The sequence below is a fragment of the Suncus etruscus genome, chromosome 6 (assembly GCF_024139225.1).
Source record: "Suncus etruscus isolate mSunEtr1 chromosome 6, mSunEtr1.pri.cur, whole genome shotgun sequence".
NCBI classification, from domain to species: Eukaryota; Metazoa; Chordata; class Mammalia; order Eulipotyphla; family Soricidae; genus Suncus; species Suncus etruscus.
This window is the reverse complement of record NC_064853.1, coordinates 10,021,197-10,093,285: the sequence shown is the minus strand read 5'-3', so window position 1 is coordinate 10,093,285 and position 72,089 is coordinate 10,021,197. Positions and strand designations below refer to the sequence as shown.

The following is a 72,089-nucleotide window of genomic DNA, read 5'->3' as shown; positions in this document are numbered from 1 at the left end:
TAAGGAGAGATACAGTTTGGTTAAAAGAGGTAACCTTATAAGAACTTCTAGTCTTGGAACGTGGGATATTATTGGGGGTGAGAAGAAAATATAAAGATATGTTTTAGAAAATTACATTTACTTTTATCGTTTTTTTTTTATTGTTTTGTTTTTTAGCTGCACCTGACAGTGTTCAGTTTTTAGGTCTCTGCACTCAAGAAATTACTCTTGGTAGGTTCAAGGGACAATATGGTATGCCAGGGATCTAATTTGGGATTAGAAAATAAGACTTCTTAATTTAATGGGGACATTAATTAGAAGAACGTAAATCACTGCAAACCAGTGAGGATTAGTTATTTCAAAAAAATAAAAAATAGCCTCTGTTAGTGGAGATTGGTGAAAATAAAGCCTAAGTAACTGCTGGTGAGAATGTCTGGTATAGTGTCTATAGAAATTACCCTTCAACGTAGAAAAATAATCCCCAAATGACCCAGTGATTCAACTTTTTAACATTTACCCTCAAACATATTTGCACACCTATATTCATTTCAGGGCTAAGTACAAGATTTGTGGAGAGACAGAGAGAGAGAGAGAGAGAGAGAGAGAGAGAGAGAGAGAGAGAGAGAGAGCTAGATATCTAATGACAAAAGAATGGTTCACGTTTTGTGAGTAGCCAGAGAAATATTACGGTGACCAGGGTGCTTGCTATGCATGCAGTTACCCAAGTTTAGTTTGGTACTTCCTATAGCCTCCTGAGCACTCCAAGAGTTGATCCCTAAGCACGGAGCCAGGAATAATCCCTGAACACCTCCAGGTGTGGCCCCAAAACAAACAAGTCATGAGATACACACATACTCAAACATAACATTATGACAGTGTAAGAAAAGATGAAATCTTTCAGTGCGTTGTGGATAGAACTAGAGAGTTTTATATTGAATGAAGTAAGTCAGAGGAGAACAAATATCACATCATCTTACTCATTTGTGGAACAGAGTGGGATTAAACAAGAGAATAGACAGTCTTGATCAATGCCCCAACACTTATTAGCAAATAGCAGCAGCTGGCTTGAGTTATTGTTTAGTTCAATATTCTTATGCTTAAGGCAAAGGGATTTTTCTCCATTATCTCTCTTTGTAGTTCCAGATCCAGAAATACTACAAATACTATATGCTACATATTTCATAAGCAAAAAATTGTTTGTGTTGGGATAACTAGTGGGTATCTTCAAATGCATGAATCTTATCCTTATTCTGCAATCTAGCACCACCAACTCAGTTTTTTTTTTATCTTCCATTCCCCTGCTCAAGACATACATCTGAGAACCTCTTGCTTGCTTTTCAAATTCATTCTTTTTTGTAGAAGGTTCTAAATCTAGTTAATCTTATCAACATTTAAGATTTGAATAAAATGTCTTACATTACATGCAGTTTTCTCAACCACTTTACATGCATATCATAGTCATACATAGTAAAAAAAAGATGCATTTTTTGATTTTACCAATTTTCAATTGCACTAAGATTCTTGTTGCTATTCTAATATTCTAAAACCATAGTCGCTGAATACAGGAATAAAAATTTAGAAATAAAAATCTTAAGATTCTGATGACTTTATCTGTTACTGAAGCCTTTAAAGGTTCGTAGAAAATCATAATAATGACCTACTTTTCTTATGATGACCTTTTTTTTTGTTTTTGTTTTTGGATCCCACCGGCGGCGCTCAGGGGTCACTCCTGGCTCTATGTTCAGAAATTACTCTTTACAGGCACAGGGACCTTATCGGATGCTGGGATTCAAACCACCTTCCCTCCTGCATGCAAGGCAAATACCCTACCTCCATGCTATCTCTCCGGCCCCATAATGACCATTTTTGATGCTCTGTTTCTCTAAAATTTAAAATTATAAATTAGTTGTTGCATATTATTGACAAAGAACCTAAGGATATCAGAAATCTGTACTATTTATTGAGAAAATATGGAAATTCTGTTAGATTTGGTTTAGTTTATATTGGAAGAGGCAATTGGTGCAGGGCTTACTAATAGCTTTTCCCTCAGAGATAAATTCCAGCAATTTTTATGGATCAGAGAATAGGATTGAACCCAGGTTGATCTTAACCACCTTACCATTTCTCTTGTCACTGTGAAGAATTTAATAAATGTAAAAACACTTTTACAATCCATTGGCTCTATCATACTTGGCTCTTGTTAAGTCATGTTACTTTTATTTTAAACTTTTTCTTGTTTGTAAAATAAAATGAGCCAAATTCACTTATTTCAGAAATTTAACAACAATTGAAATCAAGAGATCCAAACTTTAACCATCTAAACTTAAAATGGGCCTGTTATACTGACAGGCTGGGGACCAAGAGTACTCTGGAAACATTGGTGGTGAGAGATGGACACTTGTAGTAGAATTGGCCCTGATTGTATTTGAAACCCAGCAGTGAAGGATTTTATAAATAACAATGGTTTCAACAAAATAAAATTAAATTAAAAAAATTACTTCCATATCTGAAATTGTAGGTTATTGTCTTTAAACATAAAGCAGGAAAACAAATCCTGACAAAGACCAAGCATTATGGTGCATAAACCAACAGTGCCTACACAAAATTATTAGCTTTCTGTAAGAAAATGCAGTGATAAGATTGGGATTCAGGTAGGAGAAGTAGTTTGTTAAACTTGAGTGACCCTGAACTTCGAAGTCTAAATAGAGGATAGTTACCTTGTCAATATTCAAAGGCAGGACATATCTCCTTACTTCTGGCTGTGGAGCCTTTCTGGCATTTTTCTTCACCTCTTCCCAGTTCTCACGTAAATTGACTAAATATAAGTAATTATAAACAAATTCAAATCTGCAAAAACAAAAAGTCACACCTAAGCACAGGGAAATTAAAATTATTGTAGAAATGATTAATTTCTTTTAGAAAGCACCAGGGCCTGCCTAAACTTTACTCCCCAACCAGAAATGGCTAAAGACTCAGGCATATGACAGTCGTTTCCTCCTACTCACACTATAGGAAACAAAGAAAATAAAATCTGTGTAATGATTATGTTCAGGATCTGTGTTCAGGAATAACCCTGACAGTGCTCGATGGGCCACACATGAATGGGAATTCAAAACGCTCAGTGGGCAAAGCTGGAAGTCCTGTACTGTCTCTCCAGCCACAAATCACAGAATCTTTTATTGCCAAGTTTGTTTCATTGATGCCAGGAGTTTCAATTTGATGTTACTTTTGCTTCTGATGATCTAAATTCCCTATCCTTTTTCAATTATATTTTATGACTTAATATACTTCTAGCTTTGTTATTTTAATTAAGCACTATAAGCATCTGGGAAAGAAAGCCCTCATTTTCAGAAACAACCAGAGATGTGACATTTATACAATGTCTTTCTTGCCCTTTCCAGCAGCAGAGATCCACAATCAGAAATTCATGGTCTTCATAGGTATTGATGTGATGGAAGAGGTTAAAAGAAGAGGTTCTATATTTATTATTGAGATACTTCTTTCTTTTCTTGTCAGCAATATGAAGCCAAACCTTGAAAAGTGAGAGAAATGTTGGATGCATTTTGCAAAGGTAAACAGTATTCTATAAAGAAATGCTCCATTTTCAGAATTACAAATCTGACAGATATAAGACTTACCCCCATGGTTTCATTGGACTCAAAGCAATCCATGTAGTTGGCTCCCCAAAGACTCCAGGAAGAAAGGAACTTGAACAGGTTAATTTTGACGGGTGTCTCCACAAAAACAATATAGTTCGGAGTCAAACCAAAACTGTGCAGAGACACAAATGGACTTGTGAATGGGAAGGGCTATCAGAGCAAAGAAATATAGATGCACAAGATATACTCAGTTTTATGAATCACGAGTGCCTATATGAAATTACTTTTAGATTTTGCTTCCTGTTTATAAAAGGTAATGATCAGAATTGCAATCAAGGTAGACAAAATAGATCATCAATTTTGAGTTTTTCTGAAAAATCATAGCACATCTTCAAGTTACCTATGTACATATGAAGGCTTGAATCGGTCACTGCAGGGGAATTGCACAACAACCTCTGACTTGCTTATTGGATCTTCCATGTCTGAAAAAAAGTGATTTTAAAAAGGCTTTGTAGCAGCCTCTATTTTAAATGTTAACTGTAAAGCATTTATAACAGGTCATGATGGCAAAGAAATGCATGGTTAGATCTTGATATTATTTAGAGCTTATTTTTATTTTCTCAATCTTAACCTATTTTTCATGAAAATTTGTGAGGCTGCAATCACCTTGGCAAATCCAAATAGCAACAGATTTGGAAAATTGCACCAAAATAGCCTCTTGACAGGTAGAGTATGGTAGAGACAGCTTATAACAACAAATGGAAATGACTCCTTAGGGGAAAAAAAAAGGCAAAACTTGAGTATTTTCCAAGTGCCTTTGACAATTCTCTTAAAATACCTATTATTCCTTGTGGGTTGGTGTCAATAACCTTACCCACTCATTCTTTGGCACATTAAAGTTTGTTAGTTTGCTCAGACAAAGAATCTTTCAAAACATCATGTGCATCAGAATAACATGAAGAGATTCTTAAAATACTGATTATGGACTTACTCCCACAAATTTCTATTCAATCTTCCTTAAGTGGGGCTCAAGATTCTTATTTTGAACGAATTCCCAGATAATGCTTTTGGTTCAAAGATGCTGTTCAGAACCATGCTAAATAATGCTAGACAAAAAAATCTTTACAAATACAACTAATATATCCTGCTTGAAGATGGCCATAAAACTTCTGATAATGAATAGACAATTCCAATAAGTATCAAGTTTCTGTTTTAATATACTTTCTCTAAAATAGAATCAATGTGTTTGTTGTTTGAGAATGCTTTCTGTATGAGAATATGTGTTTGTTGCAAAGTTTAATTTGCCTGGCACTGGAGTAAGTACTCTGTAAATGTTTGCTCAATTTGAATATAAATTTACATTTTCAAATTTGCATAGATGTTACATAAACACACAGACATCTATAAAACAATGTGGAACTGAACTAAGTCAATGACTTCATGTATTTTTTAAGTTTTAATTGTCTTTTATGGTGCTTTAGGCATTGGTCCTGTACTAGGATAGAGGTGAGAATAATTGTGCTAATATCTGAAATTATTTTAACAGTATATATTGTGCTATCCTGATCATCTGATCCAAAAAACTTCATTTCTGGTATTTTTTAAAAATAATATAGATGCTTATTTTAAGATGAGTCAATTGGGTAAACTGACCTGCTTGGAGTGGAGGAATCTTTACAATATTGTAGGCAATTGAAAAATTTTTTCCAAAGCAATTACCAATGTTGTAAACGGTTCCATCATTTTCAATGTGGGGATGAGCAGTGGCTCCATTTACAGAGACATAGTTGCAAAGATCAACCTAAGGAAGGGGAGATATGTCATTTGTGTTAGAGAAAGATGAATATAGTGGATCAAGTATGCTTTTATTCTTGGTACCTTGAGTATATTTTGTCTTTTCATTTCTCTGGATCCTACTTTATTTCAAATCAGCTTGAACTCCTATTGTTTGTGTGGAGTTCTCCTATAAGACTCCTGGTAACCACTCTTTTTTTTTTTTTTTTTTTTTTTGGTTTTTGGGCCACACCCGGCAGTGCTCAGGGGTTACTCCTGGCTGTCTGCTCAGAAATAGCTCCTGGAAGGCACGGGGGACCATATGGGACACCAGGATTCGAACCAACCACCTTTGGTCCTGGATCGGCTGCTTGCAAAGCAAACGCCGCTGTGCTATCTCTCTGGGCCCCTGGTAACCACTCTTGCCTCTGAAATCTTTTCTCTGACTAATCTTCAATTGATGCTTCCCATAAAATGCTCAAGTTTTTTTGTTCCTTTTAGAATATTCAGCTTTTTCTTAAGTAATGATAACTTCAAATCTGGAGATTCCTTTATATTATTAGATCGAGTTCCTTATTGTTATTTTATTCTTTATTTTATTAGATTGACTTCCTAAATTTATTTTATTGAACTGTATGAAATTGCTTATTTGCAATAAAAATGTGTATAACTCTTATAAGAATGACAATGATATATGTTATAACTAAACCCAGTGTCTTGCAAATAGTCTGAATCCAGAACTGTAAGGAGCATTATGATTCATTCATTAGAGGCAATAGACCAACCAGGGGAGCCACAAGTCTCCTGAGATTTAATACAAATGTTTTTTGGAGAGAGAATTTAGTTCTATAATCAAATTTGAAGTCTCAGATGAAATTCAGAATCACTAGGCAAACCTTTCAATGTTTAGAAGGAGAAATTGAGGTCTTAAAAAGGTTAAGTGACTTGTTTAAGGAATCAAAGTCACACACTAGCAAATTCAGACCTGGCTTCCTTCCTGGGTCTTGCCCAATAAATATTTATTGAAATAATAATTGATGGAGCAGATATTTGCTGAGCCAAAATCTTTGTATTTGATTAGGATAATATGTTGTAAGGCATACAGACTTTTTAGCACCCTTATTTAAATTTAAATAATAGGCAAGGCTTCATTTATTCATTATTCATTATTTATTCGTCAAGTACTCATTGAGCTTCTATTATAGATTCTAAGAAAAAAAAGATGGATCTTGCTTTCAAAAATTTCACACATGAGATGGAGTAGTAGCACAGCGGTAGAGCATTGCCTTGCACACGGCTGACCCAGGATGGACCTGGGTTCGATCCCTAGTATCCCACATGGTCCCTGAGCCAGGAGCAATTTCTGAGTGCAGAGCCAGGAGTAACTCTTGAGCACCAACATGTGTGCCCCCAAACCAACAACAAACAAATGAACAAATAAACAAAAATTTTAGTCTAGACTTGTCTAATATGGGAGACATAGATAATAGCTTAAATGTCAATTAATCCTAATTAAACTTCAAATTTAATTTCTTGACCACAATACCCATATTTCAAAGGCTCAGTAGATTTTGAACACTAAGGCTTCAAAACATTTTCATCATTATAGAAAGTTTTATTTGAGAGCACTTTGTTAGACCAATAAGTTGGCAGTTAGTACATACAGCACATGGAAACCTCTGTAGAATTAAGACCATTCAACCCAGACTGGGAGATTAGGCAGATCTTCCCAAGGGCATGCCTCCAACTAATGCTTGAATGGTGAGTAAAAGTTAACCAGCTGCAGACAGAAGACTGAGTGCAACAGGGAATGGAACCCTTCTACTATACAGGCACAGAGCTGCAAAATATCTCATGCTATTTGAGGATTACTCGTCATTTAACATAACTGCCTGGAAGGTCATGCATAAATGGGAGGAAATGAGAATGGGTTTGTCTTAAAGTCCCTACTTTGAAGTTCATCTTAAAATTAAGGGGAACCCTAGATAAATTAAAATATTTTCATTTTAATTTTAGAAAAAATAATCACTTTTATGGAATTCAAAACGTATTTAAGGCAATCAGGAAAGGCACTAATTTGACTATCATTAAATAAAACACAGAAAAAAGTTCTTCCAAAGTACATTTGAAATGATGTCAGTTAATGTGGTGCTCAAAATGGAAACTAATATAAACAAAAGATCATTCTGAAGCCATAGCATGGTCTTTCTCTTAAAGAATTGTGACAATATGAATACCTATTAATTACCAGAATCAAATGAATCTTATGAATGCTTTAGAGAAGTTTAGAAACTTAACTTGACATTCTTCTATGTTATTTACATACACACAAACATACACAGTCAGATGTCTTTTCATATATACATCAGAAGAGAAATTATAAATTTAATAAACTAGTAAACCATTTTTAAGAATGTTTTTACTTCTTTGTGATATTGAAACCCAATGTTAAAATGGCATTATACTGAATTCCTCATTCTAGTTTTGAATGCCATTTAATTGGTCTTGCTACCCTTGTCTTTTTTGTATTTTCAGACAACCTGTCGATGAATTTTTAATTAACTATTCCAAAATGTATATATGTTTCTATCACTTCTCTAAGCAAAAACTTTTAGTAGCTTCCCTTTAACCAAATAACTTATTACAACCTTTTAGGCATTACCCAAAATTCTTACTTTTCTCCTGTTCCTTGTCCCAGTATTACTGTTGGTATAGTTACAAATTCTCAACTAAGTAATTCTGTCACACCTGGCAGGAGAGTCAAAAATAATGATGAACATTTTGGGTTTATATAATGAGTGACTATATGACTGGTATTTAGTGGATTGAACCAGAGATTACAAAGCTCTGCAGTGTCCGACACAGACTTTACCATGACAAATTACTGTCCAATGCCAATAGCTCCTTCATTGAGAATACAGCCAAAGACATAATTATTTCATTTTTTATGAGAATATACTCTTTTTACATCATGACTCTGATCATGTTACAACTCCACTTATCTGAAATATGCTTTCTCTAAATTCACGAAAGTTTGGTTCCGCCTTTAACCTCTAGCTAAAAATTGAGCCTTTAAAAATTTCTTGAAAAATTTTCTTTTGGGGGCCAGAGTGGTGGCGCAAGCAGTAGGGCATTTGCCTTGCAGTTCGATCCCTCAAGCCAGGAGCAATTTCTGAGCACATAGCCAGGAGTAATCCCTGAGTGTCACCGGGTGTGTTCAAAAATAAATAAATAAATAAATAAATGTATTTTGTTCTGTATTTTTACAGAAGATTTTCTCTCTTCTAAAGGACTCATCATATTCTGAGTCATCTTAAAATTCAGTTGTGTGTTTGTTGATTTTTCCAACTAGATTTTGGATGCCTCCTAAACATGGGAGTGGTGACTTGCAAATAATTACTTCTTGATAAACATAGATTAAAACTATGAATCTATTTGCTGACTGTTGCATGGGAATTGATTAAGTTCTCGGCACAATTTTTTCTTATATTTTCTTATCTTGCTAATATTCTTTTCAATGCTATCTTATTTAATTCATAGTTAGATTATCTCTAGGAGTCTACAAAAATTTGTGTGATAGACTATGACTAACAAGTTCTACTATATGTCAGCATTTCTGATATTAATGGCTCTGACTTTTTTGTATGTCTAATACATGTCAGGTACTTGTCAACATAACAAGAATTATTAGATACAAAGATCCTATTATCTTACTTACAGATGCTCCCTTTGCATCTCGTTTAAACTCTGGCACGTAGAAAGGAAGCCAAGAAATATTTGTGTCACCAATTAACATTTTAGACATTTAGTATGTCTTTCCCTCAATCCACACAAAATGCTTAGATTTTCTTAGATGAAGAAATTTTCTCTAAGTCATATAGAGATCAGTTGGGAGCAAATCAAGACCTGGAAATATAATTTTTCTGGCTCTCATGTTCTTTCCACTAAATTGCATTAGCAGGTTTAATTCTAAGCTGCAAATTCTAAATTCCTGAGAGATGTCCATGATCTCTCTGACCTACCTGTTTAATTGTCTCCAAGGTCTCAGGATTAATCTTTGTAATGAAGTTGGTCTCAGTGCAGGCATAATAATCTTCCCCGACTGGGTAGATATTAACCAGGGCATTATCAGTAACCTCCACTCCTCGAAAGTAAGAAAAAAACCTGCAGAAGCAAATTGGATTTTTTTTTTCATTCCTCTATCTTTCCAGCCGCAAAAGAGAAGGGACTAATAGAGTGTGTCTAACAATATGCACTTTGGGTTTAGTGACCTGGAAAATATGTTCTTGCAGGGATCTGGGAAAGCGCAGGTGCCAAATTCTGTGATGACGATTCTATTCTCAGTCATGGCTCGAACATACGCATCCGTGCGGATGAACCTGTAGGACATTGAGACGCGCAGGAAAAGGTCGTGGTCAGGTAATTGTGTAACTCACATCGAGCTTCGGATGAACATTTGTGGCTCCTTTTGAGGTAGAATCATAAATCAGGCCATGACAAATGAAGAATATTGGCAGGTCACTTTCTTGAGGTCACCCAAGAGGAATGAGTCAATGAACCATAAACTTAAATTTATGTCTGATCAACTTCTCAATGACAGATGAGAAGTTTAAGGCTCAGGAAAGTAATATAGTTCACATGGGAGGCTCAGCTAGGTTAGGACTCAAGATGTTCAGAGTTAAAAAACTTGCTTTTTTTTTTTTTAAGGTTCAAGTGTGGTTCACTCTGACTTCTTGAGCCTGCCACCTAGGGACCACTGTACCTGGATTCTGGTTTGTTGTAGCTCCCTTGCCCTTTTGAGTTCTAGTAATTAAAAAAACTTTCCAATATAAAAGTAGGTATTTTAAGTGAGTTTTCACAACAGGTAGGGTGCTTGCCTTGCACACAGCCGACTGGGTTCTATCCCTGGCATCCCATATTGGTCCACCTAGCCCACCAGGAGTGTCCTGAGTGCAGGAGCAGGAGTAAATTTCTGAACACACTCTCTAAAACCAAATAAATAAATACATAAATAAATAAATAAATAAATAAATAAAAATAGGTACTTTTGCCCCATTGGCCATCCTAGAAAGTATTAATTTCTTATATAGAAAGTTAGCTTAGGTCTGATTTTCTGATTTTTGAATTCTTTTTTGTTGTTGTTGTTGTTTTTTTCGGGCCACACCCGTTTGATACTCAGGGGTTACTCCTGGCTAAGTGCTCAGAAATTGCCGGACCACATGGGACACCAGGGGACCGAACCGCGGTCCTTCGTTGGCTAGCGCTTGCAAGGCAGACACCTTACCTCTAGCATCACCTCGCCGGCTCCTGATTTTTTAATTCTTATAAAGAAAAAAATGGAGCAGGGTCTATAAAGTTTATATAGAAGATCTGTCTGGCTTTTAACTTATAATTTCACGTCCCAAATTTTGCTAGACCTGTTTTGCTTCTGTTCTATGATGGTCTAAATTATCTTGATACTTCAAGCCTCCATTTATTCTTCCCCATGATGTCCCTTCAGAATATGCCAAATATGGGCATAATCAACAAATCTTGAATATTAAATTATAAGACCTATTAATATTAAATAAAAGTATGCCATTATATAAATATATATTATGTATATATAAATGATAAATTTATATATAATATTAAATAAAAGACCTGAATATTAAATCATAAGAAATTACTTATTAGAACATTAAAGGCAGCTTCCCAAGTGTTGTCTCAAACTTCAGGCTTTTAGTATTAACCTTCTATTTTTAGGAAAATTATCTTTCTTTTATCACAATATATTAGTTATTAAATTCTTCCATCCTTCTGTGGGCCTTACACTCTTTCCAGGACCTTTTTATTATAAAAAGAGACAAGAGGCAAGAACCAGAAGTGTAATAATAGCCAGAACAATGACCATTACTGAATGTTTTGCTTTTCATTTATTCCTTGCAACGAATGATAAGGTAGGATTTCATTCCACTTTATGAGTGAGAAAATGATGAATCAAAGAGAAGAATTTTGTTGAAGTTTGCTTTTCCTCCCCTTCCCTTTTTTCCTTCCCCTCTCCTCTCCTCACCTCTTCTCCCTTTTCTTCCCCTTCCTCTTTTCTCCCCTTCTTTCAGATAGATGATCTTGAATTTGAGATCAGGCATAACATATAACAAAGTTTAAGTTTTCATATGCTTCTTTATTTCCCAGCACAGTTCCCAGAGGGCCATGACACACCCTTGCCAGATGCCTTTAGAGATCAAACCAGTGATTCACTCATTCCTTGGATTCAAGAGATTGAACATGAAAAGAGGTTCAACTAAACTAGGCCCCTCAGTTGAAAGGGAAAGATGATCTAGTATTCCATACTTTTTTTTTTTGAAACTTGGGGGTCATGCCTGGTGGTGCTCAGGGTTTTCTCCTGGCTCTGTGCTCAGAAATTACATCTAGTGGATTTGGGGTGGTAGTATCATAATGGGTCATGCAAGGCAAGTGCCCTACCTGCTGTACTATCACTCCAACACCTCCATACCTTCTGTGGTACGTGACATGTCCTTCTTTGAAGTCAAACTTGTGCAGGAGGGCTTGTCCATCAAACAGGTGGTAAAAAGGTTCAGATCCGACTTCAAAGAGTCCTGGCCCACATCGAAGCAGACTGCCAGTCAGCCAGAGGGGGATCCTGCCTAGGACCAAGTTGAGACACAGAGCCTTGCTCTTACCTGCTCCCTTGGATTGCTGCTTGGTGGTTTCTTTTTTTATAAAGCTGCTGCTGATTTTAGTGTCCAGTTCTCAATCTGGGCTGCATTTTGGAAAGATTCTCTTTCTGGGATTCCCCCTTCTCTAATGAGGAGACCAATGATTGGAAATCAGGCAGTGATTCAGAGTTTAGATAAAGCATTGGAAAAGATGAGAAATATAATTTTCCACCTCAAAGACTTTCTAAGATACCAATGTATTTACTTAGTGTTTTGTTGTTGTTGTTGTTTTCCAGGAGTGTTTGAACTACACGTGGAGATGTTTAATTTACTCCTGGCTCTGTAATCAGGGATCACTCCTGGCAGGCTCAGAAGATCACATGGGGTGCCAGAAATCAAATCTGGGTTGACCAGGTGAAAGACAAGTGCCCTACCTGCTTTCCTATTGCTCAGAACCTGTATTTCTCTTTTCATCACCGCCTTGATTTGAAGAGTTAGAGAACTGGGGAGAGAGCTCAAAGGATGAAGTGTATGCTTGGGCCTAGGGTTTCCTGAGCACCATAGGAAATACTCATGATCATTGTGACATAAATGCCCCTACACCCCCTGTGGGTATATAAAACTCAAAGATGTGACTCAATGGTAAAGTGAATAACTCTTGTGTGTTCAATCCCTGGGATCAATCCCTGGAACTGCAGAAAAAGAAATTTAAAATTCTTTGCGATATTTTTATGGAGTGTTGAAAATAGGGATAAATTAGGAACAAGAATCAAGACACAGTAACAGATGGCTATGAAGAAGAGGTCATTTACAAGAAACAAGATCATTGACTTTTGATTCTAGAACTAAGTCACCGAGGGTGGGAACTATTATTCAGATGGAAGTAAATCTGGTGTTAAGAGCCCTGAGATCTATTTCAGGATTTGCCATGAGCCTCCTCTGGGCCTTAGTGTCTTCATCTGCAAAATGAAGATTCAGAATGTCTTATCCATTTAAGCAATTATGTTTGGTTCCATCATTTTGTCCTTTGAAAAGTATAGTGTTTATTTAATTCTTATCAATTAATTTTAAAAATCAAATCCCTATACTCAATTCTAGAAGCCTATTCAATAATGCTCTTGTTTTGTTTTATTTTGGGGAGACCACACCCAGTAAACAGGATTAATCCTGGCTCTGCACTCAGAAATCACTCCTTGAAGACTCAGGGAACCATATGGAATACTAGGGATCAAATCCAGTTCGACCACATGCAAGGCAAACACCCTACTTACTGTACTATCTCTCTGGCCCCAGGATTTATAGTTCTTTTTTTAAATAATCTTTAAAAATAAAGTCCAGAGGGGTAGTACAGTGGGTAGGGCACCTGCCTTTCATTCAATGACCCAATTCCTGGCACTCCATATTGCTACCTGAACACTGCCAGAAGTAATTCCTGAGTATAGAGTTGGGAGTAACCCCCCCGTACATCACTGAGCCTAATTCCTAAACCAAAACAAACCTTATAAAAAAATCAAGCACAGTTAAATTAAAATTTATAATACTTTTTTGCATTACTCAAACCTAGATTGTTAGCACTGGGAGCTAAGAAAGAGTGTTGCGGGCCCGGAGAGATAGCACAGCGGTGTTTGCCTTGCAAGCAGCTGACCCAGGACCAAAGGTTGTTGGTTCGAATCCCGGTGTCCCATATGGTTCCCCGTGCCTGTCAGGAGCTATTTCTGAGCAGACAGCCAGGAGTAATCCCTGAGCACCGCCGGGTGTGACCAAAAAAAAAAAAAAAAAGAAAGAGTGTTTGCCTATTGTACAGAAGAGGAAAGTAGGAGAAAATAGAGAAAAGAGACTTGTCTCAGCTTTCTCTTTTTCATAACAGCAGATGCTAGCAAGGATGTTGTATGGGGCATATAGCACCTGCCATAGTCTCATGGATATGATAACCATAGTAACAATAATTACAGAATCTCTGAATCACTTTGGTATGAGACACTGGGCAAATCTTTCTATATTTATTATCGATAATTTAATCTACACATCTCCAAAAGATAAAATGTAGTTTGTTTGGGGGCAGTTGAAGGCATTGAGAGTGGAAAGGAAAGTTTTAGGAACTCGTGGGATTCATGGTTTGTAAACACACAAAGCTACAATTAGCAACTACATTTGCTTAACTCCAGAGCCCTTTTTCCAATGTAATTGGCATGAAATCTGCTGCCCTCTAGTGTGTTTTTCCTAGATACTGTCTCTGGGACTTCATTTATCTGGCCTCTGATGGAAATAACATTGATAGACTGTTTACTAAATGTCAAACACTGTCAGTTTACAGATCACAAAGGTACAGTCCTAGTCCTCAAGGAATTACAAACGGGTGATATTTTTCTTCCTGCTATACAAATAAAGCACAAGTTAAGAGAGAACATGTGTTCTAGGAGTAAAATGCCCAAACCTTCTGTTTCTCTACTCTGCAGCCCACAGAGGCAACCAGCATAGAGAAATGATATCAAATAGGGCTAGAGGAGAGAGTTGAACAAAAGCAGGAGGTAGCCAGCTAAGTAACTGAGACTTACCTGTAACATGAGCTGTCAGTGGCGAGGACAGTTCTTCCACAGTTTCGAACAGCTTCTTGTAACCACTTGCAGGATGCTCCACTCTGAAAAGGCAGAATAAAGATGAAAAAAAAAAAAAAAAGCTCAGGGAAAGGCACAGAGTTATCCAAGTGACAGAAGCAGAGCTCCAGGATAAAAGGTTCCAAGTACACACACCTCTGGGTGGTTTGTACTGATGTATGTGGTGGATACAGGGATAGAACTCTCAGCCTTATAAGACAAGTCTGGGTTAGTGATTCTTGGGCGTCAGGGGGAAATGACCTCCCACTGAATGCCACATTGGTTCATATCCTTCCCTCTGTAGTCTTCCCACATTTCTGAACATCAGTGATATCACTCTGGTCACTTTTCAGTTTTTCCTGAAAAATTATTCAGCCCTGCATCTACCCTCAGCATAGGGGATTTACTTGCCCATTCTCTCCTACAATGAGTTAAGAGATGATGGCTTATGGGTCAGTATATCAACTTTTGATATTCACCATAGTTTATCACCATGTTTTCCTTCCTTTTCCCCCTTCCTTCTTCTCTTCCTTTCTTTTCTTTCTTTCTTTTTTCCTTCATTCCTTTTTCCTTACTTTCTTTCTTCCTCTTTCCTCATTTTCTTCCTTTCCTCCTTCATTCTTCTCTTCTTTCCTTTATTTCTTCCCTCCTTCCTTCTTTCATTTCTTCCATTTTTCTTTCTTTCCTTCCTTTCTTCCTTCCTTCTTTCATTCTTTCCTTCCCTCTCCTTCCTTTTCTTTCTTTTCTTTCTTTTCTTCATTTTTCCTTTATTTCTTCTTTCTTCCTCTCTCTTCTTCCTTCCTTTTCTTTCTTATTCCTTCCCTCCTTCCTTCTTCCCTTTCTTTATTCCTCACTTTCTTTCATTTATTCCCGTCCTTCCCACTTCCTTATTTCCTTTCTCCCTTCTTCTCTTCCTTCCTCCCTCCCACCCTTCCTCCCTTCTTTTGCTTTCCTTTTTTCCCTTTTCCCTTTATTTATTCTTCCTTCCATCCTCCATTCCTTCCATCCTTTCTTTCTCCCTCTTCATCCCTCCCTCTCTTTCTCTCCTCCTTCCTTCTTTCCTCTTTCCTTATTTTCTTTCTTTATTCCTTCCTTCTTTCCTTTCTTTATTCCTTCCCTCCTTTGTTCTTTCATTTCCTCCCTCCCTCCTTCCCTCCCTCCCTCCCTCCTTCCCTCCCTCCCTCCCTCCCTTCCTTCCTTCTTCCTTCCTTCCTTCCTTCTTTCCTCCCTCCCTCCCTTCCTCCCTCCCTCCCTTCCTTCCTTCCTTCCTTCCTTCCTTCCTTCCTTCCTTCCTTCCTTCCTTCCTTCCTTCCTTCCTTCCTTCCTTCCTTCCTTCCTTCCTTCCTTCCTTCCTTCCTACCTTTTCTTGGATCACAGCTAGTAGTACTCAGGAGTGCTCCCACCAGTGCTCAATGGAACTTGGAGTGCTGGGGGTCTAACTTGGGTCAGCTGCTGCAAGACAATTACTATCTCTCCAGTCTTTTTATATCATTTCTTCACCAGTCTCAAAAGGCTCTAGTACTTTTAAAATAATAGCCTCTAATATTTTGATTTCAAGTCTTCACTTTCTGTTCTCTCGTTCTGGCTAAATTTTTTTAACTTATTAGAGTGGGAGCTTTGACCAGTCCTCCTAATTGGGCTTTACCTTTTATGAAGCCATTTCTATATGCCATACTGCATGAAGATAACTTTGCCTATATTTGCTTTCATATAATCCTCTACCATTACTATGGTATACATATTTCTCTTGTACTCATTCTATCTGACAAAACTCCTAGACTTCAAAGAGTTAAGTAATTTATTCCAATTCCACAGCTAGAAAATGGTTAGGTAATAAGCAGAGAACCCAGATCTGCCTCATTAAAATCTTCATGCTTTCAGACTTTTCCAAAACCTCATAAACAGTACACAAATCTCACTATAATTTAGACCTAAAACAGCCTGCTCATTACTTCAGTTTATAAATAGGAAGATATCCCGCAACAACAGCCAGGGCCTTCCTAAACAGGTCATCAGTAATTTTCAGCAGTGCCTGAAATAGTTTATCTACAAACCCACTGAAGCAGGGAAGCAAAATCTCCCAGAATTACTTACTGGATGGACATTTTGTCAGTGGAAGATTGAAAGTCCTGGCACCAACAGCAAAGTGAGAAGGCAAGTCATCAACCAGGTCCTTTATGCCTTCTAAATCCCCCCCCCCCCCAACCCACACACACCCTTGGAATTATGGCTTTGGGAATCCTTTTTCAGCTCTCAGCTAAGCAGGAGAAAACAGAAGTTGCTTTGAGCATTATTAGGGCCTCCAGTTCCCATGACAATTGTTTGGCTCTTTCTGAGTGACTCCAGTCCTTCCCAAAGAAAAGGTGAAGTGAATTGGAAAGCAAGGAACTGTGTGCAAGTGGCAAGTATGGGGCCTGAGTTGACTCAGGTCACTGGCATTCAATTCCTGTCTCTGGTTGCACTTTTCTCTCCTATCTCTGAACCATTATTGTTAACCCTATTTATTTATTTACCTACCTATTTAAAAATACTTGGCATCATTTATGGATGTAACAGGGATGACATTGTCCCTTTGCAGGTATTACAGAAAACTACCAAACTACTCAGTACAATTTTTCGAATGCTACAGTAAAAATGCAGAGTGTTTTGGGAGCACAGAACAGCCAATTTGGTCCTGCATGGAGCCTTTCAGTGCCAACAGGGTGAGGACTTCATTTTTATGTTATTGATATTCTGATGATGCTACTAAAACTTCCTACTCTCACTTTTCTATATATTAATATATATTCTGTAGATAAAACATATTCTGTAGAATCAACTGTATTTTTAGTAACTTTTTAGACACCTTTTAATTAAACATCAGTATTTTGCAAATGTGTTCATAATTTTTAAATTAATAAACACTGGGCCTGGGGAAAAAGCTCAATTGGTAGAATATATGTCTTACATGTTTGTGGTCCCTTTTGTTTCTTTGCTCAGCACACTGGTTAAGATCCTGTTAGCCTCTGATAGCATTGCTGGATATCGTTTATGTGAAGAAAAATGTGTTTGGGGAGATGATTCAAATGGGTGGAGGTTTGATTTGCATCTAAGAGGCCTGAGTTCAATTTATTGCACTACTTGGTCTCCTGAGCAGTGTTGGGAGTGGTACCCAAAGAACTCTTAAACAAAACTATGTAACTCTCCATTTGAAAAGTCTCCAAGATGGGAAAGAAGAGCTTCCCTTTCCAATATGCCTTGCAGTGAAGGCATAAATGAAGGTTCTACCAATCACATGTAGGGGCAGAGGTCAGGTCACTGGGGCCCAGTGTCAATGTTGTTTACCTATCCAAGGCACTTGTAGTTCTTCTGCTAGACCCATTCTACAGAAAAACCAATGGCCTGATTGACTCAAATCCCATCATTTAATCATCTACTGACCATCAGTATATCTTCTTTGAAGAAGTGTCTGCTAATCTCCTATCCCCATTCCTTGTATAGGATGATTTATTTTGTTGTTATTGGGTTTTGTGATAGCTTACTTTTGATATATTAATTACAGAAAGGAATCATTTAAGATGTCTATGAGTTTGAAGGTTCCATCGGAAGTTGCCATCTGAAGTATAGGTAGTTTGTGTGGGCAGAAAAGATAGAGTGGGAATTCTTCTTTTTTTTTTTTTTTTATAAAATTTTATTTAAGCACCATGATTACAAGTATGTTTATAGTTGGGTTTCGGTTAAAAACAGAACACCCCCAGAGAGGGAATTCAGGGAAAGTTAGAAGTGTAAGAGAAGGCTGTGTTGGGAAGTTTGGGGGACAGGCATTAAAAGAATGTTCTGTCTCCTACACTTTTTAGTTGGATTTTGTGTTTTAGAAAAAGTTTAGGAAAAACGCAGGGCTATCTGTACACTATCATTCCACTTCTAAAATATGCCAGGAATTCTAGGACCGAGGTGCTTTCTTTCTCTATCAGCTCTCTTTACAAAGAATAAGAGAGTATCTATATGTCAGATGATCTACATTCACAGAGTGATAGGACACTGTCACTTTAATATTAAGGTTACTTACTTATTGAGAAATAAAAGTCAGTTTTTCTTGTGCCCACAACTGCGATAACTATTTTTATTTGTTATTCTGCCTTTATTATTCTGGATTTTGTAGAACAGAACCTGTTTATGGTGATTTTTGCTTTTTATTTGCATCTTTAGTAACTCTAATTTCTAATTTAGATAGGATTTAGAAGTTAAAACTTTGAAATCTAGTTATAAAATACCATGGCAATGCATTCCCAGAAGACATATCCTATACAAACCTATCCAGGTTTGTATGAGACATCAAATTAACATTCTAGATTAAAGTCAGAATAAAAATGAATTATTGTGCATAATATGTCACAACAGCCTCTTTCTCACTCCCATAATTTGGATATGCAACAAGGAAAACATGCAAAAGCACATAGTTCAAAATTTAACCAACTTCATATAAATTATAAATAATACTTTGCACGGTTCATTGCAAGATGTTTAATGTCATGTCTAATGTTCCAGCTAATATCTCTTACCTACCTCAGGATTAGCTCTTTGTCCCATTTTTTGGAGAGTGCCACACCTGGTGATGCTAAGGGGTTAATCCTGGCTATGAGCTCAGAAATTGCTCCTGGCTTGGGGGATCGTATGGATGCCAGGGATTGAATCCAAGTCTGTCCTGAGTCAGCCATATGCAAGGCAAACACCCTACCACTGTGTTATTGCTCTGGCCCCATTCTATATTTTATTTTGATATGAAGTGAAAGAGGCTATATTCTTTGCATAGCTGTTCTTAAAAAAATCTCTTTGTTCCAAATTTCCAATGTAAAACTCTTTTTTTTTTGTCAAGCTCTATTCTTCTGTAATTTTAGCATGATACACTGAATGAATCTCTATTGATGAAAATGAAGTGATCATTGCCACTTTTCTTTCTTCTTCTTTTCCTATTATACACTTAAAATTTTTTGCTCTTCTGATAAAATAAGAACTTCAGGCTTGATTTCTACATCTGCTAAAGGTATGGTTTCATCTAAATGACTTACTACCAGAACTGGCTGTTGATTCTTAGCCAAAATAAATCATAAGGTCATCTTGCAGTTTAGAGGTGAAAATAGCCTTTAATTGTTTTTAATTTTCATTTAAAAAAACAGTATTACATAGAAAACATCATGGATCCAGGAAAGGATGAAAGATTTAGGTTATTTTTGCATCATGGTTCACTGAAAAGTCTAATAGTATTTCTAGGTGTTTAATTATGCAAATACATGTGAGGGTCATACAATTGCAAGACTAGAGTGAACTGGTTGAATGGGAGTAGGTATAGCAAGAGTTTTAAATAAAGTTTGAAAGTAAGACATGACATTTACCAGCCTGTCCTCCATTCATTCCTTTACCTTCTGCAGTACTTCTGATCTGTCTTACTTGGAAGGAACTTAAGGGAGATGGTATTCAAACCAAAACACTGATTCTAGACTTTGCACTCTCTTTTATATTACTTCTATTCACATATTAAGTTCTGATAAATTTGCATTTTTCCTTTTATTATACTACAAGTGAGATTTTAGTGCTCTTGTGGACAGATGTCCCTAGAAGTTTCCCAGCTGGCTCACTCCTAATTTTTTGTTCTTAACCATTTACAACCATATGGTCAGTAAAGGAAAATCAGACCATGGTCCTCAACACTTAGAACTTTTAAGAGGTTTAAAAAAATATGTATGGCATGCTGGCTAAAGTCTAAGAACTATCACAACTACAAGACTCTCCACCCCTGACTCCTGCTTACTTCTCAGCAACAGTACCTGACCCCTTCCCACTTTTATTTGTGCTGTATAGAACCAAACTCTTCAGTGCTCCTATCAATTGCACACACTTTCAACTTTCTCTTTCTTATAGTTGCTTTGCTATACACTTTCTTCCTTCCCTTGTCTAGCTGATGAACTCCCAGTTTTCACCAAATCCTGATAGGGTAAAGATTCTTTTGAAGATTCCTCAGACTGAGGTAATGGCCTCTTTGCAATTTTTTCCTGAAATTTATATATAAGTGCATTTTTGTGTCTATCACATATTGTTTCATTTGTATGCATATCTATCTTCTACTTAGATGCTGTCTTGTTTATTTTAGAAAGTACAATTAAATAACTCCCAGAATAATGACATTTGGTAACACCATTCAGTACCTATCAGAATGGAAACTAGCAGGTACCCCAGCTGCCCCCTCAAGGTAGAAATCAATAAACAAACAAGTCTGTGCTTACTATGACAAATTTTACGCAAAGCTTTTGTTTTTTATTCTCTACAACAGGGGTGTCGAACACGAGGCTCTTGAGCCACATGCGGCTCTGGACCAAAATGAATACAACTCTTTGCCTCTTATCATCATATTGTATACTTTGCCAAGTTTGGATTTTGTTCTGCTGCTTCTGAGGAGGGACCTCTGAGGAGAGATCTCCGAGCGCGGAGTCCCGCCCCAGGCTGTGTCATCCCGTCTCCCATCCCTCGGAAGCAACTGCACCGGCCAACAATGGGGTGGGGGGTGTGTGTAACCTATGTGGCACATGTTGTGGCACATCTTGCCATTAGTTCTTAGTGTGAAGGACGCAGCACATCCTCACCATCACTGCAGGTTCTTTACCCTCACTCAAAATGGCAAAATGCAATATGTGTTTAATATATTATTGTTAAAATTTTATGCTTTTGTGTGAGTGTTTGTCTGTTTTGGCAGGTCACTGCGTGGTGTGGCTCTCTGACGCTCACAGTTTAAAATTTTGGCTCTTTGTGTCAAACTTGTTCGCCACCCCTGCCCTATAACCAGCAAAAAGTAGCCTATCTACATCATTAAAAATGTGAAGGGATATATATATATATATATAGACCCTAGCAATGCATGCCTGCTTTTAATTAAACTTAAAAAATATATAGTTTGCTTTTTCTTGATCTGGAGGCTAGCTCTAGCCGGCATGGAGTTTGGGGAGACCCCAGGTTGAAGGCCTTCTCCCTAGCTTGGGGTGCTGGAAGCCTTGATAGTCACCTCTTCTGCCCCTGGCCCCCAGGCCTTCCCTGGGTGCAGCCAAGGCGGCCAGAAAAGGTGGGTGACGGGTGGTCCCTCCTGGAGGGGCTCCCAAGCTCTCTGCCTTTCCTCCCAGCACTAGGGTGGGAAGGGCACAGGGAGGAGGGTGGGCAGATCCTGGCTTCCGGTTTTCTACCGGATCCTTTCTTGATCTGGAGGCTAGCTCTAGCCGGCATGGGATTTGGGGAGACCCCAGGTTGAAGGCCTTCTCCCTAGCTTGGGGGTGCTAGGAGCCTTGATAGGCCCCAGCCGTCCCGTCTTCTGCCCCCAGCCTCCAGGCCTTCCCTGGGTGCCAGCCCAGGCAGCAAGAAAAGGTGGGTCCTAACTTGGGGTGTGCTGAGATTTGCTCGGTTACACTAAGGTAGTCACTGGCAATTTCTTAACAGTCTACATGTTCAAAACCCCGTGGGGTCTACCCCTCCCCCAGCATGCACAGTACATATTAATAGTATTCACTATCCTTAAGTTATGTTTTGTGTATGCAGAGTGTCCATTTTGTATTCTGCCCTTTCGCACATCCCTACAAAGCTCATTTTTACTCCTTAACTCTCTCATCCCCAACCATCAGTACCCCACATTTACCCTTTTTAACTTCAGTACTGCACAGTCCTAATCACGTACCAAAAAGTGGTGTACTGAATTTAACAAATCCCAACTATTTCAAAAGACATAAAATGGAAACGTATGTCTTTTGAATATTTTATGTGTATTTTCTTTGACAGCTATACTCATAAATATTCTCTTATACAGTGACGATTTTCCCCACTTTTTATCTTTTCTTCTCATTGTGAGCTGTTCAATAAGGAATTTTGGTGTAAGAGTCCCTCAGTTTAATGCTTATGTTTGAAGCATGTCATGGGGATTGTTGGACTTATTCTTGTGGCCCCCATATGCGCCGATAAACATCATGTGGCATCGTTCCTTGTTTGTATAGGGACATTAAAATAGGAAAATACAATACTTATCTAATAGAGATAGAACACACAAATCTTGTAGTGCAATGGGACCTTACACCCTGAACATTGACATAATGACCTGGCACATGCCTCAGAAGAATGGGCATTCTCCATTCATCCCTGAACCAGGGAAGCTATCTATGAAATATCCAAGTTTGTTTATAACATCACCTGGAAGCAATCCTCTTCCAGGGAAGACACTACTGCTGCTCTGACATCGACCTGCTCAAAAGAGACTTCCCTTAACACTAAGAAGACTTGACAACAACAACGACCTGCTTACAGGACAGGGCTCTCTGCATTGCCCTTTAATTGTGAGGTGAAATTGGAGGATGCTCCATACCATCCTGACTTCAATGTAGGATATGCAGATTCCAGGATCTTTAATACAGAAACATGATACCAACAACAGAGACTGTGTGAAAAATAAAAGTGTATTGGTACTACAGACAATGACTTGGATTGGACAAACTAATTTGCCTGGAGCCTAGAGTTGGTCTTATGCCAGGAAACTTCAGGGGTAGGATCTCCTTGTATTTAGGCCAAGGCTTTTCCTTTCCATGTCCCTCATATTTTGGTAGGCCTGTGCAAACAATAATTGCCACTCTAACACTGTTTTTTACTGTGCTCCTTTGACTCTAATACTAAAAAAAAACCACTTAAACTTTTGAGGTTAACAAACTAATATGCATGTGCATGGAAATGTAAAAAAATACTATGCCTTCAAATGTTTAAGGAGTTACATAAGTTTTATGGCTTTTTGTGCTGCTAAGAAATATAATATACTACAATATGGGGACTTGAAGGACAAAGAAATTGTACCTGGGTCCTGTTTTATTTTTCTTAATGTTCTTTGGCTGACCGTTTAAAATTAAGGTATCAGCAAGGGAATTCTGTTTATGGGTGATTGTCCTTCCACTGTAACTTTACCTTGTCCTCTTTCTTTGCATCTTTGTTCTCATAGTTAAAAATAAAAAATTAAAAAATACATATATAGTTTAATCTTTAAAACTATACTTTAGGTAACTTGATTTCAATAATGTGAACATTAATGGTACTGATGGAAACTTTACTGAAAATACCTTCCTACCCATCAAAGTGCCCAAGATCCTCCACCATTTTCCCCTAAGATACTAGTAGTTCACCTCTTCATTTTTTCCACTCTTTTCTCCACCATTAGTTCTTCTGTGTTTATCATTCAAATAGACAGGTATCTTATTATCATTTATAGGAACACATATGCATCTTTGGTGGGGTCACACCAAAAGTGTGCTTAGAAGACAAGGGCTTTTCCTGGCAATTTATGACCAACCAAATTGGTGATGCAAAGTGAAGTTTAGGCCTTGTGATGCTGGATTAATCAGGATACTCCAGCATTCTTGAAGACCACATAGATCTGAAGATCAAGTGGAGTTGGCTTTCTGCAAAACATGTGCTTTAATCCCTGTATATTCTTTCTCTCTTTCCTCCCTCTCTCTCTCTCTCTCTCTCTCTCTCTCTCTCTCTCTCTCTCTCTCACCACCCTTATTTATAAGCAAGCATCAACAATAGAAAGACCTTTGTGTATATGTACCACAGTTTCTTTAGCCATTCGTCTGTTGAAGGGTATCTTGGTTGTTTCCAGAGTCTTGCTATGGTAAATAGTGCTGCAATGAATATAGGTGTAAGGAAGGGATTTTTGTATTGTATTTTTGTGTTCCTAGGGTATATTCCTAGAAGTGGTATAGCTGGATTGTATGGGAGCTCAATTTCCAGCTTTTGGAGAAATCTCCATATCACTTTCCATAAAGGTTGAACTAGACGACATTTCCACCAGCAGTGGATAAGAGTTTCTTTCTCTCCACATCCTTGCCAACTCTGCTTGTTCTCATTCTTTGTGATGTGTGCCAATCTCTGTGGTGTAAGGTGGTACCTCATAGTTGTTTTGATTTGCATCTCCCTGATGATTAGTGATGTGGAACATTTTTTCATGTGTCTTTTGGCCATTTGTATTTCTTTTTTGTCAAAGTGTCTGTCCATTTGGTGAAGTCATGAAATACATGGATGTACACGGAATCTATTATGCTGAGTGAAATAAGTCAGAGAGAGAGAGAGAGAGAGAGAGAGAGAGAGAGAGAGAGAGAAATGCAGAATGGTCTTACTCATCTATGGGTTTTAAGAAAAATGAAAGACATTCTTGCAATAATAATTTTCAGACACAAAAGAGAGAAGGGCTGGAAGTTACAGCTTACCTCATAAAGCTCACCACAAACAGGGATGAGTTTAGTTAGAGAAATAACTACGTTTAGAACTATCCTAATAATAAGAATGTATGAAGGAAATAGAAAGCCTGTCTAGAGTACAGGCGGGGGTTGGGTGGGGAGCAGGGAGACTTGGGACATTGGCGATGGGGACGTTGCACTGGTGATGGGTGGTGTTCTTTACATGACTGAAATCCAAACAACACAATCATGTATGTAATCAGGTGTTTAAATAAAAATATATTTAAAAAAAGAATAGTCTCACTCATCTATGGGTTCTAAGAAAAATAAAAGACAATTTTGTAATAACTCTCAGAGACAATAGAGATGAGGGCTGGAAGGTCCAGCTCACAATAGGAAGCTCACCACAAACTACACTTACACTGACAAGTAACATAACAATATGAATGAATGAGGGAAGTGAAAGCCTGTCTCAAATACGGGGCGGGGGGGGGGTTGGGAAGTGAGAGATTTGGGGCATTGGTAATGGATATGTCGCACTGGTGAAGGGGGGTGTTCTTTATATGACTGAAACCCGACTACAATCATGTTTGTAATCAAATTGTATAAATAAAGACATTAATAAAAAGAAAAAAACAGTAGAAAGACCTGTTGTTTGTTGAACCAAGGTAGTAGAAACCACCAGAAATAAACATCTAAACAAACAAAAAAACCTTCCCTAATGAATCAAGTGCAAGAATAATCTTTAAAGGGATTATAAATGGGTGCTTAGGGATTTGGATTTGTTTTTCCTAAAGAATGTGAACTATTTAACTTAAAATCTTAATTATGCTCTTACCTTAATTAATCAGTTCTTAATTCACATGCACAGACAAAAGAGAATTCTGGGTAAGCCCTATTGGATTAAGTATCACTCATCTATTGAATATCCCAGTACTTTGGTAGATTCTTAGGTTCCTAATTGGGGAAAATGTGAAGAATGGGCAGCTAAACTCACTTAGCAGAAACTTTTCCACCCTCTGTGGGTCAAAGAACTGCTTTAGTAGACAAAAGAACAGCCAATGTGGCTTTGAAATAATTTATCCTCTTAACCACAGACACATGAACATCAGACAAAGAATAATTTTAATGGCATTAGCAACCGCGACTGTTCCAGTTCGTGGAATTATTCAAATGTTTTGGGGTCATTCTCAGATGATAGGATCGTTGCTAGTTAATAATAAGAGAATAGTCAACACATTTCTATTCCTTGCATTAGAAATCAATACTTTTTTTTAAATGTATTCTCCACTAAACGTTATTTTATTTTCTTATTTTTGTTATTTAGTAACTTTTATGCTATCATTGATAAAACTCAATTATTGCATAAAGTAGAACTTAACTCCCATAGTCCTATGGATTTTGTTTATAACTTTGCTTATATGATGAATTACATTGATCTGTATATTTCTTCTTTTTTGTTTGAGTTTTATTTACTTTATTTAATGAGCATGTACCACATAGTTGATCATAATGCATTTATTTACAGGAAAGTAAAATTATGAAAAAAGAAAAAAGAATGGAGAAAAGAAAAAATACATAGTAAACAAATTTGTGAAAATTTGCAATGAGATAATTAAGTCATTATCAGAAGGACTAGTAAGATCTTGTTACTATTACTTCATTTACTGTCACTTCACTCTATTATGTCTTTTGTTTCTGAACATTAGGTGGCTTCAGTTACACATTGGCATCAAAATTGGTATGTTCCTGGCTTCAAATACATACTGGCATCAAAATTGGTGTGCTCTTGTTCTATTATGTTAAACAACATTTCTGGGATATACCGGAAATACACATTATCCTTTGAACATTTTTGCATGCTATTTACCAAATGCTTAATTATTTCCCCTTGAATTTCTTGGAAAAGGGCTAGAAAGGCTCAGTGGCAAAGGGCACTTTACCTTGTGAGTATGAAGCCAAGAATGTCATCCTCAGTGAAGCACTCAGGCTCCAAGCCTGTTCTCTGGGGCTCTACTTTTGTGTCTTCTGCTTTCAACAAAGTATGTGATTTCCAGCACATAGTCACATGTGCTAAGATGGTCAAATTCTCACAACTGAGATATGTGGGAGCAACGCCCAGGATTGTGATCCTACAACTCCGAAAGATGTGAGTATTTTTCTATTTATTTGAATGATTGGTAACTTTATTTATTTATTTATTTATTTATTTGGTTTTTGGGTCACACCTGGCAGTGCTCAGGGGTTACTCCTGGCTCTATGCTCAGAAGTCGCCCCAAGCAGGCACAGGGGACCATATGGGATGCTGGGATTCGAACCACCATTCTTCTGCATGAAAGACAAAAACACCTTACCTCCATGCTATCTCTCCAGCCCTATTGGATTGGATGCCAAACATTTGCATTTTGAACTCATTGAAAGTACAGGGGTTATGATGCTTTAGTTACATATGACTAACCTCTCTTCCATCTTTGCCAGGAGTGAGCCCTGAGCACTGCTGGGTGTGGTCCCAAATCAAACCAAATAAATTTTTAACTAACTAAATATTGATTTTTTTTCCTGTTTATTCAAATATTCTTTAGCTTTATTTTGGGACTCTGTGTTATCAGAAATGCTTTAATACTTTCTGGGTTTTAAAATTATGTAGGATTAAAATCATGTTCAGTATAAGGTTTATTTTCTAGTACTATATTTATCATTTAACTGATAATGAGCAAGTATCACAATATTGTAACTAATAGATTATAATAATATAATAATTAGCCATGCAAATTTCATTTGTTTAAAGCTGTAGATAAATGACACAAAATTATGCTAATGCTCTGAAATATTCAATTAAACCTTATTTTTTATAATGGTAGGACATTGGTAGAACAATGGTAGGAAATGATTTCCTTTATGAGAGTCTCTGGTAGTCTTGAGAACTGTTAAATTTCGGCTTAATTTCCAACAATGTCACTTGGCTCATATTCTCAGCAATTTTTTAAATTTTATTTTTCATGGTGGAAATTATTTTACTTCTTTGTGCCTTTGTTTCACAGTTGTAATCTACCAATAAATTATACTTACCTCAAAAAGATATTTTGTGGGGGGTTTGGACCATATCCAACTGTACTAAGTGGTGTTCCTGGCTCTGTGCTCAGAAATCACTGCAGTAGGGGGTCAGAGAGATAGCGTGGAGTTAGGGCATTTGCCTTGCATGCAGGAGGACGGTGGTTCGAAACCTGACATCCCATATGGTACCCCGCACCTGCCAGGAGCGATTTCTGAGTGTAGAGCCAGAAGTAACCCCTAAGCGCTACTGGGTGTGACCCAAAACCAAAAAAGCAACAACAACAAGAAATTACTTCGGCAGTTTCAGGGGACTATTTGGGATGCCAGGGATTGAACCTGGGTCGGCCACATACAAGGCAATCGCCCTCTCTTCTGTGCTATCATTCCTGCCTCAAAGAAATTTTTTTCTAAGTATCCAATTTAATGACTCAGGACAAAATCTGGCAACATGTGTTCACTCATTGTTTACTATAATTAATTATGTCACTTCTAAATAATGGTCATTATAATGTTGGCAATAAAAAAATCAAATCAGTGGACTGTAGAAAATAGATTACACATGGAAACATCATGTCCCTTCTTAACACTGCAATGTGGTTTTACGACTCTCTTCTATCAAGACAAGAAATTGATTTTCCCACTTTTGAATCTAAACTTTCCATGACTGCCTTAGATCAATAGAACTCAGTGGAAAGGCTGATGTGTCATTTCCTAAACCTCTAGAGCCCTGGAGCTATTTCATTCTGTCTCTTTAGACTTTGCCTTGGCCAGAAGAATAAGTCAAAGTCAACTGCCAAAATGTAAAAGATCACATAAAACAGAACTAAGCCATCTCAAATGTAGGCATTGTGGATCAGCCAAGACTAGAATAATCATTGTTCTTACCCAGTTGAAATGTTGATTTGCAGAACTATGGAATAATACTCATTATTTTCATTCTTTTGGTTGGGGTGTGGATGGTGGTAGTTGTGGTTGTTTAACCCAAACATAACTTCTTGAAACAGTGAAAAACAAAAATAATAGTTGTCAAGTAATAAAAACTGGATTATTGGTTTCTTTGTACTATCTTCTGAATACCACGGTATATAAACTATAGAATTTAAAACTACATCATGAAACCAGCAGCAGGTCCTTCTGTCTTCTGCCTCTGTCCTCAAATCTTTCTCTAACTCAAGATTCTGTCTTTTATAAAGAGCCTTTTGATTATATTGAGTCCACCCAAAGAACCTAGGATAATCTTTTCTCAAGATCCTCACTTTCATGGGACCAGAGTGATAATAGAGTGGATAGGTATACATGTCTGGCCTGGGTTCAATTCCTGGCACCCCTGACTTTATCCTTAGATAGGCAGTTCACTCTTCATATAAAAAACATTCTGTGTATACTATAGAACTACACTTTTGGTGGGAGAAATTAAGACATGAATGAATACAGGGATCTGCAATCCCACTAGCTTTGTGCAAATGACATTTCAATGAAGTTCATATTTAGAAGGCTAAGTTCAAGTTCTTACATAAAACTTGTAACCTTGATTTTTTTTTTCCTCTTTTCTTATAGATTTCAGACTTCTTTAATCAAAATGTCCTGAGTGTAGGAAATGTGCCATTCATCTTTCTAGTCTTGGCATATGGCATAGTGCCTGGCTCACTGGAAGGAGTTAAGAAAAGCCAAATGACACTGTTTATTAACTAGTTCTGAGAGAAGAAAGGGAAGAGCAGAAGCTCAAGTTTTCTTCTTGAATGTTAAGAGTCTGGTTAGAGAGCAGATTTCTCTGTGCAGGGCACAGGGAAGGAAATGCAGACAGGAAAGCTGAGATCTGCATGACACAGAAGTAGAGATGCTAACAAGAGCCCCAGGCACGGAAACTTCAGGGGGTCTCCTCTCAACTGGGGTCCTTTTGATGTGTGTCTACTTTGATCCCTGCTGTGGAGTTATGCTCAGGTTGTTCTGGACTGAAGCAAAACTACTGACAGTTTCTGGTTCCCCAGTTCCAGTGTGGGGAAGAAGCTTGGAAAGGGCCCATTTTTTTCTAGTGGTCAAATAAAAATCATTTCCCCAAAATTGCCTCTCCAACCCGGCTGACAGCTGAAGGAGAAAAATCATGCAGAGAAGACTTTGTGGTGTGTCCTCTCAGTGTGTTTCCGAGAGAAACACAGAATGCAGCAGAAAAGCAGAGAAAAAAGAAAACATAAAAATGCAGGACAATGAGACATGAGGGCAGTGATGGTAGCTGACTCATAGAGTCGTCTGACTCTTCAGCGGCACATGGAGGGACTAGCCACAAAGAAATGAAGGGCTTAATTCAAAATTAAACACCAACAGCTTTTCTGCACAGGCATGGCTGATCTTTTCTTTCCCTCAAAGTCTAAGATAAGGACAGGTCAAAGCCTGACTCAGAAACTTGTTTAGATTTGCAGTTATCAGAAGAGTGTGCTTCAGGGGACAAGCCCAAGAAGGAGCGGTTGGTCATGTTGGTGTCCACCAGCCTGCAATCTGCCCTTTGAAAAATGCATTTCCTTGTTCACTTTATTATTTTTTAAATAAAAATGACTTCATGTGGCAGTGCAGCCAGGATGTTTACTTTGAGGCCATGCCTCCCCTGTCTTCCAAACTGCTGGCTTTTCGATGATACAATTCTCTCTTGAGCCATCACAACACATTGGCTTCTGGTGCAGCATGAAACCAAAGCTTCCCACTTTCAATGGATGATAGTTGGGTCATTTCAAGTGTTTCATTCTAAGAAGGACCAAAGTTAATAGATCATAAATGGGGACAAGGGACACATAACAATAGATGAAACAGTCTTCTGCTGTGAGATCAAGTAGAACTACCAGTTGCATGTAACTTTATTTTGGATTCCTCTTGGCAGTGCTGAGAGCTTATTCCTGATTCTGTGTTCAGGGGGATCACCCCTAAAACTGCTTGAGAGAACAATATGTATTGCGGGGAACAGTCGGGGTTGTCTGGGAGCCAGACAAACCTCTGTACTATTTCTCAGACCTTTTGTGTCATTATCTTTAGAAGCATAAATTTTCTTACGAATTACATCCCAGGGAAATTACCTGTGACTCTGAGATGAATGAATCTGAGATATAGAATCTCTTTTTGGCAGAATCCTTTTTCAAAAATGGAGTTTTCCATTTTATAATTTGGTTAAATTTGCACAAGTCAGATCCTATTGACAATCCTAGACTTAATCTAGTATAGTTGCACAGCTATTTTAATCTTTGCAGATTGGCAGGGAAAAAATTATGAATGCTCGACAGAAGGATGTGGAGCCTGCTTTGCAGTGTTTGAAAGATTATTAAGCATTATTATTGAAAGATGAAGCCTCAGATTCCCTTGACAGGAGTTACATCTGTGTCTATTGACCTAAAACACACCCAATTCACTGGGCTGGGCTCATACTTGAAACATTTTAACTGGATTATAGATTCTGCCCCACCAAGGAGGATAAGATAATATGGCCAATGCCTAAGGAAAATGGCCAAACCCAAAGAACCAAGCCAGCCAGAACATTGTTTAGGATCCCTGCATTCTTTGTAACATTTGAATCAATTGATAAGGAATGTAAAGAGCCTTTTAAAGTCAGCACAAAGTCAATTTTCCTATAAAACTCCCCCCAAAATAGCCATATTTAACTTAGTCCTATTCTAAGGTCTGCCCCACGTGGAGAGTTTCATTTCCTTCTCCTTTACTTTTCAATACATTTTTCTACATTCTAACTCTGACTCTGAGCATCATTACTTCTCAATATTTTCATATTTTCATTCTTGAAAATATTGAAGACAACCTGGGAACTGTGGCCGACCACAGAGATCAGTCTGTCACCACTCCTGCATTACTGAGGCCACATGAAAACCAGATATTTTTTTTGGGGGGGGCACACCCGTTAGATGCTCAGGGGTTACACCTGGCTAAGCGCTCAGAAATCGCCTCTGGCTTGGGGGGACCATATGGGATGCCAGGGGATAAAACTGCGGTCCTTCCTTGGCTAGCGCTTGCAAGGCAGACACCTTACCTCTAGCACCACCCACTGGCCCCAAAAACCAGATTTCAAAAGGAAAATAAAGGGCTCAAAAATTCAAAATGCGGTCAACCTATTTGAACAGGGCCTACTGAGAATTAAAAGGATCTTTCCCATATTTTCCTGTCTCCATAAAATCCATCACAATAATAGAATGTATAGACTGAATGCATAGATAGAATGTATAGATTGAGAAAAAGAAATCTTCATTTTGAATTACAGATACAAGAGGGTACTGCAAAGGACCTAAGACCCCAAGAAAATTTATTGACCACTTTACTGCCTGTCACGCTTCAAAGCTATCTTCCAGCCTTCCAGTTTGTTGCTAATTGTCATCGTACTTCTCAATTCACAATCAAGAATTTAAGAGAAAAATGCCTGGAGCTGGATCTAAGCAAAGGTTGATTCTAAAGAAAGGTTCCATATTCTCTGGTATTTGATGAGAGGTGTCAAACTCTAAATTGCATGATATGATATGAAGTTCCAGAAGATACAGATTTTGACTGTTTTATTTATTACTAGAATATTTTCTGTACATTGAGGACTTTTCAAAAATAATTGTTAGGACATAGGTAGAGAGAAGTTAAAGTGCTGAGGTTAAAATTTGGACTAGGAAAGAAACAGCTGGAATAAAAATAACTTTTAAAGACCTATGAGCCTTTGAGCTTGGGTTTCTAATATTTAATCAGAAGAATAATGTTCATAGTAACAGGCATTGAGCTGGTTGATTAAGACATTTAGAGTCATTCTCACACTGACTCTAGAAAACATCTGTTAGGGCAAAGGAAGAAATTCCCCCCATCTCTCTGGATTATCCTTAAATTAGGCTAAACAAATTAACATCAGAGTAGTACTATGAAAACAAAACATTCAACAACAATTTGTGGCCTTTATGTGTATTTGTTTAAAGAGACCTTATTTAACACTAGATTTATAGCCAGCAGAACTATAGGTATAACTCATGTCTGAACAAAATTTACCTAGCACATTCTTTTGCTCCTTATGGTACCTACAGCTGTCTGTGCTAAGGAACTCTAGCCAGAAATCCAACACTAAGCTTTGGGTTCATTTTAGACAATGAAATCGCTGACAAAAATCACATTAATGTATGCCCAAACACAAAAAATATGCCACATATGGCTGGGAAAATAAAACATTTGTTTTCAGTCTGAGCATTGGAACAGGAAAGCAAAATAGAGGGTCATTTTCTCTATTCCTTTAACCTCAGCTAGAAACATATTTGTTGGTGATTCAGCATTCCATTTTGCAAATAACCATAAAAGTGCTGCAAGTATTGATTTTAGGGTTATGAATCTATTTTAGCAGGTAAATGAGTTGGCCAATATAAAATTGTGGAGAGTGGGAATTAACTCTATTTCTGAGGTTCAAAATAGAGACTGATTTCTGAAAATCATAGATACTGTGGAAGAATTTTCAGAAATATTTGCAAGTTTTCTCACGTAGTGCCCAGACCTAGGATAGCTTCATCCTATAGTCATTTATTTAACTTTTTATGACTTGATTACTTCCTAGGCATAAGCTAGGCACTGTAGCAAGTATTTGAAATAATAATAATAATAATAATAACAACAACAGCTTGTTTTTAACTTGGAGAAGTGCACAATCTGATAGAATGAGAGAAACATAGAAACTACTGTATTTTCCGGCGTATAAGACGACCCCCTAATTTTACAGTTAAAACATAGGTTTAGGCCTATGTTCGCTGTATCAGACAGAAGTTCCTGTGCTGCAACTGTATGTACCACAGTGAGTCAATCACAACAAGCAGAGGTTCAAAGGTTATACTGTAATAGACTTCCTCTCTGACTCTGGCCAATCTGAGCAGGCTTGTGACAGTGTAGATTCGGGTACAGAACACTGTATAATTTGCATGCATAAAAAGCCTGCTTGGATTGGCTGAGTTAGAGAGGCGGTCCGAGCAGCCTTGCAGTGATTGGTGCAGGATCGAGTTGGAAAATTCGTTTTGTGGCAATATTCAGACAATTTTCGTTTAGCGGAGTATTGAAACATTCTTTGGGATATACTCGATGTATAAGACGACCCCCGATTTTTGGTTGACTTCTTTTTGTTTCAAAAGTCGTTTTATACGCCGGAAAATACAGTAATCATTTTAAGCTTCTTGCTAGCCATTTGGGCATAGTGTCTTTAGGAGCACAGAGGAAGTACTAGGTAAAGGAAAAAGAATCCCAGCTATATTCTAAGGAAAAAAGATTTAGAGTGATGTCTGTGAAAGTAAATATATAGGTGGCCCATTCCCCATCTCCCACATAATTAAACTATGGCCTCATGCCTTAGTTTTTTAAGATAGTGAGTCATTTGTTGGGGTCTGTCCCTGACTATCATACAACTTTCAATGGGGTTTACATTCTTGCTCTCACTTTCTCGGCCACATGTTAAGCCACAAACACTTTCGGGGGCCCCAAAGAGACATTACCTTTTAATAAATCAATACATACTACAGTTAAAACATAAAGAGGTAACACTGGTTGTCTGCAATACGCAACCTTTTTTAACTTGCTTGTTTTAATATCTTCATTTAGTATTAAGCCATTCTTTCTCCTAGTTGCCAGTGATGGCTGCAGTTTTTTTTGTAGAACTGGCCAAGTCGAGTTATCTCACTCTAACATCTCCTCCCCACTATCCACTCATACTGTGACCCACTTATCTAAGAAGGCATATAAGATGCAAGTATTTTCTCTCAATTTGGAACAACTCTAAAGGGCTTTCCCAGTTCCAGCAAACTCCCTGGCCCCAGGGGTTGATCAACTGAGGCCTCTGTTGCACCCTGATGTTCAGTTTTGGTTTGCCTAACTCTTCACTACTTAAGACTAGTTTCAAGGAAACTAAAAGAATTTCCTGGGGCCAGAGAGATAGCACAGCAGTGTTTTCCTTGCAAGCAGCCAACCCAGAACCCAAGGTGGTTGGTTCATGTCCCGGAGTCCCATATGGTCCCCCATATGGTCCCCCGTGCCTGCCAGGAGCTAATTCTGAGCAAAATTAGCCCAGGAGAGAGAATTCCCCCCCCCAAAAAAAGAGAATTTCCCAGTGGTTTATGATCTTCATACAGTTAAAGTTCAGTCATCAATTCTAATTAATTTTCAAGTTCTCCCTTTTTATGTCCTAGGCTTTGTACATCCCTGCTTTCATCCTACTTACAAATATTTTATATCATAGGAGTTATATAAAATGTGTCTTAATCCATTATCACTTTGATTTGTGTTTCTATTGATTGTTATGATTGTTATGGGCACAAGGAACATGAATTATTTTCAGTTCTGAGATGAAGGGATTGTCTGAGTTATTCTTTTGTGATTACTCTTTCTTTGACCTTGGTGATTAATACTCAACTAACTTCATTTACTGTCCCAGAGACATAACAAGACTTTCTAAATCTCTCGAGCTTTTATCACTCCAACATTTTCTTAGTCATTCCAAACTCTCACTACTGACTCCTTAGTGAGATTTTGGTTCCCATTCAATGCCCTTTGGCCTAGCAACCACCTGCAGGCAGTTATTTGGGCAATTATAAGGCCCATTTCCCTTTGTCTCCCTCCATCAGTAATTACCTGCATTTAGTTTAACACCTGAAACAATTCTTTCATATACTTTTTTTGGTTGTTTATAGAAATAAAAATTCAGTTATCACTGGACTTCTAGTTTAGAACTGAATTTATTCCAGTAAGATAATTACTTTAATAATGAAACGAGATATCCTTTAATTTCTAGAAATGCTTCAACATTACGAGCACACATGACCAGGGTCAAAAATTCTAGAAGTTACTAGGGGTTACTCCTGGCTATGAGCTCAGAAATCGCTATTGGCAGGCTCAGGGGACCATATGGGATATTGGGATTCAAACCACCGTCCTGCATGCAAGGCAAACACCTTACCTCCATGCAATCTCTCCAGCCCTCTTTTTTCTTTTTCTTTTTTTTTGGCCACATGAAAAAAAAACGCTCAGTGACACTCAATGGTTACTCCTGGCTATGCGCTCAGAAATTGCTCCTGGCTTGGGGGACCATATGGAACGCCGGGGGATCCAGCTGCGGTCTGCTCTAGGCTAGTGTGCACAAGGCAGATGCCTTACAACTTGAGCCACTGCTCTGGCCCCTTCAGAAGTATTTCTAGTTACACCAAATATGAAAAAAAAATCTTCATATATTGGGATATGAGGAGAGATTTTGAGGAAACGAGTTTTAATCAGTGGCTATTACTTTAAGCTTAATGAAAGAAAACATAGGTTTGCTAATTCTGAGATTTAAATATATTGTCTCTGGATGATCATAAAATATGGTTAGGTCAATGGCATTACTTATATTGCACAGATGAACAAACTCAGAACTTAAGTTTCCAGACAACAAAAAGAAGTCAGTTGGGAATTCCATGCATTTTCTTTCCATTAACCTAATAATATGCATAAGAGCAGATGATCAGAGAACAGTTAGCAGAAGCTCTGGGGGATGACTGACGGTAGTTTCTTCTGGGGCCAGAATTACAATTTATAAAAGAAACAGAGATGATTTGAGTTGTATAATCTGTGCATTCCCACAGGCTAGCTACACTTTCCTTTCTTCAGATGACTTCATTTCCTGAGAAAGTCAAACCAGTTAGAGAACTTCTATGAGCAACCAACATAAAGTCAATCAACACGTCTGAAGGTAAATTCATCTGTAAGTAAATTCAGCTCCAGACAGTAGCTAAAGTCTCTAATTGTGTTCAGCAATGTCACATGCTTTCATTCACTTAAAGACAATACTTCTGAGAATATTCATACTTCTCTTCCTTATTATATGTATCTTTTTAATACTAGACCCAACTTTCAATTAGAAAACCATAATCTTTGTCTTCTAACTAAATGATCTGAACTCAAGCTTTATCTTCTAGATAAGGAAACTGGGACTAGAAAAGTACATCCTGAGTTTACACAATTAATAGCATAGGCCTAAGATTAAGATGAGAATAGGCCTCAAACCTAACCTCAGAATTTGCAGTGTTAAAATATCAACATGTGTGTGTGAGTTTTACAATCTCAGCTTCATGCTCATGAATGCACGTGAAAATTGAGTATGATTTGGTAATATTTTAATGTTTAATATCAATAAATATAAAAACAAATATTGATACGAAACCAACAATCATTTTAATCAACATGCAGTAAAAATCACATTAATATACACCTCTAAATAAGGAAAGTTTCAGCATACAATCATCTTGAAAAGGATTCCAATTTGGCTTAATAATTTTTTGGGGGGGACCCACACTTGGCAGTGCTCAGGGCTAACTTCTTGCTCTGCACTCAGGGATTATACTGGTGGGGTTCATGGGACAATATGCTGAGGGTCATCTATGTGGGGGCAAAGGCCCCCCCCTGCTATACTATCGCATTGGCTTCAGATCCAATAATCTTATACTTAAGGTTCTGGAAAAAGGCTATTAGTGACCATTTGCTGTTTGACAATTATAATTAGCATTTTTTTAATAAAAATATAGCAATTTGGGGGGGCCAGAGTGGTGGCTCAGGGTGTAAGGCGTCTGACACATGCGTGCTAGCCTGGGAGGGACCAAGGTTCAATCCCCCGACATCCCATAAGGTCGCCCAAGTCAGGAGAGATTTCTGAGTGCATAGCCAGGAGTAACCCCTGAGTGTCACCGGGTGTGCCCTCCACCCCTAATAGCAATTTCAGGTGGAAGACTGATCTTAAAGGAAGTTAAGAAACAGACAGGAAGCAATCCTGGAGTAAAATATGAAAGAAAATAACTCAAGTTTGTACCAAGTCAATCAAGCAGAAATTCTGAAAAAAAAAAAAAACTCACAGTAAGAGGCATTTATAGTTGGCATTTTCTTCTAATGCAATGTCATCATCTTGACATTTATGTAAATGCTTCTCAAAAATGTGGGAGCATTGATTCTCAAAGTTGTTTAGATATTAGAATCTCCCAGAGTTTGAAGAACACCAATAGTTACATTCATCACTTAAAATTCAGATTTTACTAGAACTAAGTCTAGTTCTAAGGAATCCCCAGGACTCGATTTCAGGGTGTATTTGTCATTTAAATTATCTCATCCCCAGATTAGAAAGTAAATACTTTCAGGGATGTTTTATTTTATTCAGCATCATCTCCCCTTATATGAAATAATAAAAAGGCACATAATATCTTCTGATAAATATCTTTGGATGAATATATGACATACATGATAGCTAATGCTTCCTTAATCTTTTCTTTATGACTATCAGAAAGCAAAAGACATTTAAAATAAGATGTATGATGCAGTTGGGATAAATGTTAAGACAAACCAAAAATCTTAAAATACACAATTATTTTAAAAGCACATACATATATAAATAGAAAAAAATAGGAAAATAATATACAAAATAAAGAGTGCAATATTTAGCGGTTGAGAACTGTTTTCAAATAATTTTTCACATTTTCACGAGTTCTTTAAGCTAATGTCCCAAAGCATGATGAGATATTTTGCTTTAAAACAGAATTGTAGCTTAATCTTGAAAAAAAAATGTCACTTTTCAAAATTCAAGTAATATGTAAGCACACCATGATAACTTTTTCAGATGGTTAAATAAAGAGCAAAACAGTTAAAATAGCTGATACAATCTACTTCATTTGTTATCAATTGAGATCCACTAATTTCTTCACAGTCTCACAATGACTAAAAATAAACATATTTTGGGAGTCTGGAAAGATAGTACAGGGGTTAAGGCATAGGCTTTGCACACTGCTGACTCTCGTTCAATCCCCAGCACTTCGTGGTCTTTGTAAGATTCCCAGTGATGGTGGGTGTTCTGGGTGATCCTTCAAACAATCCACAAAAATCATTCTGTGATGGGGAGTCAGGAAAATAGCTCGAATAGCTTGAGCATATGCTTTGTATGTTTCAGTTCAATCCCTGAACCCAGCATCTGGAGTAGCCCCAAACACTCAGGGATGTGGCCCCAAAATACAACCAAAAAATAAACAAAAAGCACATACAAAATCCACAATTATTTTGGTATCTTATATATATTGTGCTCCATTAAGAAAGTATTAACTAACTTTCTCTTCAGTTATAGATATGGCTTCATGTACCGTGGTTCTAAGTCTAACAGAACTTTTAAATTTAGTACCTCAGACTACGAAACATTGGTTTTTTTAAAATTAGTATTGGCTGCTTTATTGTAGGTCTTTCACCAAAGATTTCTACTTCACTCTCTGTGGTTGGAAATCTTTTCTGATATATCACGGGATATTCCTTCTGAAACTAAAAACAAGGAGAGGGATTAGAAGGCAGTTAAAGACAGAGCTCAAAATTTTATAAGAATTCAGAATCATTCTCATATCATTAATTTTTTTTCTAGACCCTTATATAAATGGTGATTTGGGCCCAAGGAAAGCACAGCGAAAAGGTGCTTGCCTTGAGCACTGACAACTTGCATTCTGTCTCGACATCCCATAGAGTTCCCAGAATCTGCCAGGAGTGATCCCTGGAATAAATCTTGAACATCGCTGAATGAGACCCGAAGACAAACAAAAAGACAGGGATTGGGTGAGCTGAGGAATTGTGCACAGCAGACAGAGCAGTTGCTTTGCATGCAGTCAATAGGGGTTCAATCCCTGGCAAATCCCATAGAGTTGCCTGAGCACTGCCAGGAAGTAATTCCTGAGTACAGAGCTAGGAGCAACCCCTGAGCATCACTGGGGTAGTACATTGTAAGATTTTTCAACTCCCAGTTAACATTAAAATTTCTAAATTTCAATGATGAATCACTAAAATCAATGTATAGAAGTTCCAATGATTTGTCTTCCCAGACCAATCAATCTTGAATTAGATAAAATACCAGAAATTAAAGATAAAATCTCCAATTAATATTATTACTTAACTCTCAGGGTAAAGAGTCAAAGTAGATAGGCAGTCCTGGTCTAAAACCCAGACATAAAGTCCAATATATTCACATAAGAAATATTTAATATTAACAATGGCATATTAGAAAACAGTTATGCATTAGAACTCATTTCCTCTCTTACCTGTTTCAGTTTTTTCTTTTTCTCTTTTGGAGGTAAACTCTTGTTTTTAATAATATTCTCCAAAAGTTCTGAAACTGCAGCTTGTGAAAGGGAAACTTTCTGTTCTTCAAACTCCTGTGTGCTGATCTGCTTACAATATGAGTAAGTTGGCAAAGGAGCAATGAGCTCATCTCCAGGATCTCTAATCTATAGAGAATAAAACAATAACATCCAAGGACATCCATTCTGCTCTTCCTATTGGTTAACATGCTTTCTCTGTGGGATTTGCTGCCTAGTCTTTTGCTACCAAGGACTAAACATTTTAAGAAAACTGGTGACAGCAGCACAGCAGTCTCTAATTTCTGTCTTTCTAATCTCTTTAGTTTTGTAATCTTGGGCAAGTTCTTTAACTTGTCTTCTTGGCCTGTTTTTCCTCATCAGTGAGAAGGAATTTGTGAGAATAAATATTGTGTGCCTCTCACTCAATTAAGTATTAAGTAAAACAGTCATTATTATTACTGTTGTTGTTATTTGGTGTTTGGGCCACCCTGTTGGCACTCAGGCTCAGAAGTCACTTCTGGCAGGCTTGAGGGACCATATATATGGGATGCCAGCGTATCAAACCAGGGTCTGTCCTGGGTCATCTGTGTATAAAGCAAACGCCCTATCTTTTTTGCCCCTATTATTATTTGTTGTTGTTGCTACAGCTGATGTTGTTTGAGGCCACATCTGGTGGCACTCAGGGGTTATTCCTGGCTTTGCTGCGCTCAGAAGTCACTCCTGGCAGGCTTGGGGAACCATATGGAATGCCAGGGATCAAATCTGGTTAGAAGCATGCAAGGCAAATAACCTACCTGCTATGTGCTATCATAATGGTTCCAACCATAATGTGCCCCAGCCATTATTATTATTATTACCACTACTCATAGACTTTGATCCTATCTATCAAGCAGCAATAAAACAGTATTCTAGTTTGTCTTAAAATATTAATGTTCTGCTATAGTAATTATAAAAGTGTTACACTTTAAGGTCAAGAGGATATATAAAGCCTATAATATCTATTGATAAGAGAATAAGTTGAGGTCAGAGTGATAGCAGAGTGGGTCGGGCATTTGCCTTGTACGCAGCTGACCTGGGTTCAATCCCTGGGATCCCATTAAGTCCCCTGAGCTTGCCAGGAGAGATTTCTGAGAGCAGAGCCAGGAGTAATCTTTGAGTGCTGTTGGGTGTAACTCCCTCCAAAAAGAAGGAGAATAAATTGTAGGGGATAGTTAGAATAGTTAAATCAGGGTAATATCAGAATGATAAGTACAAGATGAAACAATGCATGTGAGAGTAGCAAATGACTGAACATAATAGACATCTGTTGCTTTGGACTGCTTAATATTTCTTTTTCCTTCCTTATTCATAGTTTCTTCCTATTCCACCCTATTTTCCACATTTCTTTAGAGCCTAACAGAGTATGGCCCTCTCCAATCCCCTCACTCTCAACTACCCAATGGCTTTACCTTACACATAGACCAAATCAGAGCAGAGTCCATACCAAGATCATTTCAAAATGGTGGAAGGGTGAATCTCTTTTCCTTTGCTCTGGAAACTAAATTTGTGATGCTATTTCCATTCCATTGGTCCAAGGGGTAGGATAGAAAATAGGATCCTATTGCGATTTGAACCCAGTCTGTCTACACTCCTGACTTCCAGTAGTTCTCTATGTAAACTGATAAATCATCATTTTTGATTATCCTAGCTTGAATAAGCTCGCCACTTGCAACCAATATGCAACATGTTAAGCTTTCCAAAACTTACATGGCCCCTTTTTAAGTAGTCGAGATGCCTCTCCACCACAGTCTGTAAATAAGAAGGTACTTGAAGAATTTCTTGATGATCCATTAAGAAAGAAACTAATCTTGCAGCCAGAAGCTCATCAAGATCTACTTCTTCGGCACAGCATAGCACACATCGAGAAAAAGTGTGTATCATCTAGAAAAAGATTAAGAGAAGATTTGAAAAGAATCTAAGGTTTCACTTCAGTTAGACTATTAATTTATTTCCAGGTAGCAGTATGCTTAAGTACTAAAATAAGGAGGTAAGTGGATTTCAGCTTAAAGATGCAAAGTTATTAATGATAAAAAGAATATCTATTTTAAAAAAAAACTTGCTCAATTTTCTGTAATATATTCCAAGCAAAATAAAAGCACTAGTCTCTTATTTAATTTTATCACACTTTTATCCATAAATAAATTTGATCTATTCCATTAATGCTATATAGATAAATCATTTAAAGACTATTAGATAATTACCTCTGATATTAAATTAATTCAGAAAGATACAAATCTGAATATATAATAAATTCAGTAGTAGTATATACAAACACCATTCATTTTAAAATATGTTTAGTATTAACATGCAAATTTTGGTATTTTTCACAAAATAAATGACAAGTGTATTTATGGAACTGAAATAGTCTGGTTTATTTTTTTCAAGTTTCCTTCCAAGAACTTTTTTCTATCACATTCCACAGCTTTATATTCTTTCTCAGCTTTGAAGAGCTCTCTATTCTCCAAACATAAACAACTACCTTTCCAAAATAACTGCTCTGCTTGAAACTTTCTCCACATTGCAAACATTCTGTTAAATCTCTCTTGGATTCTGTATACCTCGAACTCAAAAGGTGGAAAACCCAAATTATTTTCCATACATATCTCCATACATGTCTCTCAACGTATCTTTCCCAATCTTTTTTAATGATAGCACTATGACACAAGAATTATTCCTCCTATTAACATTAGGTTTAACAATGTTAAAGACCTTTAGTTAGTAAGTTAAATAGTATGGAGCTTTTAGATTTTTTGCTATAGAAACTTTATTATTTGTAACTGCATTTAGACAGATTGACAGCCCTTGAAGGAAAAAAGACAGAGATTAAAGCTAGGATTTCAGCTCATGTCTACATATAAATGTCTCTACCTCATACTCAGCAACCAAGTGCTGAGTATTTTTTTTTCCAATTTCTTGCCTATAATATAACATGCTATCCTGGGTTCACAAATCCTTGAAACATAAGTTCCCTACTATTGCAATTTCTGAGGCACTTTGACTTGTTGTACATGGATTTTCCACCAAATCATAGCTTCATAGGTTTATCGTGTCCTTTTTCTTCCCCCACTGAACAGAACTGGCATGAGGTACTTCATGGCAGTCTAAAAGTCTGAAGCAGTTGCTATGTTTGGCATTGGAAGAGTGAAGAAGCCAAGACCTCAGATAAGAGAAAGATTAAGACATAAAAATATAACAGACTGGGCACAAAAAATTAATGCAGAATAATCTAGAACAGAAATGACTATAATTTTTGAAGTATTTCACCTAAGAAACTAAGATTTTCAGACTAGAATGATTAAGTACTTTTTTTTAAAATATGGCTTGTCTTACTCCCTCCTCCCACAACTTTTGTTTTTGTTTCTGAACTAAGACTTATACTTTCCGTATTTAAAAAAGAAAAATCAACATACCAGCGATCTCATCCCCATCACATCGTGGAGTTGAGGCATATCAACATTTTGACTCATTCGAGAAATCAGGCGCATTAAAAGTTGAAGCTTTCTGCGATTTGGTGGGGGCAGTAACAAACAACATAACTGCAGTGCATCCACAGCAACCCTTTCTAAATGAGGTTGTAGCAGACCTAGAAAGTAAGTTGGTTCCCCCCCATCAAAAAAAAATCATTAGTGACAATAGTTGCTTTTATGCTATCAGTAATAAACCAAAATTATTTTAGCGTCTCAATTCTTTCAGCTATGCTTTAAATCATTCACTTTCTTCAAATGCACCATAAAAAACCATTTGCTCTAGAACCAAATATTTCCAAGTTGAAAACCAAGGTTTCCAAGTATTAAAACCCCTCACTTACTGTGTGACTCAGAATAAGTGAGTTTAAAGAAAAAGAAGAACTTTAGGTAAGTAGAAGAAATTTGGGTGAAGTCATGACAAGTGCATTTTTTTTTTACCAAAAAATAAATAAACATTCGATTTTAGAGAAAAATATAAAGCCAATTCAAGGAAAGCAAAGCCAGGTAAGCAAAGCACAGTTAGTAAACATTAAGAGTTAATGTTTTATGCATTCCAAGCATCAACCTTACTTTGTGCGCCAGTCAACATAGAAGAAGCTTGAGGCAAAGAGTTTCCTGAAAGTTCTATGGCACTTTTGCAGAGTCTTTTATTGATTGTGGGACAAGACTCTCCAAGTTTGCTTTCCGTGGCTGTTTGTACGCGAGTCCTGCCACATCCATGGTCTGGTTTCATGATAATTTCAGCCACGGGCATATTGATGCAACTATTCCTTCTTGAACCACTTTTGAAAAGTAAACTCTGAGACCTACAGAGCTGTTTGGACTTGCTTTCACCATTACTTAACTCCTCTTGATCTCGAACAGTCAGAGTAGAGGTTCTTTTAAAACCAACACCAAGTGGCTTTGGGATACTTTCCTCCAAATGAAGATTCATTAAGGATTCTTGCTGGGCTTTCGACTCTACAAACTGTTTATTGTGTTGTCCTATGCTTAGAACAGATTGGTGAAAGATGCTGGTGGCCTCTTGATTGGAACTTCCTGCGATCTCTAAAATACCTTCTAAAGAACAACTCTTGGGCTTGCTGTTAGCAGACAGAGCATGCATAGCATTTAAAGCTACTAAGTTATGACAACTTCCTCCCACTATGTCGTGAGCACTGGCCCTTCTGTTTCTTAGCTTAACTAGCTGCATTTTCTTAGCACATTTTTCCTGACGTCCTCTATCACTTAGCGGTGGCTTCTCGGCAGTCTGGGATTCTTCTTTGCTTTTGTCTTTAGGAAGGAGACTGAGAAGAAGACACTCAGTTGATTTGAAGGAATTCAAAGTGTTTAAGCGCGTGGCTTCAGACTGTGGGTCCTCTCGGGTTTTATGCATCCCACTGGGTCTATCTGAACCTGCGCTGTAGCCACAAACAACTACCAGGAAATGAAACAAAAATTAAGATGCAACTGTGTGATGGTGGACAAAAGAAACAAACAAAAACCAAAGGCATCACTCTAGTATATATTGTTAGTATAGTACGAACAGCCGTCGCTTAATTTAAAAGCCACTTCAAAAGGACACATGCAACATTCAGTTACAAAGTGCAAAGCTAGTTTTTTTCAATTTTGTTATTTATAACTTTGAAATAGAGCTGCACAAGTCGGATGCATGGATGGCGTCAAATTCAACCCTAGCTTACTTTCTCAGTCTGAATATTATGCAACTGTGCTACCATCATGAAAACATAAAGTGAACTTTTGTGGGAAAGTATTTCTAATTTTAATTTTCTCACTGGGGGCCACAATTAGCAGTATCAGGAAGGTGGAGGTGGTGGATGGTGGATGACACTGAGGACACTGAGAACCATGCATGTAGTGCGGGGAGCAAACCCAGGTCTCTGCTCTCATACAAACACTCAGCCTGTTAAACTACGTCTGTGGCCCTCTGATTTCTTTAAGTTTTTGATTTTTTACCCAGTAACGTCAGAATATAGGGTTCATTCCTGACATGCTTTGGGGGCCATATAGTGCCAGGGATTGAATTTGGTTCTGCTGTATGTGGGACAAGCAGCTTATCCACAGGGAAGCAGCTACTGGAGTATCGTTCACTGAAGAATAAAGAACAGTTGGACTCTATTTGGGGAAGACTATTATTTTCCACTGACTATACAGCTTCAGGAGGGAGGCACAATGTGGGGGTGGGGGGGTGCAACAGGACATGGGACCAGTCAGCTGTATCCCCAATTGGTTAATACATCCTAAATTAGGGTCTTTATCTCTGGCATAGAGCTTGGGATTTCTTGAATGCTTCTTTCATTTTTCTTTTTCTTTCTGTTTTTGGTTTTTGAGCCACACCTGGTGGTGCTCAGGGGTTATTCCTGACTCGGCAATCAAAAATTGCTCCTGGTAGGCTTAGGGGAATCAAGGCAAATGCCCTATCGCTGCCCCATCACTTCAGCCCAAAGAGATCTCTTTTAAATAATAAGAAATTGCATTAATATATGGAGTCAAAGCAGCAAGTCAAAGTACCTGAAAGCTGACATTGTGCATAAAGTCAAAAGGGTTTTATGAATTTTGAATTTATGGTTTTATGGATTTCATGAAACTTCAGTTCTGGTTTACCCTTTTTCACTTTACAATGCGCTCTAGTTATGAGTTGTGAATTAAATCTCAGGGCTCCAATGGATGCCGGGGAATCGAACCCAGGTAAACTTTGTGCAAGGCAAATACTTTACCCGATGTGTTATTGCTCCCGCCCCTAAATAAAGTTTTTTATTTCTTTTTTGGGCCACCCCTGGTATTGCTCAGGAATCACTCCTGGCAGGGAACCATAGTGGAGGCTGGGAATTGAACCTGGGTCAGCCACATGCAAAGCAGAAGCCCTATCTGCTTCAGTTTCTTTCATTTTTCATGATTCCAAATGAATCTATTTGAATACTCCTGCATCTAAGACTGGGCTGACTCCAGGCAGGCTCTGGTTGAGAGGTTGGCACTTCTTCTAGCAGTAACTTGAGGGAGTTGAGAGCAATGGTTAGAGATTGAGTTTAATTCCCAAGGGCCAATGATTCCATCAATTAAATATAATGAGCAGTAATGAAGCCTCAATTATATGTCTGAAAGAAAGTTAAGGAAGCTTCTAAGCTGAATACAGGGACATGCTAGGCGAACTCAATGAGATTCAGGTATCCATTAGCAATCAGGATCTGAACTGCAGGTACTTTGGTGGATTTGCCTCTTCATTCTATGGAAGATTCACTAAGAAAACACTGGAATAATGGACTCGTCTTTAATGCATGGGGTTTGGGATAATTCTGGATAGTTAATGCTAAGTCTGAATTGAAGCAACCTGGAGACTGACCATCAGTAGAGAACTCCTAGTAGAAAAGTTGGTGTTAAAAAATAAACTTAAATTACTGGGAAAAATAGCACACAATTTGTATGTGGGTAATTTGAGTATTCTAATGAATTAAATAAAATGTAAAGACTGTCAACTTCATATTGCCCTATTCTTTTTAGAGTTTTTAAGTTATGAAGATGGAAAAACGTGAAAATCCATACATACCCAAAATGTTCACAAATAATTCATAGAATTCAAAAGTAAGTAAAGGTTCAGGGAGATCTAAAAAATAATCTGCAATTGTCTTAAATACATCGCGCTCAAATCCAGCATATGTTGGATTGTTCAAATCATTGTTTCTTGGCCCTAAAAAGTAGAAGGGAAAGCAAACATATTTGAATACAATTTAAAACTACGAAATCTGTATGTCATGACAGTTATATTTAATGACAGATTCTGCCACAATTGAAAAATTTAAAGGGTTATAGTCATCTCATTACTCTAGTTATTTTTTGGCAATGTGCAGAGATTACTCAATAATTTTGTGCTTAGGGATCACTCCTGACAGTGCTCCTTGTACCATATATGGTGCTGGAGATCAAACCCAACCGACTCATACAAGTCAAGTGTCTGATCCACTATATTTGTCTCTCCCCTCCTGTGTCCTAGTTACATTTTCACTAAAAACTATTGCAAGCAATTACTAACATTTTGTGTTATTTAAGTGTTTAGATGGTCCACAAATGATATATAAAATAAGTTTGCAAATGTATTTTGAAAGTCTCAGGTAACTCAATTTTATTTGGTTTTTATAACAATTCACGTATAAGATAAAGGATATTTGGATATTGCAAATAATTCTTTCAAATCCTTTTGTAAATCTGTCTTTATAAATAGTTGTGCCAAACACAAAACATACTCTTAGTTATGTCAATTCATTAATACTTTCCTCAGAAATAAGACCTGTTCTCAAAATATAGGTGAGAAAATTATAGCTCAGAATAACATCTGGTTTACTAATTTAGTAGCTTCCAGACACTGTTATAGGAATCTTATGGCCGAGAATTTGTTTAAAAAAATCTGGGCCTGATTGAAACTAGAACCTGATACCACCCATGGACTATGGATCCCTGAGCATTGCCAGGAATGCTCTCAGAACACAGAGCCAGGAGCAAACCCTAGGCACCAAAGAGTATGGCTCCCAAACAAACAAAAGTTAAAACAAAAAATCTACTAAATCAGAATCTTTTTTTTTTTTTTTGGTTTTTGGGCTGCACCCGGCGGTGTTCAGGGGTTATTCCTGACTATCTGCTTAGAAATAGCTCCTGGCAGGCACAGGGGACCATATGGGATGCCGGGATTCGAACCAACCACCTTAGGTCCTGGATCAGCTGTTTGCAAGGCAAACACTGCTGTGCTATCTCTCTGGCCCCTGAATCAGAATCTTTGATGAGTTATTCATTCCCCTAGTGATTATGATCGGAAGTCAAATATGAGTGACCATGACATCTTTCAAGTTAAATCTTATTCTTCCCAAAATTTAAAATAGTTTATATCTGTTTCCAAACGTGTATGGCCAATGAAACGTACAGTTTAAAAGTTAATATGAATTTTACATAGAGCAAAATAAACATTTTTCTACAGGGGATTTTGGATAGGATTTAAAAATGTACAATTAAAATATTTGATAATTATTAGAAACTTTTTCAAGACAAAATACTGACATTACAATTATAGTTTATAGTTAGAGATATAATGAATATTATATAATAATATATAGAAAAAATAGAATGTGTTTGAATACATAGCTCTTATGTATTAGACAATTTTTCTATGTCTTTATTTTTTGAAATAAACTAGGCATAAATTTTATGAAAATTTCCAGAAATTTTATTTCTGGAATAAAACTGAGGCAACTGGAAAAATCTTGGGGATAGTATCTAGATCACAGATTCCATATGTTATAGGATTCACCGTGGGAGATCAAGGAACAAGGTTAAGTAGAAGCTTGACCCTGGTCTCTGACTAGATCTATTATTATTAAACAAAAATTCACAAGGTTTTATCTTTGGTATCATTTAAGTATAACATGAGCTGAAAAGAACAGAAAGATATAAATCCCCAATAATGTTGACATCAGAGACACCCCTCAAAGTAGGCATATATAAGAGTTGCCAATTATGAGCTATAAAGTATGAGAGAATGTCAGTTAAAGGAGTAGAAAAGACAGAGAAACTACATTTTTAAGCTTATGACTCAACAGTTGACCTCAAATTGAGAAAAATGTTTCTCTAACTTACTGTTTCTATTTATCGTTATTTTTGTCATATTGACACCCAGTGGACAACCAGGGAATTTTTATTTATCTTGACCATTAATAAGATGCAAAGGATGAATTTTTCAACTTAGCTTACTTACATTTTACTAAAAATGTACTTCTAATGTTAAAAAAGTCAGAAAAGATATTTTGTTACAAAAATTAGTAAAATATAACTTTTGTTCATTTAATTATTTAAAGGCACTAGCTTTGTAGGTTTTGGAAATTGATAAGGGGTTTTCAACTGTGGTCTGATATAATGAAATCATTAAAATGGATCACTAGGGAGAAAGGTTGATATAAAAATATGTTAGACGATAGTTTATTTACTGAGAGTTTTTTTTTTTTATTTTGAGTCACACCCGGTGACACCCAGGGGTTATTCCTGGCTATGTGCTCTCAGAAGTTGCTCCTGGCTTTGGGGGACCATATAGTACACCGGGGGATCAAACCGTGGTCTGCCCTGGGTCAGCTGCATCCAAGGCAAACGCCCTACCAATGCCCCATCACTCCGGCCCCCTGAGAGATCTCTTTTAAATAATAAGAAATTGCATTAATATATGAAGTCAAAGAAGCAAGTCAAAGTACCTGAAAGCTGACATTGTGCATAAAGTCAAAGGGGTTTTATGAATTTTGGATTTATGGTTTTATGGATTTCATGAAACTTCAATTCTGGTTGATCCTTTTTCACTTTACAATGTGCTTTAGTTATGAGTTGTGAATTAAATCCCAGGGCTTCACGAAAGCAACTTTAAGTGTAGAACATACTTAAAAATCCTCTGAGTTCCTCTAAGTTTATGGTTATGTAATTTATAAAAAATAAGTCATACTGATAGATCTAAATGATGAAATTGCCTGCATTGTAAAAGGTAAGGATTTTATAATGCATTCCACTTACAAAGAAATACAACCAAATTCACTGGATTTTCTTTTAAATACCAAAAAATGATACACTTTAATTTTTATCTGGATTTAAAAAACTGTAAAAATTTTTGGTTGTTAAATACTATCCATCAAAGACAAATAAATACATTTGTTTTTGTTTAACTTACAGTTTGCGAGGCACTTCATGGCAGATAATACCCAGTGAGGAAGGTCATCTGTATGTACACACATATTCACATACAAAATCAACATTGTTCAGTAAATCACACAATTTTCATAAAAGTACATTTAAAGACCAACAAACTAAATATACATATATGAACATGCATGTATACGTTTGTTTTTATCAGTTCATTTATGTATACACTTATATATTCCAAGATTTTACACCGTGGGCTGAAGAAAATTAAAGACCAAGTCAATATTTTAAAATACAAATTAAGAGTTAAAAAGATTGTGAGTTTGATACTTTTTTCAACACCTAAAAATATCAGCTGCTTTCAAATCAAAGAATAATTATTAGGGAGGTAGATCATTATAAAAAAATTAATACTTACATTTAGCTACTGCTAGTATCTTCATATATAGTATAATTTAAAAATATTACAGATTTGAGTGAAACCTATGGCCAAAATGAACTGTATTTGATATTGAAGTACTTTCCCAATGAGCTCTACCTATAATCTTTTGATTGACACAAATTGAAAACAGTGTGTATAAAATCAGGTTTTGTTTAGCTTTGTTGATGGACACAAATACAAAGCCACAGGGCATATGCTTTAAAATAGATTACTATCAGCTTTGAAAGATTGCTACTGATGCCAACACTACATGCAATTATAACAAAGTCTCTAAGTCTGAGATATACTATTGGAATCTTAAAGTCCTTATCCACAGAAAGAAAAAAAAATTAGCACCACCACTGAATTTTACAGAGAACAACTGATTAGAAAGAAAAGTTAATAGTTAAAATATATTTAATATATAGTGTGCACTACAAATCTCGTTGTATCTGGCATGATTTATCGCCCTTATTTTTCCTATCTGAAATCCATACATTATATAACCAGTAATACAAAAATCTGTATGCTTGAGAATATGGGGCTTGAGAGTTGAGCTAATTTGTAGCTTTCTATTGTGGTTGTCCAGATTTACCTTCCCTCTTACACATTTGCTCATAACTACACATTAAATTCCATTCAGGCACAAATCACTTCTATCTTACTACTAAATCTTTAGCACAATACCTCGTATACTCTGGGCCATCTTTTAAAAATGTGACCAACCGAACAGTTCAAATTATCTTCTCTGAACTTTAGATGCTTAACCTTCCCATTAAAAATAATGCCATTCATGAGTTGATCTTAGGAACTTATTCCACTGAGATGATTATTACTAAGGCACCCCCAATAAAACCATCAACACCCTGAGGTTCCCCCAATTAAAATAGCATGCCTTCTACATTTTGGTCTTTTTGTATTCCTGCTACAGCCACATTCTTAGCAAGTTTAAAAAGATCCCCACTTTTAAAATTCAAGACTAACCTGATTTGTCTTGCAATGTGACTACTCCATGTTTACTTGTATTGGTCATGTTGTACATGACATACTGAGGAATTACTTGCTTGGGATGTATTACTTCTTCTAGAGATGACACACCTAAAATGGTTTGCAAGCTAAAAAGAAGAAAGAATACAATTCATTTTTTTTCATATAATAAGAGAAATAGAGTATTAATATGAATGAGTTTGGCAAACAAAACCATGAGAAGAATTTTTCCCTTAAACCAAAATTTTAAAGTGCCTATTTAGTATGTATTTTCAAATATGTCTACCTTAATGTCATCTTAAGGATTTCAATATATTCCCAACTATGAATATAACTTTGACTCAGAGAAAAAGAAAATCATAATGAGAATAATCTATTGTCAACTATTCCCATGAACATTGATTAGGAAACACATTTAAGGGTTAATTTGATATTGGGGGTGGGGGAAGAGTAGAGGGAAACTCCTAAAAGGGGTTCAGGAAGCCAGAGGGACTTGCCAGTGGTTTGGGGCCAACTGGTTGGAGTTAGTTTAAGCAAAAGCCTCATGATGAGGGGTTCAGGCACTGTGGTGTCAGAGCCACCACAAGACACCACAATGGTGCCCAGGGGTCTCCAGGACCACATTCTGTGATGTTTTTAGGGACCATGTATGTCTGGGATAGAAGTGAGTCAGGTGTGTGCCCGGTATGTGCACTCACCACCAGGCTCTCCAGTCCCCTAAGGGCGAATTGCTAAGCTTTGAAAGATGCTGTTTTTCATTTGCACATTTTGATCAAAGAGCCAAATCAACATGATCAACACCCCAGGATCTTGTGGATAGCTTACGAGATCAAAATAACATATCTCCACACTTCTTCAACATCTTCCTGGCTTATATCTCTATTGTCAACCAAGTTTTCTTCATCTTCTTTAATTGCTTCACGGGTCATTTTCTCAATATTTTCCTGAATTAAAAAAAAAACAAAACAACCCAAACAATTAAAGGCTAATTTTGTTATACACAAATTAGAGAACTAATGGACTGACTCCATTCCCAATATTTAGTAATTCTTTATTTTGGGGGTGGGGAGGTTTGGGTCACACCTGGTGGCCTCAGGGTTTACTCCTGGCTTTGCGCTCAGAAATCACTCCCTGTAGGCTCGATATATGGGATGCCCGGGATCGAACCACCATCTGTCCTGGATCACCTGCATGCAAGGCAAATGCCCTACCTCTGTGCTATCTCTCCAGCCCAGTCTTTAGTAATTCTATCAGCTTATTGTGGAACTATCACATGGCAAAAAAATTTTTTGATTTTGTACTTCCTTTCACCACCCTCAAATCAAGTTAAAATATTTATATTATTCATATACTCTTTGAAATATAGCTCACTACCATTTTTATTGTTCCTAAGACTTACACACACACACACACACACACAAACATACACACTATATATATACGTTTTGAGGTCAAACCTGGCTATGATCAGGTGTCAGTCCTACTCACTATGCTCTAGTACCAAACAATTATATATTTTAGAAGTTACTGTAGGTTATGAGACTCCAGCATTGGTTTCAAATACAAATAAATCATCAATCATTCTAACAGCAACTACAAGGTAATTAAATTTAAACTAGTGATTGGTAAATGGGTATCTTACCTGGGAGAACTGTAATCCATGCCTTTTAGGAGTTCTACGAGATAAATTTCGTAATTTAAAAATACTTTCTCTATCTTTGGATAAGTTTTCTATGCTGTTTTTTCTCAACTCTGGATGTCTTCGTGGAAGAGTTTTAAGAGGAGAATTTGCTGGAAATCTGATTAAGAATAGTACGCAGTTTAAAGAATGTGAGATGAAAACAAATGTTTTTATCTTAGAAATTATACAAATAAATGAATTTCTATTATACCAAGAAATAAGAAGTTGACATTTATTTCAGTATATATTCAATATATATTCAGGCTATAATTAGGACACTACTCAATTTTTAGGAAGGTATCACCTTCAAAATGGTTCTTATGATGTTATGTTTTTTTTTAAATTCCTATGGAATTTGTCTAATTCACCCTTTCTAAATATTTTACTCTTTAGTACTCTGCCTCTTTTGCTCCCATTATGTTTTTTCTTCCTTTATTTCAATGTAAAACATGTCAAATATCTAAGAAATTTAAAACAATACCTTTGTATTAACTATCAACCATTTTTAAAATATATTTTTTTTACCAAAGACTGTATTATCTGTTATAAATGAAAGAAATTTTCTTAATTTACTTCTCCTAGAAAAAACAAATCATTAAAACTACAGTTCCCTATATTCCTTAGTATTTATGGTTTTTATATTTTTAATAATATTTTTCACCCACCCCCCAATAATATTTTTATTATACATTTTATTTATGTACCTTTTAAACAGATAACACATCACATCCCTATATTTGTAGGAGACTTTATTTAATTGTATTTATTGACAACATTTTGGGAGTCTCCTAAACAGTTTTCAGGGTGCTTACCACCCTGAGTTCAATGCTAGAGTCCAAGGGTTCTGTTTATCATAAATCATTATTTGAATTTAAGAAGAGATATCAGTAAGACAAAAGAACTTGAGAAGTTACATGTCAAATTCTACAAAGTTATAAAGGAGTTTTGAATGAAAAGTCACTAAATTTACATATCCATATAAATTGGAAAGACTATTTATGACTTTCTCATTGTGAATAAATCTTATCTACTTTTTTTTTTTTTTTTTTTTTTTTTGGTTTTTGGGCCACACCCGGTGACGCTCAGGGGTTACTCCTGGCTATGCGCTCAGAAGTCGCTCCTGGCTTGGGGGACCATATGGGACGCCGGGGGATCGAACCGCAGTCCGTCCGAGGCTAGCGCAGGCAAGGCAGGCACCTTACCTTTAGCGCCACCGCCCGGCCCCAAATCTTATCTACTTTTATGACTGTCAATACAACCCCAAATTTCTCCTATAAGGTCTTATACACTTGGCCAAAACTTTTTCTAAATATTTTGTGTTACAATAATAAAAGACAGGAGAAGAGACTAGATGAAGTTATGTAGAATTCCAAGTAAGATAGAACAATGACCCAACCTAATAAAAAAGAGCATTATTCAGCTCAGAAATGGGCAATACGTAGCTATTTAGGCAGTATAACAGAATCGATTGATAACAAAATCATTATTTATAAAGAATACATTTATCAAGGCAACTCTAGGGAAGGCTACCGTTGATTCAAATATGTTTATAAGATTTGAATAAGATGTGGGTGACTTTGATAAAAAGAAAAAAAGGGGAGCCGGAGAGATAGCATGGAGGTAAGGCGTTTGCCTTTCATACAGGACAGTGGTTTGAATCCTGGCATCCCATATGGTCCCCTGAGCCTGCCAGGAGCAATTTCTGAGCATGGAGCTAGGAGTAACCCCTGAGTGCTGCCAGGTGTGACCCAAAAACCAAAAACCAAAAAAATAAAAGGGATCAGGGGCTGGAGCAGTAGCACAGTAGTAGGGCCCTGGCATCCCATATGGTCCCAGAGCCAAGAGTAACCCCTGAGTGTCACAGGTGTGACCCAAAAAAAAAAGCGAGGGGGGGCCCTAAAGCTTAGGAGAGAGATTTGTTTTGGAAGTTGAAGTCATAGGATATTTAGTGAGATTCACTAGGAAGAGAGAGAGAAAGTGAAGTCTAGAGCCAAAAAGACAAGTCATAGCTACAGAATGACTGAGAAATGAGCACAAAAGTGATTAGAGAGGAGAGAGGGGGTAAGACTTCCCGAATGAATTATTGTGTTTTACAAAAGAAACTACTCATCTGCTTCTGAATGCAGTTTACTTTGACAATAGAAAAATCATTTTGGACACATAGACAAGAATCAATATTTAGGACGTTTCATTTGAAAAGTAGCCATTCTGAAGTGAAACATATCCATGGGTATTAGAATCGAAAGATCTAGTTTATAGGAATTGGGAGAAAAAAGCAATTATGCTACCCTGAGAAATATATTGCAGTCTTATAGAGAAAAGCATAAATAATAGTGCTGGGGGAGAAGAAATGTATTCACTACTCTGATTAATGTGATCAGTATTTCAAGGTGAAAAAGCATTTCAGAAGATGCAGGACGATTTGTTGAAGCATAGTTTATTTTCCAGACTGGTTATTTTAGATGCTAAAAATGAAAATGTGTAAATCCTAAAGAAGGGATTCTGGCACATGATAAATACGTACTGTCGTCTTTAACATGTGGCATATTTCTTTTGTCACTGATCATATAGAGCCACATATATTCTTAGATGTTCTGATTACTTGTGACTTGAAGGTAGGAGCTAGTGAAAAGTTGTCTTCTAATTCTTAAATTGATGGAAGCAAAGCTTACTCTTTCCTTAAAAAGCTATAGAGCTTTGGAACTTACACTTTCTTCCCAAATCCCTCTTTTGTGTCAATTCTTAACATTTAAAACTTTTGAATTTATTTTATTTTATTTTGATTTCTGGGTCACATCTGGAGGAACTCAGGGGATACTCCTGGCTCTGCACTCAAAAATTGCTTTCGGCAGGCTCTGGGAACTAGATGCCTGGATGAAAGTCATGTCTGACCTGGGAAGGCCTCATGCAAAGGAAATGCCCTACTGCTGTGCTATTCTTCCAGCTCCAAAAACTTATGAATTTTAATGAGATGTGTACTGGAGCTCTCTCTGCCTTTGGAGAAACCCACGTTTTCACCCCTCTTTTTTTTTTCTTTCCATTTAGCACTCTCCCCCTCACTCCTTTCCCTCCCTCAGAATTTTAAAAGCATGTTTTTAGTTAATAAAAATATTTTTTTGAATTTTGTACCAATTAATTTCTAAATGGTTTAGTTGGACCAAGATCAGGATGCTTTTTTACAGAAAGTATGTATCCTAAAAAGTGCTAGTTTTTGTAAAAGTTCAGACTCTATGAACATAAAACATTTACTGCTCAAGAACTCAGGTTTTTAGCCACTTATCTGTTCATTACCTGAATAGCTGATTGTTGTCATCGAAATTTTCAGACCCCCATTTGCCTTTGATATCTTCAATGACATGATTCTTAAGAAATTTTCTCAATAGCTGGATAGTCTGTTGTCTTGTGACCTCCGGACCAAAATTGCTATTATTTCTTAGCAGATCATACAGCCGGTCCACTGCTTCTCCTGCAGTAAAGCAATTGACGTATTTTTTAAAATGCTGCCGGTGTTTCCTTAGAGGCATTCCCGCTCGAAAAGATGTGGTGACTTCATTCCACTGCAAAATAAAATAATTAGATTAATAAACACACAATATGAACTGCTTTAAAACAAGTTCATCAAATTTCATCACATCCCAAGACCTCACAAAACAAGCATCCTTCTGTGCTATAAAAATGTTTGTTTAGGGCCCAGAGAGATAGCAAGGCGTTTGCCTTGCAAGCAGCCGATCCAGGACCAAAGGTGGTTGGTTCGAATCCTGGTGTCCCACATGGTCCCCCGTGCCTGCCAGGAACTATTTCTGAGCAGACAGCCAGGAGTAACCCCTGAGCACCACCGGGTGTGACCCAAAAACCAAAAAGAAAAAAAATGTTTGTTTATAGTTCACACTGTATTTCATACTAGTTGTTTTTAATTACTTGTAGGTAATTATTTTATTTGTCTGTTTTGTTTTTGGATCACATCCAGCAGTGCTCAGGGCTTCTTCCTAGCTCTGTGCTCAGCTTAGAAACTACTGTGGGGAGGGGGAATCATACGTGATGCTGAGGAACAAACCTGGGTCAGCCACATGCAAGGCAACCGCCCTACTTGCTGTGTTATTGCTCCGAACCCAGTATGTCATTATTTTTATTAAAAGCACTTTAATGGGTGAATAGATTGAGGAAAGCTATGAACAATAAAAAAACTACAATAGCTTGTCTCATTCCTCGAGAATGCATTTTTCCTTTGTTTTCACATTAACTCGTAATACTATGCTGAATTTGTCATTTACACCACTATTACGTTTATTATTTTGTTTTAATTCGCATATTAGGCACTTTTTATAGCCCATTTTCAGCTATAGAATGTGATGCAAAGTTTTAATAACTTTACACAGCTTTAATAAGTCACGCAGCTAAGACAATATCAGGCATTTCAAATACAGGTTTAGTCGACTTGAGAAGTATGCTGACCAAATAAAACTGAGCGCATGCAGGCTTTAAATACTAAAAGAGCTTATATATTTATTTACTAAGCACTATCTGTGAACGTTTCTCCGCTGACCATAGGAGAAATGGAGTAAATCCATCTGTACTTATTGGTTCTGTGATCTAGCAACATCTTTTGAAAGTTTCTACTTTCTGTCATCCAACTTCTAAGGTTAATAGCAGCTACAACAGTAAAGTGCAGATGTGATGGTCTGGCTTATTGAAAAGTCCTACAACTAGAGGTCAAGAAATTCAATTTGCAGGTCCAGTTGAGCCAGTACTCGCAAGGTGACCATTTATCTTATCTATAAGGCTTCAATTATGCTTATCAGAAGGCAATATTTAAGGGCGTTTCTAATGTCAAGTGTCCTGACCCTCTGGAGATTACAGAATAGCTTTTCTAACACAAAATGCAGCAGTTTCAAGAGCAGGTTCTGGACTCAAACATCTAGCCTTGGTTTCTAATTACAGTGTTTATTGCTTATAAACATTGATTGGAGAGACTGAATTTTTGACCCAATTTTGACCTGCTTGCAATCTTTTTCATCACAAACCGGAAACAATCAATAAATAATTAACTGGGCTGTAAAAATATTAAAATGAAGTATTATATGGAACGGATTTATGAGTTTCTTCCTGTTCAGTGTGCTGGTGATTTTCCGATCTGCTTGAACAAAATTGAAAAGAATGTCACAGAGCCAGAGACAGTAAAGAGTGATTTAAGGCACTTGCCTTGCTCTCAGAGAACCTGAGGTTCGATCCCCTGCATTGCATGTGGTTCCCCAAGCAGGCCAGGAGTGATCCATAAGCACAAAGCCAGAAGCCCTGAGCACGACCAGATGTGATCCCCCAAACCCCCAAAGTAAATAAAAAAAACCACAGTCACAGGACTACGTGACTTGTCTACACTCAAAAAAGCAACGTGGCAGAAATTATGCAAAGGTCACCACGCTGGGAACTCTTCTATCTCTGCTGATACTTCTGTGAGCCTGCTCCATCCATCCACACCCGCAAAAAACCCTGCTAGGGATAACATGACAAGTCACAGAGTTGGATCCCCCACAGGATTGAAGGGACCCTCCAAGGAAACCCTCTGCAGGCGGGTGGGGTGTGCACTTTCCACCCTGCTAGCCCACTGCAGAAACAGAGGCTTGCTGAAAGGAAACGTCAGTCCTCCTGTCCCCCATGATGAGCTGCACCGAGCCTTCCTCTGGTAGATCCGAACTCGCAAAGCAGAGACTGTGTAGACGGAAGACAAACAAGCCCAGGACTGAAGGCCACTTTGCAAACACTGCAACAGGCCTGGTTCTGAGCCAACCGACTGGGGCTGGGGAACTCACTCCACATTCTTCTCGAATCCTGATGGGGTGCAGAAAGTCTGACTTCTAAAGGAGCCTGCTTCGTAGAGAATCAGGGTGAAGGGGGAGGGGGTTTGAATAGGGGGTGCCACCACCATGCAGGCCTCCAGGGTGCTGTGCACCTAAAGATCAGAGCCAAGGACTAGAAATCGAAGGAGGCGACAAACTACGAAACTCTGCGACACCGGTCAATGCCCCTAACTCACCTTCTTGCCCCCCCCAAGGGGGTGTTCAAGCCCAGCCACCCCCAAACCCCCCAATGCAGGAGAGAGAAAGTTTGCAGGAAAAAAGAAATGGTTGCACGGTCACCCCGGCTGTAGGGGTGACATCTTACCAGCTTGGTGGCCCGATAAGGCCCGGGGGGCACGTTCCGAGTCTCCATTCGGCCCACCGAACCCCAAAATCTCTCAGTACCCCGCGCCCCATAAAGCAACAGCCTTAGGGGCCTAGGACGCAATCAAATTCCCAAAGCGAAGCAACTCTGGACGCTGCGGATTTGAATACCGCGGGAGGCGCCGCTGATTGGCTGGTCGCTGGCTCACGTGACTAGGCTGTGGGCGGGGCCTAGACTCCGGGCTCTGCGGCTGCTGCAGGTGTTGTGGCAGATGCTGTTTATTGCTCAAGCTGGATCCTGTGTTGGGGCGCCGCGCCCCGCTGGGCCAACCGGCTCTCGGGTGTCACCCCATTTTCTCCGGAGTCGCTTCTTCTTCCTTTGGCGGTGGTTGGTATTAAGGAGTTATGTTTTCTAGAACCAACCGATGAGTCTGATGAGCCTACCCCTCAACAGCTTCCTATTAGAGCTCAGCCTTTGGCCCAGAGCAATTTTTTTTTAAAGTTTTTATTGTGACCAAAGTGAATTACAAATCTTTAAAAGTAGTATTTAATTTCCGTCGTGACAATGAAATGAGGGGCATTCCCACCACCACCAGAGTTGTCCTTCCTCCTTCTGTTTTTGGCATGCGTCCCATATCTCCCAGATGACCGCCCCTCAGAAAGGTAGTGTAATTGGTCCCCAAAAGTTTGTTGTAGATTGGGTATTGATTCAGTTGTCTGTTTGGGTTTGGTGTTTAAGTCTAATCATTTTTTAAAATTTCCACTCAATGTTCAATTCTGGTCCTGGTACCATTCATTTTTCCCCTACAATGTATAAGACTGACTAAGAGATTCAAGTTATGTGGTTCTGTTGGACACAAAAAGGAAAAGAAAAGGAAAAAAAAATCAAACAACAACAACACAACAAAAAGAACCCACAACAACCAGGAGTCTGTCTAGGTGTTATACATTTCAATTTAGTAGAAGAAAGGGAAAAGGATAGCCAAAGCAAAACAAACAAACAAAAACAAAAACCAAGCAACAGCAACAAAAACCAAGAAAATAACAAACAAAAACTGAATCACCACAAAAAACAAATAAGCAAAAAGAGCCTGCAAAGCAAACCGAGCCACCCGAATCCTCTTTCTGGCTGCACACCTCCTTCTCTACAGGCCCCTCAAATTCTCCTGAATCGGTGAACCCCCCACATAACAGGCCACCCCATTGGCCACCCCACTTTACATTTAACAAGGACCTGTACTGAGCTGCTTAGGGAAGGGACCTTGAAAATTAGCAAATAGCATCTCTGGAGGAAATGTCCCACCAAATATATTTTTTGTAAGAATGCTGGCAAGGTTTACATTAGGACTGTGTTTTAAAAATCACATGAGATGATAGAAAATAAGTTTGCATACATATCCTTACAAACCCAAAGCAAAATGGAAAAGCAGCAGTCACAAAAAGAACACCCCACCTTCACCAGTGCAACTTTTGGTGACTGAAACTCAACTACAATCATGTTTGTGATCGTGGTGTTTAAATAAAGATATTATTTTTAAAAAAAAAAAAAGTAAAAGTAAAAGCATTTCTAGAGGAAATGTCCCACCAAACATTTTTTTGTAAGAATATTGGCTAGGTTTACACTGTGTTTTAAAAATCACAGAGATTATAGAAATTCAGGTTGCAACACACATGCTTTCAAACTCAAAGCAAAATGGAAAAGCAGTCACAAAAAGAACACCCCCATTTCACCAGTGCAACTTTTGGTGACTGAAATCCAACTACTATCATGTTTGTGGTCATGGTGTTTAAATAAAGATATTATTTAAAAAAAAAAAGTAAAAGTAAAAGCATTTCTAGAGGAAATGTCCCATCAAACATTTTTTTGTAAGAATACTGGCTAGGTTTATATTAGGACTGTGTTTTAAAAATCACATGAGATTATAGAAAATCAGGTTGCAACACACATCCTTAGAAACTCATAGCAAATTGTAAAAGCGCCCAAGTTCAGCAAATTGGGAGCACTAAAGATAGACTTAAAATGGAGCTGGAATTCTTTAAATTCTAGTACAGCCAGTCATGACCCCCAAACACAAAACAAAACCTTAGATAAAATCTGTGTTTGTCAGATCTTTGTAGCTTAAATATTTGACTAGCCAATGACTGCTTATGAGTTTAATTTCATGAACATGACTAATATTTATTCTGGTCTGTAATAAAATTCTTTCAATTGCCCTAGTTTACAAGGTCCCAAACATAATTTTACTTTTTCAGGGAAAGATAATCAACTCATTATCCACCAGGAAATCTATCTTCTTTAATCAAAGTGGTCCCTTCTTTTGCACTGAATCACCTCAGGGTGGCTTTTTCCTTAAGTTTGGGAAGCACTTGCTTATAGTTTTCTTACCTGCTAATAGCTATTCTTGCAAGGACCGACCTCCTGCTTACAGCAGACAGAAGGTTAGCTTGCTGGTGAGAAGCTAAGCAGAAATCACTGAGAAATGAAGCAGCAATTAGAAAAACTGAACTTAGTATATGGAAGAGGTAAGAAAATACTCCCAGCAACAGCTTTCAGAAAGGGGTCAGAGAAGAAAGCGCAGCGGTAGGGTGTTAGCCTTGCATGTGGCCGACCCAGGAGGGACCCAGTTTGATTCCCAGCATCCCATATGGTCCCTCAAGCCTGCCAGGAGCAATTTCTGAGCACAGAGCCAGGAGTAACCTCTGATCACCACTGGGTGTGGCCCCCAAACCAATGAATAAACAAATAAAGTTAAAAAAAAAAAGCTTTCAGAAAGAACTTGCCTTTGCTGGAGTTCAACATGCTTTAGATGGAACTCAACCTCCTTTCTGGACAGGATTTCGATAGGGATTTTCAAAAATCACTTGATAAACAGGAAGAATAGCTTATTCAATTCTGAATTTGTCTTAAAGAAAACCAGTGCAATGATGCCATAAAAGAATTTGTTTTCCTCTCCAGCTTTCTGACACAGTATCCTTAGGATTTTTTTTTTCCTATTACAGCAACATGATTGAATGAAAAATGTTATTCCTGCAAATAAAATGAAGATGAGAATGTGGAAGCCAAAGTTTATGTTGCTTTTTGGCCTAGTCTTCTATTGGAAAAAACTTCCATACAAGACTTTCAGAAGATTTAATGACATTAGAGACAGCTAAGATGTAATAGAGAATACTATTCATACCAGAAAATTAATTAAATTTTATACTGAAACACTTTAAGGGATTATTAAATAAAAACTTTTCATTAGACAAAAATGATTTATATATTCTAGAAAAGCAAGCAATACAGTGTAGATACCAGGTTGAGAGAGCACCTAAGATCTAAAAAAAAAAAAAAGGACCAGAGATATAGCATAGAATTAAGGCGTTTGCCTTGCATGCAGAGGATGGTGCTTCGAATCCCGGCATCCCATATGGTCCCTGAGCCTGCCAGGAGCGATTTCTGAGTGTATTGCCAGGAGTAGCTCCTGAGCGCTGCCGGGTGTGACCCCAAACCAAAACAAAAACAAAAAACAAACAAACAAAAAACAGAGCTTACAGTGCATAAAGTTTATCACGGTTAGATCCCTGGCACCAATATGGCTCCAAAGTCTGCCAAAAGTAGACTCTGAGGACTGCTGGGTTTGCTACTTTCCACCCAAAATAGTTTTCTGTTACATTTGAAAGTATGTTTTGCCTCATCTTCACAGGGGCCACTTTTTTATTTTTTGGTTTTGGGGCCACACTTGGTAGAACTCAGGGATTACTTCTGGCTCTCCACTGAGGAATTATTCCTTGCTGGCTTGGGACCATATGGGTTGCTGAGGATCAAACCCAGGTCAACTGCTTGCAAGGCAAACTCGCTGTACTATGGCTCCAGCCCCAGGGGCCACTTTATTCTTTTCTTTGGTTTTTGGGTCACATCCAGCAGCGCTCAGGGGTTAATCCTGGCTCTATACTCAGAAATCGCTCCTGGCAGGCTCGGGGGACCATGTGGGATGCCGGGATTTGAACCACAGTCCTTCTGCAACTAAGGCAAACTCCGTACCGCTGTGCTAACTCTCCAGCCCCACTTTATTCTTTGTTGTTGTTGTTGTTGTTGTTGTTTTGTTTTGTTTGTGGGCCACACCCAGCGGTGCTCAGGGGTTACTCCTGGCTGTCTGCTCAGAAATAGCTCCTGGCAGGCACGGGGGACCATATGGGACACCGGTCGAACCAACCACCTTTGGTCCTAGATCAGCTGCTTGCAAGGCAAACGCTTCTGTGCTATCTCTCCGGGCCTACTTTATTCTTTTCTTAAGATTAGTCAAGGTGCAGACACTCAGTGGTGCTCTGGAGCATTTTCCAGCTCACTGAGAAAGAAGACTGTCCAGGTAATGGTCTGAGGAATGAGAACCTTGAAGTATGAGATCAAACACATAGAGAGGTTAAGCCTTTTCAGACAAGAAAAATGTTTTGGACAAGTTTGAAGTTTTCTAAGTTAAGCAGCATGCCTCTATCCTCAGAAACTAGTTAATTGGGGCCGGAGAGATAGCATGGAGGTAAGGCGTTTGCCTTTCATGCAGGAGGTCATCGGTTCGAATCCCGGCGTCCCATATGGTCCCCCGTGCCTGCCAGGAGCAATTTCTGAGTCTGGAGCCAGGAATAACCCCTGAGCACTGCCGGGTGTGACCCAAAAACCAAACAAAAAAAAAAAAAAGAAACTAGTTAATTGTTCTATTTCTATCCTACTTATAACTATGATTTGTTTTAGATCCTGATTCTTAGCACTCATTTTCTTTCATTTTTGATATTTTTATTCACTGTGATTTTTTCTTTTTTCCTTTATTTTTTATGGTATTTTTTGTTTGTTTTATTTTTGGGTCATACCCAGCAGCACTCAGGGGTTACGCCTGAAATCAGAAATCAATCCTGGCAGCCTTGGGGGACCATATGGGCTGCCAAGATTCAAAGCACCGTCCTTCTGCATGCAAGGCAAATGCCTTACCTCCATGCTATCTCTCCGGCCCCCACTGTGAATTTTTTCTACATTTCCACAGAGCAGAATTTCTCAGCTAGTTTGTAAACCACCTGATTAGAATTAACTAGTCTTAGAGCCTTTTTCTTGCATTCTTCAACATTTGGCTTAGAGTAGGGTGTTGGAGGAGATCCAGAGAGACTGGAGGGTCCAGGAGAGAGGAAAAGGGTTCAAATAAAGGGCTGTGGGCATTAGAAGACTGAGGTAGGGGTCTACTATAAGGCTCATGACCTGAATACCTGCAAATATTGTTCTAATTGATACAATAAATAGCACAAAAGACATATGGCATCTCAAATAGAAATATTTTCTGAAACACAAGATGGAACAAAAGTTTTCACTTAGATAGAATGTATCCCAGCAATCTTTCTCTATACTGCTCAGGCAGTTTCATTTTTTCCCACTAGACTATGAATTCAATTGCAAAGGCTTTATCTACCTATACTCTGCTGAATTAACAGGCCTACAGATAGCACAGAGTATAACTGCCATAACTATTTGGTGAAGAATGATCTGTTTTCTTATCACTAAAAAGAAAATGTGTATAGGGGTGATACATCGAATAACTTTTTTTCCCCTAGGAAACTTACTATAAAATGGAGCTGGAGTTATAGTAAAGTGAATAAGGCATTTGCTTTGTTTGAAGCCAACTTGGATCTAATCCCCAGCATCCTATATGGTCTCCTGAGCCTGCCATGAATGATCCCTGAGCCAGGAGTAATCCCTAAGCACAGCTCATTATGACCCCAAAACAAAACACTAAAACATTAGAATAAAAATTAAAATAATAACAAAAACCATTAGAATAAAAATGCCATGAATGATCCCTGAGCCAGGAGTAACCCCTAGCACAGCTCGTTATGACCCCAAAACAAAAAACCAAAACATTAGAATAAAAAATTTTTGTATGTTTCTCAGGTCTTTGAAGCTTAACCATTTGACTAGCTAATGACTGTTTATGAATTTAGTTTCATGAACATAACTAATATTTGTTCTAGTTTGTAAAACTTTCCTTTTTCTTTCAATTATTCTACTCCAGAAGGCCCAAGTATATTTAACCTTTTCAACAAAAAATAATCAACTCACTATCCACCAGGAAATCTATCTTTTTTTTTTTATCAAAGTGGTCCCCTCTTTTGCAATGGATCCCCTTGGGGTGCCTTTTCCTTAAGTTTGGGGAGCACTGTTCTAGTTTAGAGGGGACCTTGTCTCTCTAAGAAAAAACCTATGGTTGGATAAGATAGTACCCTGGGAAACTTTAGTTTTTTAGACTATGATTAAAAGTTTAGTTCTTTTAGAATATGATCAGGCAGAAAAGGTTAGAATAGGTAACAGGGCCAGCAAAAATGCAACCAGAAAAGAACAGAATAAGACAATTTAGGGTCTTTTAGCTATAGAGGTAAATACAGGCAAAAATAGAATAGGAAATTGTCACAGATTTCCTCAAAGTGTCCGTTGGTTGACTTTGTGAAGTATCCCAGCCTATGCTTTTCATATACATTATTACATTTTGGTGTATTAACTATCCTTAATATCTATGTCAGTTTCAACAATAGCTCATGAAAAGGAGAGTTATATTGAACTGAATAAAAGGCCTCCTATGTGTTCACTTCTAGTTGCCCAAATGACCCCCAAAGCTTGAACAAACCTTGTATGTTTGCTTGTCTCATTCTCAGTGAATTAGCTCCACTGGACAGAGGTCCAAGGTGCCAACTCAATTAGCTGTAATGTGATACAGTGCTCCTAGCTATCCTCTCCATTACTGAAATTATTTAGATGCTTTGGTCTCCTGAATCAATCTTAATTTAAAATTTTTTCTCTTCCAAATTTTGAGAGAATGATTTCAGTTGATATTTGAGTTCATAGGCTTTTATAAAAACAAATAGTAATTCACTAAGAAATTCTCAAAAATGACCCTCTTTGAACTTCTGGATTTTGTATTGTTTTGTGTAGATTTTTAAAAAGTTACATATTTCTTAAAGCTTTTAAACTTTAAAATTTTAGAACTTTAAAACGTAAGCAACAGATGAGGCCCAGTAAAGAGAGCAGTTATGCTCATGTAAATATTTTCCAAGTAACTGCTTTTTTTATTTTTCAACACTCATTTCTTAGTCTTCATAATATGTAGGTGCTAGTTAGGATTAGAAACATAGTTGATGGGGCCAGAGAGATAGCACAGCAGTAGGGCATTTGCCTTGCACTCGGCTGACCCATGATGAACTGTGGTTTAAGTCCCAGCATCCCATATGGTCCCCTGAGCCAGCCAGGAGTGGTTTCTGAGTACAGAGCCAGGAATGACCCCTAAACACTGCCGGATGTGACCCCCAAAAATCAAAACAAACAAACAAAAAAGAAATAATGTTGATATTTATTATATTGTATCAGTTCTTTGGGAATAGAATACCCTCTTATTTGAAGAGGTTATGCAACAATCTATTATGTATATAAAATTACTTATCCTTATGAGATACTTATAAAGATATCTATTTACAGATCTAATGTATAAAGACTCATAAGAAATCAACCGGGTAAATAGAAATTGTACCTACTCTGATAGAGAAGATTAGGGGATGAATAAATCGAAGTCAAGATGTCTGCTTTGGACTTTGTAAAGTAGAAAGGGCCTATTAGAAATTCAAATGAAGATGTCTGGTAAACAATTGGGGACCCACAATTCTTGAGTTTTAGAGAGGGCTCAGCATTGAAGAATGACATTTTAGGGGCATCTTTAAGGAGACTCTTTAAAATTACAGAAAAAAATTTACATAAAGAATGGACTGGGTTAGACCTGCGGTTAAAGGAAAGAAATAAGAGCTAGTCAAGAAGTCTGGTTGGAATAGTTAAAAAAATAAGAGGAAAATAAAAAATTAATCTGTATCTTATGGAAGCTCAAAGAATGAAATATCTGCAGAAGATTGGAAATGAGAGGTTGGGAAGATTTATAGTAGAGAAATATTCTAAGAATTGGTAATTGAGGTCAACACCTTAATGTCTTGGGCATGAAGACTGGGAACTTCATGTCATTGGAAACTTCATGTCATGGGAAATGTGAACTTCAATTGGAATGACTTGACATGAGAACATGAATGGGGAAAATTAAGACATACACCACTAACATTTAGGATATTTGAACAAGAAAGGAAGTGAAAAATGTGAAATAGCTATAAGTGGCTTTGAGGGTGAGGTTGGGATTTTTTTCTAATTTTATTTATAGGGCATGGACAATGTTTGTAAGCTAAGGGCAATGCCCAAATTCAAGAGAATAACTGGAAGTGCTGGAATGAGTAAGTATGGAAGCAAATCCTGTTCCCAGGATGAGAAAAATAAAGAAGATTGAACAGGAAATATTTTCCCTTTTGTATTAAGATAACTCTAGACATTTTTTTAAATTTTTTTATTTTTACTTATGAGAACAAAGATGCAAAGAAAGAGGACAAGGTAAAATTACAGTGGAAGGACAATCACCCATAACATAATTCTCAGAAGAAGTCCCCTTGCTGTTATCTTAACTTTGAACTTTCAGCCAAAGAACATTAAGATAAATAAAACAGAATCCATGTACAGTTACTTTGTCCCTCAAGTCCCCAGATTGTAACACATTATAATATTTCTTAACAGCACACAAGGCAATCTAAAGCCATAAAACTTACATAACTTCTTAAACATGAGAGGCATAGTATTTTTTACAATGGAAAAATTACTCAAAGAATAGGAACAGATGAAAATAGAAGTCTATGATAAGCTCAACAGAAACAACTTAAGAATCATTGGAGTCCCAGGGACCCAGGAAGAATCAACGGTTAAGAATATCATTAAAGAGAAACTACCAGAGCTAATGAATACATGCGATCAAATCCTGCATGCCCGAAGAGTACCAACTAAAAGAGACCCCAGGAAAAAATACGCCAAGACACATCCTAGTCACAATGACGAATCCCACAGATAGAGACAGGATTCTGAAAGCAGCAAGATCGAAAAGAGAAATTACATTCAAGGGAACATCCTTGAGATTTACTGCAGACCTGTCACCGGAAACAAGGCCAGAAGGCATTGGTGGGACATAGTGACAAAACTCAATGAAATAAATGCTTCACCTAGAATACTGCACCCAGAAAAACTCACTTTCAGGTTTGAAGGAACAATACATGGTTTCACAAACAACAACTCAGAAACTTTACAGACTCAAAACTATTCTTAAAAGAAAAACTGAACAGCCTATTTTAGGACAAGACTGACCAACAGACACACCAAACTTCAATATAAAGATGGCACTAACTCCCAGGACAATTCTTTCTCTCAATGTCAATGGACTAAATGCACCAGTTAAGAGACACAGTGTGGCTAAATGGATCAAAAAACTCAATCCAACCTTCTGCTGCCTACAAGAAATGCACCTGAATAGTCAGAACAAATATAGGCTCAAAATAAAAGACTGGAGGAAAATGATCCAAGCAATAAAAAAGCTGGAGTGGCCATACTAACATCAGATGATGCAAACTTTATACTTAGGAAAGTTGTAAGGGACAAAGATGGACATTTTGTATTAATCAAGGGATACGTACAGCAGGAAGAAACCACTCTCCTAAACATATATGCACCAAATGAGGGGCCAGCATAATATTTAATAAAATTGTTGACAAATCTGAAAAATAATATCAATAACAACACAATAATTGTGGGAGACCTCAACACAGCATTGTCAACACTTGACAGGTCAACCTGTCAGACTGAATCCCAACAAGAATATACTAGACCTGAAAAGAGAAATGGAAGAAAGAGGCCTAGTAGATATATACAGGACACTCCACCCCCAGAAGCCTGGATACACATTCTTCTCTAATGTACATGGGACATTCTCCAGGATAGACTACATGCTAGCACATAAAACATACCTTCATAATAGGAAGAGAATAGAAATTTTGAAGGCTACCTTCGCTGACCACAAGGCCCTGAAATTATATGTGAACTACAAAGGGACACAGAAGAAAAACTTTAATACTTGGAAGTTAAACAGCCTAATACTGAATAACCAGTGGGTCCGAGATAAAATCAAAGAGGAAATCAAAACCTTCCTAGAAACAAATGACAATGGAGACACAAACTATCAGAACCTATGGGACACAGGAAAAGCAGTATTGAGAGGAAATTTTATAGTTTTGCAAGCACACATCAGGAAAGGAGAAGGGGCATACCTGAATAGCTTAATGACGCAGCTCATAGAATTAGAAAGTACTCAACAAAAGGACCCAAAAATAGGGAGACAGAAGGAAATAACAAATCTGAGAGCAGAAATCAATGAAGTGGAAACCCGAAAAACAATTCAAAATATCAACGAAAGCAGAAGTTGGTTCTTTGAAAAAATAAACAGGATTGAGAGACCACTGGCAAAACTAACAAAGAAAGAGAGAGAGAGAAACTTGATAACTCATATTAGGAATGAAAAAGGAGAGATCACTACTGATATGGTAGAGATCCAAAGGGTAATCAGAAACTACTTTGAGAAACTCTATGCCACTAAAAATGAAAACCTGGAAGAAATGGATAAATTTTTGGATTCTTATAATCTTCCACGGTTGAATGAAGAGGATGTAGCATATCTAAACACACCCATCACTATTGAGGAAATTTAGACAGTAATCAAATGTCTTCCCAAAAACAAAAGCCCTGGCCCAGATGGATTTATTAATGAATTCTTTCAAACCTTTCAAGAGGAACTTCTACCAATCCTGGCAAGACTCTTTCATGAAATCGAAAAACAGGAACACTTCCAAATAGCTTTTACGAAGCCAACATCACCTTGATACCTAAATCAGACAGAGATGCTACCAAAAAAGAAAATTACAGACCAATATCGCTGATGAAAACAGATGCAAAGATCCTCAACAAAATCCTGGCAAATAGGATTCAATGCCTCATTAAGAAGATCATCCACTATGATCAAGTAGGTTTCATTCCAGGAATGCAAAGGCTGGTTTAACATCCATAAATTTATCAACATAATACACAACATCAACAATAAGAAAAATAGAAATCACATGATCATATCAATAGATGCTGATTGTACATTGTACAGATTTAATGTGATTCCTCTAAAGATACCCATGACATTCTTCAAAGAAGTGGATCAGGCACTTTTGAAATTCATTTGGAACAATAAACACCCTAGAATAGCTAAAGCAATCATTGAAATTACTTTCCCCAACTTTAAACTGTACTACAAAGCAATAGTTATCAAAACAGCATGGTATTGGAATAAAGACAGGCCCTCAGATCAGTGGAATAGGCTTGAATACTCAGAGAATATTCCCCAGACATACAATCACCTAATTTTTGATAAAGGAGCAAGAAATCCTAAATAGAGCAAAGAAAGCCTCTTCAACAAGTGTTATTGGCACAACTGGCTAGCCACTTGCAAAAAATTGAACTTAGACCCCCAGCTAACATCATGTATGAAGGTTAAATCCAAATGGATGAAAGACCTCGATATCAGACCTGAAACCATAAGATATATAGAACAACACGTAGGTAAAACACTCCAGGACATTGAGACTAAAGGCATCTTCAAGGAGGAAACTGCACTCTTCAAGCAAGTGAAAGCAGAGATTAACAGATAGGAATATACTAAACTGAGAAGCTCCTGCACCTCAAAATAAATAGCGCCCAGGATACAAGAGCCTCCCACTGAGTGGGAGAAACTATTCACCCAATACCCATCAGACAAGAGGCTAATCTCCAAAACATACAAGGCACTGACAGAAATTTACAAGAAAAAACATCTAATCCCATCAAAAAATGGGGAGGAGAAGAAATGGAAAGACACTTTGACAAATAAGAAATACAAATGGCCAAAAGACACATGAAAAAATGCTCCACATCACTAATCATTAGGGAGATGCAAATCAAAACAACTATGAGGTACCACCTCACACCCCTGAGATTGGCACACATCACAAAGAATGAGAACAAGCAGTGTTGGCAGGTATGTGGAGAGAAAGGAACTCTTATCCACTGCTGGTGGGAATGTCGTCTAGTTCAACCTTTATGGAAAGCAATACGGAGATTCCTCCAAAAACTGGAAATCGAGCTCCCATACTACCCAGCTATACCACTCCTAGGAATATACCCTAGGAACACAAAAATAGAATACAAAAATCCCTTCCTTACACCTATATTCATTGCAGCACTATTTACCATAGCATGACTCTGGAAATAGCCAAGATACCCTTCAACAGAAGAATGGCTAAAGAAACTGTGGAACATATACACAATAGAATATTATGCAGCTGTCAGGAGAGATGAAGTCATGAAATTTTCCTATTCATGGATGTACATGGAATCTATTATGCTGAGTGAAATAAGTCAGAGAGAGAGAGAGAGAAAGATGCAGAATGGTCTCACTCATCTATGGGTTTTAAGAAAAATGAAAGACATTCTTGCAATAATAACTTTCAGACACAAAAGAGAAAAGAGCTGGGGCTGGAGAGAGAGCACAGTGGTAAAGCGTTTGCCTTACATGCGGAAGGTCGCTGGTTCAAATCCCCGCATCCCATATGGTCCCCCGAGCCTGCCGGGGCTGATTTCTGAGTGTAGAGCCAGGAATAACCCCTGAGCATTGCTGGGTGTGACCTAAAAAACAAAAAACAAAAAAAAAAAACAAAAAAAAACAAAACAAAAAAAAAAGAGAGAGAA

General features: G+C 37.6%; 2 protein-coding genes across 3 annotated transcripts in view; both read right to left on the bottom strand.

Moving 5' to 3' along the window:
• RPE65 (retinoid isomerohydrolase RPE65) overlaps positions 1-16,721 on the bottom strand; it is a 21,426-nt gene extending 4,705 nt beyond the window's left edge. Inside the window, exons 1-10 of one of the 2 annotated variants that reach the window (XM_049774409.1) lie at positions 16,699-16,721; positions 14,566-14,648; positions 11,848-11,998; positions 9,623-9,730; positions 9,374-9,515; positions 5,232-5,379; positions 3,979-4,060; positions 3,618-3,750; positions 3,372-3,511; positions 2,697-2,826 (exon numbers count right to left, since the gene is read on the bottom strand). In XM_049774409.1, coding sequence (XP_049630366.1) covers positions 2,697-2,826; positions 3,372-3,511; positions 3,618-3,750; positions 3,979-4,060; positions 5,232-5,379; positions 9,374-9,515; positions 9,623-9,730; positions 11,848-11,998; positions 14,566-14,648; positions 16,699-16,709 — 1,128 coding nt within the window. In that variant the 5' untranslated portion in view covers positions 16,710-16,721. The remainder of the gene's footprint in view (positions 1-2,696; positions 2,827-3,371; positions 3,512-3,617; positions 3,751-3,978; positions 4,061-5,231; positions 5,380-9,373; positions 9,516-9,622; positions 9,731-11,847; positions 11,999-14,565; positions 14,649-16,698) is intronic. The other variant, XM_049774410.1, reaches the window with a different exon arrangement.
• Positions 16,722-39,050: 22,329 nt separating this feature from the next.
• Positions 39,051-59,456, bottom strand: DEPDC1 (DEP domain containing 1). Its single transcript, XM_049774395.1, has 12 exons — positions 59,409-59,456; positions 56,541-56,806; positions 53,211-53,367; positions 52,394-52,512; positions 51,566-51,696; positions 50,189-50,236; positions 47,045-47,185; positions 44,071-44,916; positions 43,444-43,616; positions 41,741-41,914; positions 39,956-40,141; positions 39,051-39,191 (listed from the first exon to the last, which is right to left on the bottom strand). Exons 1-12 carry the CDS (start codon positions 59,454-59,456, stop codon positions 39,051-39,053), a joined length of 2,430 nt encoding a protein of 809 aa, XP_049630352.1.
• Between the last annotated feature and the right edge of the window lie 12,633 nt (positions 59,457-72,089).

Bases quoted from the DNA above. Each gene is read 5' to 3' on its own strand.
- DEPDC1 (XM_049774395.1), bottom strand. From the start codon at position 59,456: ATGGAGACTCGGAACGTGCCCCCCGGGCCTTATCGGGCCACCAAGCTG. The intron at 53,368-56,540 runs GTAATGAACAGA...ATTCTTAATCAG, and splicing joins GACAACAATCAGCTATTCAG to ATTTCCAGCAAATTCTCCTC. The intron at 44,917-47,044 runs GTATGTATGGAT...ATTTCCTGGTAG, and splicing joins ATTATTTGTGAACATTTTGG to TTGTTTGTGGCTACAGCGCA.